The 72,089-nt window shown below is 45.5% G+C and overlaps 1 protein-coding gene and 1 non-coding gene across 2 annotated transcripts; both read left to right on the top strand.

Moving 5' to 3' along the window:
* Positions 1-1,309: 1,309 nt before the first annotated feature.
* Positions 1,310-1,419, top strand: TRNAL-CAA (transfer RNA leucine (anticodon CAA)). Its single transcript has 2 exons — positions 1,310-1,347; positions 1,374-1,419. It is a non-coding gene; the product is annotated as a tRNA-Leu (tRNA).
* Positions 1,420-24,422: 23,003 nt separating this feature from the next.
* LOC139309423 (L-amino-acid oxidase-like) lies at positions 24,423-61,680 on the top strand. Its single transcript, XM_070933489.1, has 7 exons — positions 24,423-24,459; positions 33,281-33,495; positions 42,362-42,474; positions 47,380-47,581; positions 53,459-53,527; positions 56,302-56,435; positions 60,879-61,680. The coding sequence occupies exons 1-7, from the start codon at positions 24,423-24,425 to the stop codon at positions 61,678-61,680; spliced, it is 1,572 nt and encodes a 523-aa protein (XP_070789590.1).
* The last annotated feature ends 10,409 nt before the right edge of the window (positions 61,681-72,089 follow it).

Raw genomic sequence — 72,089 nt, 5'->3', positions numbered from 1 at the left:
CATAGCTGTACTAATGCTGACATGGCCTTTTCCTCTTATCTCACATCTCAAGAAAGATGGAAACCAGTGCTAAATTTCCTCACCCATTTCCTTAGAAAACAGAGATTACGATCACTTTTTTAAAAAAGGACTCTTATCAGGAAAAAGATTGGCAATGAGGACATTCAAGGCTGTGTGTGGCTATAATTTCAAGTCCTGGGAAGAATGACGCCACAAGTATTAATGTAGAGCAGCATTTATTTTTCCCCCAGAAACCCTTCCCACTTTTAAAAATGATGGAGGACCCCAAAAGAACCCTTGTGTACGTGTGTTATATTTATCAATGTTTACTGTTACAGTTTATGTTCATCTGCAGGGCGATTCATCCCTTGAAAAGTGGACGTACTTTTTCAAGAAAGAGCCAGCTCCGAGTTTACTGAAACTGTTCCAGTATTGTGCATCAATTCCGGTATCAAATGCAAACGCTGAACGTATTTTCAGCATCATGGGAAATTTGTGGACTGACAAACGTAATCGACTGCTTGTACCATCAGTTCGAAGTGAACTTTGTATATTTTTTAATATTTCTCAACATTGTACTGAAATTAAAGAATTATTCCTTAAACACAAAGAATTGATCAAAGCTGCACAGTCAAATAAAAAATACACATGACAGCAAAGTGAAATGTAATTTAATATTTTACATATTATTATAATATATTTGATGTTTTGAATTTTAAGTAAAGTTTCAAAGTGATTATTTTAATCGTGTTAAAATGTTTGTAAGAAAATATATAATTTAATTGTAATTTTTTTAAAAATTTTTACTACTTAACACCCCCCCCCCCCGCTTGTCCGCTATTTTTTGGAAGCAGACCTGGCAACCCTATTTACTGTATTAAAAATTAAAATTGCCACCTTTAGAGAAATTGCATTGTGTAAAAACAATAATATTAAATCATTAGTTATTAACTTAAATAAAACCGTACAACCTGTATTTTTAAACAATACTAATCATAAGAAGAGCGGCTTTGTTCTACATTGTTGCAAATATCTTCAATACCTGACAAATAATTTTGATTTTGCAATTATATCTAACTGAGTAAGAGGAAAGAGCGGTTAGCCAGACCCCACGTTTCCCCCCTTTTGTTCACAAGGAAGTGTGACTGGGTTTGGTTTGTGATCATAGATGCTGCCCATTTTTTTCCCCGTAACATCCAAAAGGCGACGCCTTGTAACAAGGAAGGGGAGCGCCTCCAAATTACGGGACACAAATGAATTAGCATGGGAACAATTAGGTAACTACTTTCAGAAGCCTATTTCCCCAGATGTCAGGATGGCCGAGTGGTCTAAGGCGCCAGACTCAAGGATCGTTTCTTTCCCAGTGTTGGGTGTTCTGGTCTCTGAATGGAGGCGTGGGTTCAAATCCCACTTCTGACATAAACCTTTTTTCCTCCCTACCCCAAATCTCTACCTTTCAGGGTTCGCTATAAACTTCTGCAGCAAACGCCAGGAACGACCAGGCCCATTTCCCCTCTTCCCAGCGGAAATTTTTAACATTAAAATCTCAAATGTCTCTCCCCAGCCTCAACTTCCTCGCAAGCGCCATTGCGCAGGTGACAATACAGCAGCCTCTCCATTTCCAAAGAAAGCTACAGGATTTATATTGCCCGATCACACCCGCAGACTGTTGCTCTCTTTTATTTAGCAAACAGCTCGAACACAAAGCAACACTCGATTTAGGAAAAACGGGAGCCAAAGAAAGCCAGCAGCCCTGCAGATATCGCAGCTGAACCTCTCATTCCGGCGAGAGTTGATTTAACAAGCTGTAAATTCACTGTCTCAAGTGGGGGGGGGAGCGGGAGGGGGCAGGTAATCCGGAGGCAGTTCTATTGGCCATTTGGTCCCCTAACATGGATGGTTGAGTGAGCTTTGATACCTTCTTTTCCAAAGAGAGAGAAAAGGTGGATTCAGGATTTAGGATATTTTTGAACCAAAATAAGATAACGAACCAGTTATCCAGTGCATGGCAACCAAAGGTGTTAGATCAGGCTCAGGAAAAGAAGACGTGACCACCGTGGTCCATTCAGTACTTTATTGTAAGCAGAATAAGACTAGCCGCTGCGCTGCCGGAGCTCTCCTTTTAAACTCTCCCGGCAGTCGCACCGCCCAGAGACAGCGATTTGAATTTCCCGCCGGAGGATTAGCCAATCCCCAGCGGATGTCCTTATAAGGACATAACACTCCTCCCCTCCTAGTTAGCAAACTGTCAGTCAATGTCAATAAAAGTCACGTAATCGCGCAGGTACACCGGACGACTGATCGTCCTAGTTGACCTGCGCAGTCTCACTTGCTCTTCGCTGCTGACTCGGACGGACGGGGCTCCCAGGGTCCGCGGCTGATGTTATGTAATGCCAGGTCGGTGGTTAATAAGGCCCCCCTCATCTGTGATCTTATTTCGGAGGGGGGTGCAGACCTGGCAGGTATTACGGAGACCTGGTTGGGCCAAGAGGGGGGGGGTCCCCCTCGTAGAGATGTGCCCGCCAGGTTTCCGTGCATTTCATCAGCCAAGGGCCCAGGGGAGGGGTGGGGGAGTGGCGGTGATCATTAGGGAGAGTCTTTGTCCGAGGGAGACCACTGTTCCTCAGATAGCCGGATGTGAGTCCCTTTGTGTGAAGTGGGGCCGTGCGGTGCAGATGGGTTTGCTGACTACGTACCTGGCTCCCTGCCACGTGGCAGCGACCCTGCCCGAGCTACTCGATGTCATTGCCGGGGTGGCGGTCGATACCCCCAGACTTATTGTCATGGGGGATTTCAACCTCCCATCCGCAGGTGAGGCGTCAGAGGTGGCTCGGGAGTTCATGGCTTCCATGACGGCCTTGGACCTGACCCAGTTAGTTCAAGGCCCCACTCACATAGGGGGACACACTCTGGACCTGATTTTTATCTCTGGTCAGTGGTTGAATGATCTTGGTAGAGGGGAACTAGATATTAAACCCTTGTCATGGACAGATCATTCACTCCTTCAACTAGACTTTCCTACCGCCTGCCCCCACCGCAGGGAGACGGAACCGACCAGATGGTTCCGTCCCAGGCGCCTGATGGATCCCGAAAGGTTCCTGACGGAGCTTGGGCCGTTTCCTGAGACTCTAACACACGACTCGACTGAAGAGCTGGTGGCCGCCTGGGAAAGGGCGGCCGCCGGAGCTTTGGATCGCGTCGTGCCTTTGCGGCCTCTGACCCGATGCCGATCTCAATTAGCTCCTTGGTTCTCTGAGGAGCTGAGAGAGATGAAGCGTCGGAAAAGACGCCTAGAGAGCATTTGGAGGACTAGTCAATCCGATTCCGACCGGACACAGGTGAGGTCCTATATCAAGACCTACCTAGTGGCGATAAAAGCGGCAAAATCTAACCATTTTTCCGCTCTTATCGCATCTGCAGAGAACCGCCCAGCCGCCCTGTTTAGGGTGACCCACTCCCTTCTTCGGGGGGGAGTGCGGGAAGATCCCTTGCAGGGTCGTGCTGAGGATTTTGTGCAATTCCTGCACGATAAAGTCGCTCGGATTCGGGATGGCTTGGACTCCGATTGGATGAGTCCACGGGAGGAGACCGGGGCAGGCCTTGAGAATGTTATCTGGGAGGAGTTTGATCCTGTGACTCCCGAGGATGTGGACAGGGTTCTGGGTAAGATTAGTGCCGCCACGTGTTTATTGGACCCGTGTCCCTCCTGGTTGGTACTGGCCTCCCGGGAGGTTACACGAGGCTGGCTCCAGGGGATTATAGGTGCTTCTTTGGGTGAGGGTGCCTTTCCTGCTGCCTTGAAAGAGGCGGTAGTGAGGCCCCTCCTCAAGAAGCCTTCCCTGGACCCGGCTGAATTAGCCAACTATCGTCCAGTCTCCAACCTTCGTTTTGTGGCGAAGGTTGTTGAGAGCGTGGTGGCACGACAACTTCCCCGGCACCTGGATGAAGCTATCTATCTAGACCCGTACCAGTCGGGCTTCAGGCAGGGGTACAGCACAGAAACGGCATTGGTCGCGTTGGTGGATGATCTCTGGAGGGCTCGGGACAGGGGTTGTTCCTCTGTCCTAGTCCTATTAGATCTCTCAGCGGCTTTTGATACCATCGACCATGGTATCATGCTGCAGCGGTTGAGGGGGTTAGGAATAGGGGGCACCGTTTTGCGGTGGTTCTCCTCCTTCCTCTCCGACCGCTCGCAGTTCGTGTTGGCAGGGGGGCAGAGGTCGACCTCGAGGCGTCTCGCATGGGGAGTGCCGCAAGGGTCGGTCCTCTCGCCCCTCCTGTTCAACATTTATGTGAAGCCGCTGGGTGAGATCATCCGTGGTTTTGGAGTGAAGTGTCATCTGTACGCTGACGATACCCAGCTGTACATCTCCACCCCAGACCACCCCAACGATGCCCTTGATGTGATGTCCCGCTGCCTGGAGGCCGTGCGGGCCTGGATGGGGAGGAACAGGCTCAGACTCAACCCCTCCAAGACCGAGTGGCTGTGGCTCCCGGCGCCCCGATATAGTCAGCAGGTGCCATCGCTGACTATTGGGGGTGAATCTTTGCCCCCCACGGAGAGGGCTCGCAATCTGGGTGTCCTCCTGGATGCACGGCTGTCTTTAGAAGAGCATATGACGGCCGTGGCCAGGGGGGCCTTTTATCAGGTTCGCCTGATTCGCCAGTTGCAGCCCTTTCTGGATCGGGACGCCCTGCGCACGGTCACTCATGCCCTTGTTACTTCCCGGTTGGACTATTGTAATGCTCTCTACATGGGGCTCCCCTTGAAGAGCACTCGGAAGCTCCAGCTGGTCCAGAATGCGGCCGCGCGGGTGGTTATGGGCGCAACCCGTTATGCCCATGTGACATCCCTCCTGCGCGAGCTGCACTGGCTCCCGGTGGTCTTCCGGGTGCGATTCAAGGTGTTGGTTACCACCTTTAAAGCGCTCCATGGCATAGGACCCGGGTACCTCCGAGACCGTCTTCTGCCACCAATAGCCTCCCACCGACCAGTTCGTTCCCACAGAGAGGGTCTCCTCAGGGTGCCGTCAGCCAAGTTATGTCGGCTGGCGACGCCCAGGGGGAGGGCCTTCTCTGTGGGAGCCCCAGCCCTGTGGAATGAACTGCCCCCGGAAATTCGTAAGATATCTGACCTCCGGGTGTTTCGCTGCGCATTGAAGACCCTGTTGTTCCGCCAGGCCGGACTATCAATGCAATAGTTTTAAATTGGGGTATTTAAATTTATTGGGGTTTTAAATTTGAGCCATTTATTTAATTATTTTAAATTTTATATCATTGTTTTGTTTGTGTTTTTAAATAGGCTGTACACCGCCCTGAGTCCTTCGGGAGAAGGGCGGTATAGAAATAAAATTATTATTATTATTATTATTATTATATCTCTCAGCTCCCTCTCTGGACCCGGACTGGGCTCAGCCGTTGAGGGTGTGGGGCCCACCCCTGCACCTCCGGTCGGGCTTTGAAAGTCTGACTGCTGGTTATGCTGGTCTTCTTTCCGCCCTGGGCATTGGTTGTCTCGCTGTGGCTGCTCGGCGCGGATTGGTGGGAGACTTCTGAATCCCGGTAAGTCTCTGTTGTTTCCTTCCACCTTTCCGGCCGCCTGGGTTCCGCAGTCCGGTTGGGGCTCTGGTCCTCGTTGTCATGGTTGTGTCTTGTGTTGATGACCTTGGGTCTTGGCCGACTGTGGTCATTGTTGTTCTTGTTGCTCGTGTTGGTCGACCTCGCCGGGCTGGTGCAGGCCTCCCTGGTCTGGGTGGCCGAGGCTCTCCTTGCTGGGGAGGTGTCGGCCTACCTTGCTGGGATGGCAGTGACTGTCCTTGTCGGGGTGTTGCGGAACTGTCTCACTGGGGTGGTGGAGGTCTCCCTCACCGGGGTGGCACTGGCCGACCTCGCCGGAGCGTTGCAGAACTCCCTCCCTCAAGTGTCCCCGGTCTACTGGCAGACGGTGGCAGAGGTCCCCTTTGCCGGGGTGGTGCAGGCCAACCTCGCCCGAATGTTGTGGGGTTCCCTCTCCCGGTTGTCCCCGGTCTACTGTCTTATTGTGGTGGTGGTCTTCCTCGCAGTGGGCTTGACTGTCGCCCCCGCTGGGGTTCACCCCCGTCAAGAAGTCGCCGGTCTACTCCTTGAGATCGTCGCTGTCGTTGTTGGTTGGATTGCCGCCAGCCCACCTTGACGGGGTGTCGCAGGTCTGCCTCAGTGGGGTGTGGTAGGCCTACCTTGTCGGGGTGTTGCAGGCCCTCGCTGTGGTATTGCAGGTCTACCTTGCCAGGGTGTTGCTGGTCTACCTCGCCGGGGTGTTGCAGGTCTACCTCACCGGGGTAGTGCAGGTCTACCTCGCCGGGGTGTTGCAGGTCTACCTCGTCAGGTTGGCTTTGTCCTACTTCCCTCCACCTTTTCCGGAGCTGGTCGATGTGATGTCTACAGACTTGTCCATCTTCCAGCTCCACTCTGTAGGATTTTGGGCCGGTTGTGCTCTCTATCTTCCCCTTTAGCCACTTTGGAGAGCCATGGAAGTTCAGAGCGAAAATCGGATCTCCTGTGGTGAAGGCGCGAAGTGGGTGGCTGGCAGTTGCTGTCACCTCAGGGTTATACTGTGGGTGTAGCCGGTCCAAGGGTGACCTTAGTCTTCTGCCCATCAACAGTTCAGCTGGGCTCTTGCGGGTGGTGGCATGCGGCGTGATGTGTTGGGTGAGGAGGAAGTTATCGATTCTTTCCTGCCAGTCGCCCGTGCCCATCTTGGTGAGTGCTTCCTTAGTGAGCCTCACCATTCTCTCTACCTGCCCATTTCCAGCTGGTCTGTAGGGTGCTGAGAGGGCATGACGGATGCCCAGTCCAGCCAGGAACTCCTCCATGGGTTTGGATGTAAGTTGGGGCCCGTTGTCAGAAACTAATACATCCGGCAGCCCGTGTGTTGTGAATAGGTGCCGGAGCACCCTGATAGTTGCTTCGGAAGTGGTAGATGCCATGGGGATGACCTCTAGCCACTTTGAGAAAGCGTCCACGACCACTAGGAGGCACTTCCCTTGCATCGGACCCGCGAAGTCAATGTGTACCCTCGCCCAGGGGCTGCTCGGTGTCTCCCACTCCGACGGTTGGGCTTGGGCAGGGGCGGGACGTACCTCTTGGCACGGGTCACATCTGGATACCCATTCTTCGATGTCTTTGTCCAGGGATGGCCACCAGATGTAACTCCGTGCCAGCCCTTTCATTCGGACGATGCCAGGATGTCCGTTTTGGAGGGTTTCCAGCATCTTCCATTGCAGGGTGCTGGGAATCAGCACTTGGTCTCCCCATAGAATACAGCCTTTCATCGTGGACAGCTCCTGCTGCTTCCGTTCGAATGGGCTGAATTTCTCTGCTGCCTTTTCTGTTGGCCAGCCTTGCAGGACCCAGGATCTGGCTTGCTTGAGTATTGGGTCATTTTGGGTATGGGCTGCCACGTCTGCAGATGTGACTGGGTAGTTTCTGTCGGCGTCGATGTGGAAGAGGCTGAGGGTGGGTGCTGGGTCTTCCACTGGGTCTTTGGATGGACATCTGTTTAGCGGGTCTGCCTATGGACTTGCCGGGTTTGTGAATCAGTCTGTAGGAATATCTGGCTAAGAAGATTGCCCATCTAGTCATTCTGGGTGACATGAATGTTGGGGTGGGTTTGTCCCCTGCAAGTAGTCCCAGCAACGGCTTGTGATCGGTAACTATGGTGAAGTTCCTGCTGTAAAGGTATTCGTGGAAGCGCTTGGTGCCTGCAACGATGGCCAATGCTTCCTTGTCCAGCTGGCTGTAGTTTCTTAATGCGCTGGACATGGTCTTCGAGAAGTAGGTTATGGGAGCTTCCGAGCCGTTTGGTAGTTCATGGCTGAGAGCAGCTCCGACCCCGTAGGGTGAAGCATTGCAGGTCAGACGAAGGGGGAGCGTCTCATGGTACTGCATGAGTACGCTGTCCGAGGAGAGAAGTCTTTTAATTGCTCGGAATGCTGCTTCCTCCTCTTCCTCCCATTTCCAGGAAACTGCTTTCCCCAGCAGGCGATGGAGTGGCTCCGCGGTCGTGGCTTTCTGTTTTAGGAATACACTATAAAAATTGAGTAATCCTAAGAAAGCCTGAAGCTCCGCTTTGTTTTTTGTATATGTGTATGCCCGTGCCATCAATGAGATAGCCCAGGAACTCTACCTCCTGGACTCCGATGATGCACTTATCTCTCCGGACTTGCAGACCCTTCCCCTTGAACCGCTGTAGGACCTGCCTGAGCCGTTCAATTAGTTGAGCCTTTGAGTCCCCTGAGATCAAAACGTCATCAAAGTATGGCACCACCCCTGGAATGCCTTGGAGAAGGCGTTCCATCATTGATTGAAATATGCCTGGGGCTGCGCTGACTCCAAATTGGAGGTGGTTACATTTAAATGCACCCCTGTGGGTGACAATGGTTTGTGCCTCCACTGTTTTTTCATCCACTGGCAGTTGCTGGTAAGCCTGGGCCAGGTCCAGTTTGGCAAATATTGACCCACTCCCGAGTGAATGCAACAGATGTTGCACCACTGGAACTGGGTATGCGCTCTGTTATAAAGCCTTGTTAATTGAACATTTATAATCAGCACAGATGCGCACAGATCCATCATGCTTCATTGGGGTCACAATGGGGGTCTCCCATGTCGCATGATCGATTGGTTCCAAAATGCCTTGGGCAATCAGCTTATCTAGCTGAGCATCTACTTTGGGCCTCAAGGCAAATGGAACTCTGCGGGGTTTAAGCCTAATTAGTGTAATTGATTTATCTAAATTGAAGGATATGGGCTTCCCCACAAATTTCCCCAGCTTACCATCGAAGATTTCCTTGAACTCTTTGATGATGTTGTCGAGTTCGTCTTTCCGAATCTGGTGAATCCCTCCAATTGTGAGCCCTAGAGGCTTGAACCACTCCACTCCTAGCAGGTTCGGGCAGCTGTGCTCCACGATGGTGATGGGCAGGCTGCCATGGAAGTGGTTGTAGGAGACTTGTAGGCAGGCCCTTCCTAAGACTCCGATGGGATTCCCTCCAAAATCGACGAGCTTCGAGCGCAGGGGTTTCAGCTCCCTCTTACTGATGTCAGGTTTCAGGCGCTTTAATTGTTGCCAGTCCATGATGGAGTAGATCGAGCCCGAGTCTACCTCCATTGAACATGGCGACCCCTCCACGTGGACGGTCACATGGAACTTGGTGGTGGTCGTCTGATGGACCGCCCCGCTCCTGGAGAAATCATCTTCTCTGCGTCTAGATTGGCCAGAGGACCGTTTGGATGACCTCTGGTAATCTTTCCGGATTTCGCGATTCTGGTGCTTGGGTGGTTTGGGGGCTGGGTCGGCGGCTCTGCAGCTTCTGCGATGTGCCCCCTCTTCAGGCAGCGTCTGCAGCTGGCATCTCTCCAACGGCACAATGCCCTGGCATGGTCACCTCTGCAACTACCGCAGCGCTCTCCTCGGTCGCCATGTTGTGCGGTTTCCCGCCTCGGTGGTCTGGAGACTTTGTGGACAGCCATCTCCTCCTCTGACTCTGATGCAGCTGTGGAGTCGTCTGTTGAGCTTTGGGGGGCCTTCTGGATTTTGTGCACCCCATTTGCTTTCATCATTGCGGCCGCTGCTTTTTCCGACATTTCTGCCGCTGTGGCTTCCTCCAAGACATCCTTGAGCAACAGCCTCTTTCTGCTCAGGAATTTCTTTTGGAGTGCCCTGTCTCTCATGCCAAATCGGTCCGGTCGCTGATGGCATTGTCGACGTTGTCAAACACGCAATTTGCTGCGATTTGATGAAGTGCGGCCACAAAGTCTCTGATGGATTCTCCCTCCTTCTGGTCCCTCTGGTGGAAGTTGAATCTGTTAGCGACTGGGGTCCCCGTAGGAGCATAGTGATCCTGCAGGATTTGCTGCAGATCAGTCCACGACATTTCCTCGATATCCATGGGTGCCATGAGGTCGACGGCCATCTCCAGGACCTCGGAGCCACAGTGGGCCAGGAACAGGGCTCTCCTGCGGTCGTCATCCAGGTCTCTGAAGTTGTTGCCCCTCAGGAATTGCCGGAACCTGATCATGAAGGACTTCCATTTCTCCTTCCCTGGTCTGAAAGGAGCGATTGCGAGCATTGCGGTTTCTGGAGCTGCCATGCTGCTGGTGGCTTTGGTTCAGTGACTTCAGCTCTTCGTTTAGATGCTGGTGTCTCACGAGGTTCTTCGCTTGGGTTCTTTGAATCCTTCGTCGCCAGTGTTAGATCAGGCGCAGGAAAAGAAGACGCGACCAGCGTGGTCCATTCAGTACTTTATTGTAAGCAGAATAAGACTAGCCGCTGCGCTGCCGGAGCTCTCCTTTTAAGCTCTCCCAGCAGTCGCACCGCCCAGGGACAGCTATTTGAATTTCCCCCCGGAGGATTAGCCAATCCCCGGTGGATGTCCTTATAAGGACATAACAAAAGGCTCTCTAGCCTCTCCTGGAATCCACATGGGAAATGATTTTACTGCTAGCCCGTTGGGTTTTTGTTTTTTTCCCTTCCTTAATTTGCATCCTTTCCTAAAGAAAAATCAACTCTGATAGTCCTTTGGAAGGACAAATATTGAAGCTGAAGGTGAAATACAAAACGAAAGCAAAAGGAGAAGGAGACGGGGACAGCAGAGGATGCGATGGTTAGATAGTGTCATTGAGGCAATGAGTATGAATTTAAGATTGCTTTGGGTGACAGTGGAAGATGGCGGGCAGGGTGTTAAGTTGGATGATTGAAGAGGCAGGATGCAGAGTTCCAAATAAAAGCTCTTTATTCTGCAAACAGGTACAATACAAACTCTCTGCCTGTCCGACATCTTGCCCTTTAAAGGGGAGCTGTCAGACAGCTCAACCAATCAGATTTACTTATTTTCCCGCCGGACAGGCGGACCTGAGTGAAGACTACGTTCCTTGGCTTGACTCCTCATTAGCATACATAACGTGGGGGAGGAGGAGGAGGGTTGTGCTATGGTCCGTGGTGTCGGGAAGAGCTGTGCACAATGTAGTGACTGAATAACAACAAAATTTGCCTCCCTGCATTTCAAATTCATTATTCCATGGTTCTGAAATCTGGGACCAAGAGAGTTAGCTCTCTGCCTGCTCTGGCCCACCTTGCAGAGATTGGTGAAGTGTTATAAGTGTATATTTGCAGTTCTGCCAATCTCTCTTCCCAGGATTTAGTTCCTTGTAGTTTGGGATGCTGCAGATTGGAAGGAAAATTGTTCTCTGGATTACAGATAGCCCATGATTTATAACCATTTATTAATTAACCATTCAAAGTTAAAGTGGCACTGGAAAAAAACTGGACTAAACACCCTTTTTCACGCTGTTCTGAGCAACAACAATACATACACAAATTATATGCAGGGAGGCAAATTTTGTGGTTGTTCAGTCACTACATTGTGTGCAACTCTTCGCGACCCCATGGACCATTGCAGCATCCCCACGGCCATGTGATCAAAATTCAGGTGCTTGGCACCTGGCATGTATTTATGACAGTGGTCCTGAGATCATGTGATCACCTTTTGCGACCTTCAGACAAGCAACAGTCAATGGGAAAGCCAGGGTCACTTAATAATCGTGTTATTAACTTAACTGCAGTAATTAATTTAATAACTATGGCAAGACAGGTTGTAAAATAGGGCAAAACTCATTTAACAACTGTCTTCTTTAGCAATGGAAATGTTGGGCTCAATTGTGATGGTAAGTCAAGTTCACACAGCACTTCCCAGCTCTCTTTAAAGCAGCCACCACCAATCTTCTCAGGAAACATATTTTGGTTTACTGTAAAGGGTTCCCAACCTTATTCTTCCAAATAACCTTTTTCATTATACACTGCAAGGATTGTCTGCAAGGTGTAGTCAAAACGTCAAGATGGTGTCCTCAATGGTGCGACTGAAGCTCTGCATATAAGAACAGAGTCTTGCTAGCACCACTACAGCCATCATCTTGACTTTTTTGACTGCACCTTGCTGGGGGGGCAGCAAGTTCTACTTTCTAATCTCCTGATTGCCCTTTTTGTAACGTTTTCCAATCATCTGAATCCTTCTTAAAGAATGATGCCAAACTGGACAAAGTACTTAAGGTGGGAGTTGGACTATTAACGTGAAGGAAGTTATTATCTGTTTTTTGTTTTTTTTTAATTTGATTTATATGCCGCCCTTCTGAGACTCAGGGCGGCTTACAATGCGTTAAGCAATAGCCTTCATACTTTTGTATATTTATACAAAGTCAGCTTATTGCCCCCACAACTGGGTCCTCATTTTACCCACCTTAGAAAGGATGGAAGGCTGAGTCAACCTTGAGCCTGGTGAGATTTGAACTTGCAGTAATTGCAGGCAGCTGATGTTAATAACAGTGCTTTAGTCTGCTGCGCCACCAGGGCTCTGGGGGAAGCAGAAGAGAGGGAGAGGTATCAAGTCAACCAGTACCTATTGCTTCAGCCACAACGTTTCTAGGAACACCCTGGCACAGTAAGATTTGGAACGCAATCATGGAAAGGCCTTTTAACAAAAGAATTGATGATGTTTTCTAGTTGGGAAATGCAAATTTGGTTTGCAAGTCAACAACCAAAAATTCTCAAAGCCAAATAGCCTATTTTCTCAGGTAAGGACAATCATAATTTATTAAATGTATATGCTGCCTGATTTCCAGTTATTCTGAGGGTTATTTGGGAAGCACAGGTAGCCCTTAAATTATGACATTAATTGAATCCTGCAATTATGGTCATAAGTGGTGAAAGACATTAAGTGGATCACCCCATGATTGGACCTGATTTTATAATAAGGATACACAAAGGACTAGAGACTGTCATAGGAATGATTGCCACAACACAACGCTTCTTTTGCAAATGATCATTGAGAGATGCATGATTTAGATACTCACTGAGTTGATCTTGGCTTTTCTTCAAACAACTAAGCAGCAGTAGGCAGGATGAGTATTTGATGGGAAATTTCCAGGCAATCCTATGATAGCATCTTTAACAGTGCTATGGTGATAAATACTGGTAAATATCCACGGGGAAAAAATGCATAGTAGAATGATACTAATCTGATGCATTGGCATTCATTATTCGTCATTCTTTACTTTATAATAATACTGAGTCAAAGGTTACTGGAGAAATCCCAAAGCTGCTTTTTCAAGAGGCAACTGGACTCTCTTGTTTTTCCTTTGAAGACATTTCACTTCTCATCCAAGAAGCTTCTCCAACTCTGACCGGGTGGTGGGCAATGGAAGGATTTATATTCCTTGCAAACAGCTAGTCGTTTGCATGGGGCAAGGCTTTTCAGAAATTGTTTGCCATTGCCTTCTTCCTAGGGGTAAAACTGTTATGTATTGATACTTTTGAGCGGGAGTTTCAAACCTGCTATCGTTTCTGATTGGCTGACAGTCCCTCCTGGATTGTATATAAGGAGGGCTGCAGCCTCTGAGTTTTTGCTGAAGTCTCACTGTATATTAAAGAGCTGTTGTCACTTGCTTGGTTGTGCCTCTCGTTATTCCCGAACCACTTCAAAAACAGTGTCTGATCCAAAGTCATCCAGCTGGCTTTGTGCCTAAGGTGGAATTGGGATTCCCAGTTTCCCACTTTCTAGCCTGACGTTTTCAGAATTTAAGAACTAAGCCAGACTGTGTGATCTTTACATACATTAAATAACTGATTTGGAAATATCATACTGTCAAGTTTTAGCTGCCTAATTTTCTTCTAAATATAAATGCCAACATTTTGGCAAGGCCTTGTTTATCCATCCTATGCAGTCTAGTTTTAAAAAATGAAACCAGCTTTGAATAATGATAGAATGCAAACTGATAATTCTGATCTTCCTTCAGAAAAAAAATGAATGTATTAGTGGCCTTGTTAGATACAAAGCATATTCCTGAACAAAATACAGAGAGCTTTCTATTTTTGTTAATTGGATTCAAACATATTCCTCTAATCCTTCAACCAAGATAATTTACTCACCAATTAAGATGTCTCATGAAATTTATCAAGGACATCCTTAATCTCTCATGTTTAATATGTTTATGTTAGAAAGCTAGTTTAGTCTAATGGTTAAGACTGGAGTACTAGTCCTTCCTTAGGCATGAAAGCCATCTGGGTGACTTTGGGCCTGTCACTAACCCACCTCACAGGGTTTTTGTTGCGGGGAAAGTACAACAAAAAAAGAGCATGAGATATGTTCTTTGACTTGAGTTATTTATAAAAATATTAAAGGCAGGAGATGTATAAACAAATAAACAAATGTTCAATGTAGCAATATTTATCAACATTAAGTTATGTTTAATGGAATATTGACTGGCTTTGTCTGATCAGAGTATCAAAGCCACCCTGAGCATAAACAAAGCTGAGCTGGTCATAGATTGTTCTCTGTGCCAATAATACATTAAATCTTATTCACTGTTACAGTATAAATGATCCATACCAAAATAAATTGATACAGCTTTTGCATATTATTAGGTTACTCAGATAATTAGTCACATAAATTTCCTGTAGCCTCTAACATATTTATGCAAATCTAAAAGCTGGGACTTTATTTGATGTTTTAAATTTCCTTTATTGTCTCAGATAAATTTAAATATAAATAAATGGTTAAAATCTACAGTAGTGAGATTTTGGTAAAAGCTAAAAGTTGTAAAATAAATATATTATATGTATTAATATATATATAGATGTATAGATTTGGAGGAATCCCCATATTGATTTATTGATTATTTATTTATTTATTTATATTTATTGGTTCGATTTATATGCCGCCCTTCTCCGGAGACTCAGGGCGGCTTACAATGCATTAGGCAATAGCCTTCATACTTTTGTATATACCTGCTTAGTAGGGCTTTCGGGCCCTCCTAAGCAGTGTTCTTTTTTATACAAAGTCAACTAATTGCCCCCACAATCCGGGTCCTCATTTTACCTACCTCGGAAGGATGGAAGGCTAGTCAACCTTGAGCCTGGTGAGATTTGAACATGCAGTAATTGCAGGCAGCTGGAAGCTAAGTGGCTACTTAACAGCACTTTAGTCTGCTGCGCCACCATTATGTTCCATCAATTTAATGGAATGACAAACCACTAAATTTTCTTTATCTTCATTATAGCTAGAATACAATAACAAGATTTTTTTTAATCTTTCCATCATTCATTTTTTTCTGATTGGCCATATATACCGGTATGACTTCTATTTTTCTAAAGAATCCAAACAATTCAGTTCGAAACCCATTATGGACACAGTTAGAAATATATTGTATGACCTCTCTTGCATCTGTATTTCCTATATTAAAGTTTGCAATGTATATTTGGAGGGTATTGGAACAGATGTATAATTTTGACCCTTATCAATATACTAAATTTACTTTCGAATAATCCCAATCTGAACATTGAAGGGGGAATTTGGAGGGAATTCATAGGACATTAATACTGCAGCCTTTCTCAACTGGGGTTCCTCAGACCCAGAGATTCTACAAGAGATTATGACAGAAAAGAATACTGTAAATCTGATTTTTTTTTAACTTTTCACATTGCACCATGCTATTACTCACACTGATGGACATTTTTAAGTGCTGTAATTTAGCTGCTAGCTCTTGTAAAACATGTATTATCTAGGTTAGAAGTTAACTATATTGCAATGTTTTTATATTTTTGTGATCTTTATGCAGAGTTTTTTCAAGTAAGACTTGAAATTTATTATATGTTCCTTTCATGGGTGTTCCTCATGGGTGTAAATCCAAAAGAGCTGAAGGATAAAAGTGTAGGCGAGAAGGTTAGGGTATAAAAGCATTCTCCAATGCATCCTCTCGACATGTGAATCAAAATGTTTTGAGCACTTTACATAGCATCAGTAAATCTTCTTCCAAGCATTGCCATTGACAGTCTCCAAGCCAACAAGATGAACGTCCTCTGTAAGTACCTTTTTGCCTAAGATTTACTAACTGAATTATGGCTTGAATGGAATGTATTATTTAATATATTATGCTCGAAGCATAGTCATACGAATATTTAGGCTGGATTAGACATTTTTAATTACTGGCTCATCACACAATCAGCCAGATGTTCAGACTGGATTTGGCATTTTTGTCCACTTATCAAATCCTTCCTAAGGACCTGGGATAGGCAGATACCAATGTTTTATGATGTTAGAGCAGGGGTGTCAAACTCGTGTCGTCACGGCATTGTCATGTGATATATCGGGACCTTTTCCCCCTTCGCTAAACCAGCTGGGAGCAGGGCCAGCACGTGACGCATCCAGACTGCGGGCTGCGAGTTTGACACCCCTGTGTTAGAGGTATTGTCACAGGATGTCAGCTGTTCCGAGCAAAGCTGCCTTTTGCAATTGACTGATGGTGAATTATTTATTATTATTATTATTATTATTATTATTATTATTATTATTATTATTATTATTATTATTTTATTGAAAAGTTTTATAAGAAATACAAACAATTTTCTCCCCCCCACCCTTTCCCCTTCCCCACATAATAGAAATTGTACATTTTCTTATACATAAGAAATCCTACATATACATGTTTCCCTTAAAGAAAGCATTAAAATAAGACATTTTAATTACATTCGGAGTTGCTCTTCTTCTCTTTCTCCCCTCATTCCACAACAAACCTTCTTCTTCTCCTCCTTTCTTTCCCTTCCCTCCCTCCTCTTCTCTCCTACTTTCTCCTGCCTCCTCTCCCACCTCATCCTACTTCCTTTCCCTTTCCCCCACTTCTCTCTTCTTTCCCCCCTTCTCGCCTTCACTCCTACTCCTGTCCCCTTCCCTTCCCTTCCTCCTGTCCTTTCTTCCATTCGTCACCCTCCCTCTCCTCTTCCTACCCCCTCCTCCTCTCTCCTTTCTAACTTCTTTGCTGTGAAATATTTTCCTCCTTTAGTGTCTGAGCAACTCCTGTATTCTACTCATAGAATATACTTTCTTCTGCTAAAACATTTCTCTATTCACCACTTCCCCCCCCATCCCTTGTCCCACCCTCCCCACCCCTGACTTCCCAGAGCAAAAACAGGGTATAGCATCTAACAAACATATGCTAAAATAAACTAACAAATTATAAAGTTCAAAACTCTCACATGTTCTTTAACTCCCTTGCTCCAGTTCATCAACCTCCCTTTTATAAATTCTCAAAACCAATTACATTAAATTCATTTTTTCTGCTTAAAAAATTTTTTTTTCTTGATGTATAATCCGATACTTTAGCAGTCTTACAAACAGTAAAAATCATGAATAAATTCCATTTCTGTACCCTCGAACATCATTCTTTTTGAACATTACTCCCTAGTGAAATTCTGAGTTTAACATTAATCCTCTTCCTTCAAAGAGAGAAAAGAAAGGAGAAAAAAAAAAGAAAAATTTTTCATCTTAAAATCTTACACATTTTATCTCATATATCTTTTAAAACAATATAGTCTTATGTTAAGCATTTTAAAAATCTCTTGGTACCTTTGAAACACTTATTTACCAAATATAAATTTCAGAATCTACAGGAGGATGTCTTTCAAATTTTCAATTAACCGTCTTAATACCTCTAACTTTTTAGAGAGCAGCCCTTTACTATCCAAAACTAATTATCATTTTGCAATAAAATTCTGAATTTAACATTAATCCTCTTCGCTTCAAAGGGTTAGGCATCTTAAAAGCTTATACAATTTATCTCATATATCTTTTAAAATAATATAACCTTATGTTAAACATTTTAAAAATCTCTTAATACCATTAAAACACATATTTGCCCGATGCCAATTTCAAAATCCACAGGAAGATATCTTTCTTAATCTTCTGTTCTTCTCTTCTTTCTATATTTTTTCCAATCCTTTTTTTTTTATAAATTCTTTCAACAATCCCCCCAATTTTATTTTTGAAACTTTTAAAATGGTGATTTGAGGTTGATGTTTCTGAAATACTCGCTCTCTTCTTGAGGTCGCGTTTTCTAACTTGAAATCCCCATTTCGTCTCTTCTTGCTTGTATAATCATTCAGCCCATTTTTTTGTCCATATAGCCAAAATTTGTTGCCATAAAGATTGTCAGCTTGCAATAAAGAAACTATTTGTTGCTTTTCTGTCATTTGAATGGAAACGTCCACCAAAATCTTTGTTTCAACTGTGCCAGCCAGTCTCATAATCCTGTCCATCTCTTGATCTTCCAAAAACAAATTCCTCTGAATAATTTCCTGCTGTCCCTCTAACAACTGCTTATATTTTCCCAAGCTGTTTTTTGAAAAAGCCCTTTCAATTGTATTCAACAGGGCTGAAGTAAAAGAGTCTAAAAGTTCTTGAAAAGCCTGGACAGTCACAGCTTGGGAATTTGCTGATTCACCAGCCCTGTTGTCAGCCATATTTCAGCCACTTTGTATTCATCCAGCTATCAGGACAACAATTCAACTCTTTTCCACACAGTATAAAAACCAGATTTTAGTTAAAGTCAGTACCAAATTCTTTTCCTCAATACCAAATTCTTTCCATGGACGCTTCCACTTTAAAACTTTCTCTTAGGGTGTAATCCAGTAGCTGTATCACTGTTGCAAACGTTAATGAAGTGGTTCGGGAATAACGAGAGGCACAACCAAGCTAGTGACAACAGCTCTTTAATATACAGGGAGACTTCAGCAAAAACTCAGAGGCTGCAGCCCTCCTTATATACAATCCAGGAGGGACTGTCAGCCAATCAGAAACGATAGCAGGTTTGAAACTCCCGCTCAAAAGTATCAAAACATAACACCCCTCCCTTCCCAGAAAGCACTGACATTCAAAAATTTACATATGTACACACAAAATCTCGCAGGTGCCTAGGACGAGTTCTCGCTCTAGTTGACCTGCGCAGTTCAGTGTCTGGTGGGGCGTCGAGCTGGTCGGAGGGACTTTCTGTCTCTCCTGGCTCCGCCAATGGAACCTCCTGGATTTTGTCCGGGGCGTGGTTATCCCCGGTTGGGAATGGCGACTCGCTGGGGCAGCACTGGAACCAGGGCTTGTCAGCTAAGTATTCTCGCGAACCCGGGCTTGAGTTAGCTGTTTTGGGAAAGTTGTTATAGTTAGGCTCGGAGATGTCTAAATTGATGTTTGCTTCGCCTACTACCCTTTTTCTCAGTTGGTCTATGTGGCGCTTCCAGAGTCTGTCTACCCCTACGTCTACCATATAAGATTTCGGGCCTGTTATGCCCACTATGGTTCCTGCAACCCATAGAGGTCCGCTGGCATAATTGCGAGCGAACACCGGGGACCCAACCTGAAACTGTCTTAGTCCGGAGGTTTCTCCCTTGAAATTTTCGTGCGAGTAGTTAGGGTGAAGCCTGTCTAGCACGCACCGAAGCTTCGTGCCCATGAGGAGCTCTGCTGGGCTTCTCCCTGTGGCTGTGCATGGTGTGGCATGCTGGACAGCTAAGAATTGGTCTATCCTGGCCTGCCAGTCCCCATTATCTAGTCTGGACAGTGCTTCTTTGGCCGTTCTTACAAAACGTTCGGCCAATCCGTTAGAAGCTGGGTGGAACGGGGCCGATAGGGCATGGCGAATGCCCAGTCCGGCCAAGTAGCCCTCGAACAGGGTTGCTGTGAATTGAGGGCCGTTGTCAGATACTAAAGTATCCGGTAGGCCATGTGTGGCAAATAGTTTGCGAAGGGCTTTGATGACTGCCTCGGCTGTGGTAGAGGGCATTAGAATTATTTCGAGCCATTTCGAATAGGCGTCGACTATGATTAAAAATGTTTGCCCATGGAAGGGGCCAGTGAAATCAATATGGATCCTCCCCCATGGCCCTTTTGGTTTCTCCCACTCTCGGATGGGCGCTACTGGGGGATCGGGGCGAGACTCCTGGCAGGGTCTGCACTTCCCCACCCACTCGGAGATAACTTGGTCCATGTTGGGCCACCAAACATAACTGCGGGCTAAACTTTTCATTCTGACAATGCCCGGATGCCCTTTGTGCAGCAATTCTAAGACCCTTGTTCGTAGTTTCGTTGGTACTACCACCCTGTCACCCCACAACAAACAACCCCCTTGCATAAACAGTTCGTTACGTTTGTTAACATAACCTTGGTATTCCCCCCCGTCCACTTTGACCGGCCACCCCTTCAGCACCCAACCCATTACAGTGCGAATAGTTGGGTCTCTAGCCGAGGCTTTCGCCACCTCACAAGAGGAAATAGGCCCCAAAGTCAAAGTGTCCAGCAAAAGAACGAAGGCTTCCGGCGTTGGGTTGGCGAGGAGGTCAGGAAGGGGGCAGCGGCTGAGGGCATCCGCGTGGCCCAAGGTCCGTCCGGGTCGATGGACAAGCTGATACGAATAGGCCGACAAAAATATGGCCCATCTGGTCAAACGTGGGGACAGGGCAGCGGGGGTTGGCCTATCACCTGCCAAAAGTCCTAGCAAGGGCTGGTGGTCAGTCACAAGTTCGAATCGCCGGCCATAGAGGTACTCGTGGAACTTTTTAACCCCCGCAATTGCAGCCAGAGCCTCTCTGTCCAACTGACTATAGTTCCGCTCTGCGCTTGACAGGGTGCGAGAGTAAAACGCAATGGGCGCCTCTAGGCCGTTTGGCAGTCTATGGCCTAGGACGGCACCAACTCCTACGGGGGAGGCGTCACAAACCAATACAAGTGGTAGCGCTGTGTTGTATTGGATTAGGAAACTGTCTTCCGATAGAAGTCTCTTTACTGCCTCAAAAGTGGCTGCTTGTGGTTTCCCCCAGGCCCATGGTACATTCTTCCCCAATAGTTTGTGTAGGGGATCTGCGACGGTAGCCTTGTCTTTCAGGAACATTGAGTAAAAATTGAGCAGTCCAAGGAAGGCTTGGAGCTCTGCTTTGGTCTTGGGGGCAGGTGCGCTCTTAATAGCTCTCATCTTGCTTTCGGTAGGGTGGATGCCTGTGCCATCCACCCTGTACCCCAAAAATTCAACGGAGGGGACAGCGATCATACATTTATTTTTCTTTAATTTTAGTCCCGCTTCCCTAAATCTAGAAAGGACGTTCCTTACTCTGTCCCCTAGCTGACGTTCGTCCTGAGCGCTGACTAGAACGTCATCAAAATAGGGCACCACTCCGGGGAGCCCTTGCAGAAGGCGCTCCATGGTGCTTTGAAACAGGCCGGGTGCGACGCTCACCCCAAACTGGAGCCTGGTGCATTTGAATGCACCCCTATGAGTTACGATCGTTTGCGCCTCTGCTGTGGCATCATCAACTGGTAATTGTTGATAGGCCTGAGCCAGGTCTAATTTGGCAAAAAATTTTCCGGGCCCCAGGGAGTGTAGTAGATGGTGCACGATCGGCACCGGATAGGCGCTCGGCTGCAAAGCCTTGTTGATCGTGCACTTGTAGTCGGCGCAGATCCTAATTGAGCCGTCAGACTTTACTGGGGTCACTATAGGGGTTTCCCACTTTGCATGGTCAACGGGAACCAACACCCCTTGTTTAATTAATTTGTCCAGTTCCGCATCGATCTTTGGTTTCAATGCGAAAGGCACCCGTCTGGCCTTGAGTCTTATCTGGGCTACGTTGGGGTCTAAATTAAGGGAGATAGGGGTCCCCACATACTTGCCCAACGTGTCCCCGAAAACGTCCTGGAACTCGGTCAGGAGACTGTCTTTCAACGATGACTTGAGCATCTGTTGGACGCCGGTGAAACCCATGCCTAGGGCTCGGAACCACCCCATGCCGAGAAGGCTGGGGAGCTGCTTCGTGACGATGGTCAGTGGCAGGTCTCTTTCGTAGTCTCCGTAGGTGACTCGGAACGTGCCCACGCCTTCGAGGGGGACTCGGTTCCCCTGGTAGTCTAGGATGCGCAGTCTCTGTTTGGAGAGCTGGTCCTTCCGGAACGACGGCAGGAGGGTCTTTAGGGTCGCCCATGACATTATGGAGAGAGCTGATCCGGTGTCGATCTCCATCGAGCATGGCTTGCCGTTGATTTCGACCACCGTGCTGACTTTGTCCTCGATTTCCGCGCTGGCCTGGTCTATGTGAATGCTGCGGCCATCTCGCGGTTCAAATTCGCGCCGTTTTTTCGCGCCACCTTCTCTCGTTGGCTGTTTCTGGCGCGTTGAATCTGGTTGGCTGCGGCGCTCACATGGTTGGTGTTTTCTGGGCAGAATGGTTCTACAGACTCGTGCCAAGTGCCCTTTCTTCTCGCAACGCCTGCAAATAGCCTCTCTGTATTTGCAGGACAGTCTATCATGGTGCCCTCCACAGCTGGAGCAGCTTCGCCGAGGGCTGCCTGTGTCCTTTCTCTGGTGTTCCGTTTGGAAGACGTCCTCATCCGACTCGGACTCCAAGCTGGATCCGGCGTCTTCTCTGTGCACCGGGGCAGACTTGGGGTTGTCTTTGCTGGTCAGCGGACGCTGCAGCGTTTCTGCGGCTTTTGTGGAGGCTTCATGAGCCCTGGCCTCGTCTAGGGCTCCAGCAAGCGTCAAATCAGGCTTGGCGAGCAGGCGTCGTTGCAGCCTAATGTCCCGAACACCACAGATTAGTTGCTCAAGCAACGCATCGTCCAAGTCTCTATAGTCGCAATGGGTTGCGGCTTTTCTCAGGCTGGCCATGTATGCGCTGACCGGTTCTCCCTCTCGCTGAACGCGCTGTCTGAGTTGGTATCGTTGCACGAACTTGGAGGGTACGGGAGCATAGTGAGCCCGGAGCATAGCCATCAGGCTGTCCCAGGAGACGGTCTGGACCGGCGTTGGCTCACACAGTGACTCTGCCATCTCGAACACATCCGGTCCGCAGTGGCTTAGGAAGAGGGCCCTCTTCTGATTAGCGGAGAGCCCTTGCATGTCGCTGGCTTCGAGCGAGCATTCGAACCTCGTTAGGTACGAGACCCATTTTTCGCGGGTCGGATCAAAAGGCTTGGGCAGAACGTAGGCAGACATGTTCGGTATGCCTCCTGTAGTTTGCCTCGTTGCCTAGCTGAAGCTCGTGGTCTCACTGGTTCGCTTCTTGTGACCTCTATCCCACCTTCGTCGCCAATGAAATGGTTCGGGAATAACGAGAGGCACAACCAAGCAAGTGACAACAGCTCTTTAATATACAGTGAGACTTCAGCAAAAACTCAGAGGCTGCAGCCCTCCTTATATACAATCCAGGAGGGACTGTCAGCCAATCAGAAACGATAGCAGGTTTGAAACTCCCGCTCAAAAGTATCAATACATAACAGTTAACAAGCCTTAATAAGCACTTTCCCTGGTAGTTTCCTCCTCCCGCCCTCAGGCGCCATTTTCTGCATTTTAAAACGGAGTTAAAGTGTTACTTGCAAGTTTTCCTTTTTGTTTTCTCCTGATTTGCTCTGTCTGCTATCAAAGTAAAGATATTAAAAGTCCCCCCCGTTGATTTTCAGCAGATTTTGGTCGCAGCTCCTAGCTCCGCTTTGGCGGAGTCGTCCCTGGTCCGGAGCAACTTGACAGGCTTCTATAGGGAGCCCACACCCTTTGTGCCCCAGGATTTCTCCTAGCGCACTTGGGGGGCTCTACCTCCGCCTGTCGACTCTTCTCTCTCCCCTTTGCCCGGGGAGAGGGTTCCAAGCCTCCAGACAGCTGTTTTTCGGCTGTTCTGGGGCTTTTACGGAACCGGGGATCGGGCACTCGTAAAAGAGCGTCTTCAAAACTTGCGGAGCCAAGCGGAAGTCATTATTAATTTGTTCACCACAATGTGAAATCACAGATTATTATTTATTCCATAATTAGATTTCAAGATTTCATAACCTTTTATCATTTAAAATCAGTTGCCATTTAATCAAGTGGTCAAATTCAAATTAATGAGATGGGTTATAGTCAATTTGCCTTGGTACATTTCTAATATTTGTAGTAATAAGAGAAGAGCATACTAAAAATTAGTAAGTTAGGTTTGTCACAAAGTCTTTGGTGGTATATATGACCTCCCTTAACCGCCACTTACTCAGTAACCATTTGAAATTATGAAGGTGATGGTCAAAGGAAGTTATGACTCATGCTGCCTAGAACTACTTAAAACTAAGGAGAAATTTCCTAACAGTTAGAATAATTAATCAGTGGAATGACTTGCTCCAGAAATTGTGGGTGCTCTGACAATGGAGGTTTTTAAGATGACATTGGACAACCATTTGTCTGAAATGTTATAGGATTTCCTTCTTAAGCAGGGGGTTGGACTAGAAAACCTCTAAGGTCCCTTCCAACTGTTATTCTGCCCAGAGTTACAATTTTGCAGCAACCCTGCCGTTGTGTGATAAAATGTTGAGCCCTTGAAGGCAGGCAGCATAAAGCAGAGGCAATAATGCCCTTCTCCAAGGCACATGAGCTTTGGAAAATTATGTGATTGTCCCCACCACCCAGCCCTCTGACCTGCTGGACACTCCGGGCACTTTGCTCCTGCTATTGAGATGCCCATGCAGGCCTATCTGATGCTTTAGAAGATTTTCAAAGCCCTGTTGGAATTGGCTCCAAGGCAGCTTTGGAAAGAAGGCCTGGTGCATTGGATAGGCCACATGAGCCTCTCGAACAGCAGGAGAAAAACACCTGAAGGTAAACTATGTGTGGCATATTCTTGGGAGCGCTGGGTGATGGGGGCAAACACACTATTCCCCAATGGTCAGATGCCTTGGAGAACAATGCGAGCTGGCATTTCTGAGTGGCAATGGTGGTGCTAGGACTAATGTTGGGCCTGGATAGTGGCAGCAGCCTGAGACTGCAGAAGGCCCTAAGGACATGGACTGTTCTGCTTGATGGCCTCGATAAGAGAAAAATAGGCGGATATGTAAAATTAGGCAGCTCATGCTTGGTCTGCGCTCAGCCTCCCAGGTCCTGCCCCATCCTCTGAGGCATCCCTTGAATGCTCACTTACAAATGCTAGGAATGAGATTGTCCCAAAGGTGCTTTTTCAGGAGGCAACTGGACTTTCTTGTTTTCTCTTTGAAGACGTTTTGCTTCTCATCCAAGAAGCTTCTTCAACTCGGAGTGGATGGTGGGGAATGGAAGATTGCTGAAGAAGCTTGTGGGAAAGGACAACTTGTCCTTTCAGCTTGTGCCTGAAAAGGCACCTTCAGGACAACCATGACCTGGATGACTGGGAATCTCCATAGACTTTTAGGAATGCAATTGTTGAGCAAAGCAGTCGCATGGGCGTCTCGCTTAATGACCGCAACAACTCACAACTGCAATTCTGATCTCAGTTGTGGTTGTAAATTGAGGACTACCTGTAAACAATGAAAAAGCCATTCTTTGATGAGCATCAACTGAACAAGGAAGAACTTAAAAGTAAAACGGCTCAGCAACCTGTTCACAAATTACATTTCAGATAATTGAATCAAAATTTTAGAGTGGTGCTTCAAGCTGAGCTAGAAAAACAATCGTCAGATTGTACCTCAGATAGCCGGATGTGAGTCCCTTTTTGTGAAGTGGGGTCGTGGGGTGCAGATGGGTCTGTTGATCACGTACCTGGCTCCCTGTCCGAACTCCTCAATGTTATAGCCGAGGTGATGGCTGATACCCCCAGACTTGTGGTCATGGGGGATTTCAACCTGCCATCCATCAGTGAAACATCTGAGGTAGCTCGGGAGTTCATGGCTTCCATGACAGCCATAGACCTGACCCAAGTAATTCACGGCCCTACTCATATGGGGGGACACACTCTGGACTTAGTTTTTATCTCTGGTCAGTGGTTGAGTGGCCTTGATATAGGGGATGTAGATATTGAATCCTTGTCATGGTCTGACCACTCGCTCCTTCGACTTGACTTTCTGACCGCCGTACCCCATCGCAGGGAGGCGGAGCCGACCAGGTGGTTCCGCCCCAGGCGTCTGATGGACCCCGATAGGTTCCAGATGGAGCTTGGGCCATTTCCTGAGACTCTAGCTCATGACCTGGTGGCCGCCTGGGATACGGCGGCTGCCGGGGTTTTGGACCGGGTCGTGCCTTTGCGGCCTCTGACCTGGCACCGAACTCACTTAGCTCCTTGGTTCTCCGAGGAGCTGAGGGAGATGAAGCGCCGGAAAAGACGCCTAGAGAGCGGTTGGAGGGCCAGTCGTTCCGAGTCTGACTTGACACTGGTAAGGTCTCATATTAAGACCTACCTAGTGGCGATAAAAGCGGCGAAATCTAGTTATTTTGCCGCTCTTATCGCGTCATCAGATAATTGCCCAGCCGCCCTGTTTAGGGTGACCCGCTCCCTCCTCCATCTGGGAGCGCGGGAGGATCCCTTGCAGGGCTGAGCTGAGGATTTTGTACAGTATCTGGATGATAAAATAACTCAGATTCGGGAAGACTTGGCCGCCGACTGGGTTAGTTCAGACGAGATGACTGAGGCAGGCCTTGAGAGTGTTATCTGGGAGGAGTTCGATCCTGTGGCTCCCGAGGACGTGGACAGGATCTTGGGACGGCTGAACGCAACCACATGTTTATTGGACCCGTGTCCCTCCTGGTTGGTGCTGGCTTCCTGGGAGATTACACGAGGCTGGCTCCAGGGGATTATCAACGCTTCTTTGAGCGAGGGTGTCCTGCCGACCGCCTTGAAAGAGGCGGTGGTGAGGCCTCTCCTCAAGAAGCCATCCCTGGATCCGGCTTTTTTGGCTAACTATCGTCCAGTCTCCAACCTTCGCTTTATTGCGAAGGTTGTTGAGAGTGTGGTGGCGCGACAGCTTCCCCAGTACCTGGATGAAGCTGTCTATCTGGATCCGCTCCAGTCTGGCTTCAGACCTGGGTACAGCATGGAAACGGCATTGGTCGCGTTGGTGGATGATCTCTGGAGGGCCCAGGATAGGGGTTATTCCTCTATCCTGGTCCTATTAGACCTCTCAGCGGCTTTTGATACCATCGACCATGGTATCTTGTTGCGCCGGCTGGAGGGACTGGGAGTGGGGGGCACCGTTTTGCGGTGGTTCTCCTCCTATCTCTCCAACCGGTCGCAATCCGTGTTGACAGGGGGGGCAGCGGTCGACCCCAAGGCGCCTTGTTTGTGGGGTGCCGCAAGGGTTGGTCCTCTCGCCTCTCCTGTTCAACATTTATGTGAAGCCGCTGGGTGAGATCATCTGTGGTTTTGGGATGGAGTTCCATCAGTACGCTGATGATACTCAGCTGTACATTTCCACCCCAGACCATCCCAATGATGCCTTGGAAGTGATGTCCCAGTGCCTGGAGGCCGTGCGGGTCTGGATGGGGAGAAACAGGCTTCGACTCAACCCTTCCAAGACCGAGTGGCTGTGGCTGCCGGCGTCCCGGTATAGCCAGCTGACGCCATCGCTGGTTATTGGGGGTGAATCATTGGCCCCCACGGAGAGGACCTGCAACTTGGGTGTCCTGGATGCGCGGCTGTCTTTAGAAGGGCATATGACAGCCGTAGCCAGGGGGGCTTTTTGTCAGGTTCGCCTGATACGCCAGTTGCGCCCCTTTCTGGACCGGGACTCCCTACGCACAGTCACTCAAGCACTCATCACTTCTCGTCTGGACTATTGTAACACTCTCTACATGGGGCTCCCCTTGGGGTACACCCGGAGGCTCCAACTGGTACAGAATGCAGCTGCGCGGGGGATTATGGGAGCGACGGGGTGCTCCCATGTGACTCCTCTCCTGCGCAAGCTGCATTGGCTTCCGGTGGACTTCCGGGTGCGCTTCAAGGTGTTGGTGATCACCTTTAAAGCGCTCCATGGCTTAGGGCCAGGGTACTTACGGGACCGCCTTCTGCCACCAATAGCCTCCCACCGGCCGGTTCGCTCCCACAGAGAGGGCCTCCTCAGGGTGCCGTCGGCCAGACAATGCTGGCTGGCGACCCCCAGGAGGAGAGCCTTCTCTGTGGTGGCACCTACCCTATGGAACAATCTACCCCCAGAGATACGAGTGATCTCCGACCTCCGGACTTTTCGTCGAAAAACTTATTTTTTTCAGTTAGCCGGTCTGTCTTGATTTTAGGGTTAGTTTTAAAATTTTAATATTGATTTTAAATTGACAAGTTTTAAATTACGGGCCAAATTTATAAATTATTTTTATTTTATTTTTATTTTAAATTTATTTTTAACTGTGATGTTATGTATAGATGTTTTTATTTTGGCTGTTCACCGCCCTGAGTCCGAAAGGAGAAGGGCGGTATAGAAATTTGAATAATAAATAAATAAAACATTTAATCATCTGCACAGTGTTGTACCTGCTGTTTTCAGACTGTTTCCCACATTTCCAGTTTTATGTTGAAGAATCAAACCAGTCTTACAAGAAGTCTTTTAATGCACCCATAAGTGTTACAGTTCTGTTAATAGGGTAAATAGAGTTTAAAGGATGTTATTTATTTTATTTTTATTTATTCATAGTCATTTGAGGTCACTCATAGCCATTGACATATCCGTCCTCCAGTTTGGCCATTCATCTATTCCAGGATTTCTCAAACTTGGCAACTTTAAGAAGTGTTCAACTCCCAGAATTCCCCAGCCAGCTTGGAATTCTGGGAGTAGGAGAATTCTGGCAGTTGAAGTCCACACATTTTAAAGTTCATAAAGTTGAAGAACTGATTTATTCTGTTAAGTAGATTATTCAGTGAAAGTCAACCTAAAACATCCACTAAGCTTCATGCCTGGAGGCTATTACCTCTAAGGGACAGCTACTTAAGTGGGAATTTTGCTTTTTTTAAAATTTCTTTTCTCTTTCCTTTTCTTTTTTCTTCACCCTTAGCCTTTTGCCTGTGTCCTTTGTGCCCAAAAGCTGGAATCAAGTGATCCCTGCAGCAGATCCTTTTCAAACACTGAATTGAATTAGGATCTTGTTTTAAATGGGATTTTTAAAGGTTATTGTGTTATATAACAATTTGCCTTCTTGTAGTTGGACCCTCCAATTCTATTAATTAAATTTTATTTATGAATGTAGAAACTTGTTCAGTAAGGCAATTCTAATTGTTATACAAAAGCAAACCCTTGCAGTCAATGCAACAAAAGGGCAATAAGCTACGTAATAAAATAAATACATAATTACAATTAAAAGGTAAAGATAAAGGTTCCCCTCACACATATGTGCTAGTCGTTCCCAACTCTAGGGGGCAGTGCTCATCTCCATTTCAAAGCCGAAGAGCCAGCACTGTCCGAAGTTGTCTCCGTGGTCATGTGGCTGGCATGACTAAACGGCAAAGGCGCACGAAACGCTGTTACCTTCCCACCAAAGGTGGTCCCTATTTTTCTACTTGCATTTTTTACGTGCTTTCAAACTGCTAGGTTGGCAGAAGCTGGGACAAGTAATGGGAACTCACCCTGTTACGCGGCACTAGGGATTCAAACTGCTGAACTGCAGATCTTTCGATCGACAAGCTCAGCGTCTTAGTCACTGAACCACTGTGTCCCTATTAATTATAATTAAGCACTACTTAATTAATAGAAACTGAATAACTGCAAATCCCAAAGATCTTTATCTTTTAGTTACATTCTGATAATGTTTCTGGGCTTTGTTGAGGGGCACTTTATCTAGACACGGGTGGTGATTAGAGTCAAAAGTCAGGAAAAGAATTTAGACAGCAGAACATGAGGAAACAGGGTGGGGAGTGCAATTTAGAATTACAGATTATAAAGTTTCTAAGATGAAGAAAACAGAAGTCATAACCACCCTTTATAGAAGTTATCTTCCTCAGGGCTTTTAGGTAACTTCCCCAGGTCTGACATATTCCGGGCACCTCTAATGAAATTCTTTTAAGAAAGCAGTTGGGTTTCGGCATCAGCAGCAAGAAGGAACAGTCATCATTTCAGTTCAGTCGGGTCATCAGTTGGAGCCTGAAGCGATTTTCTGGAAAAGTTCAAGACCTTCTTTGCGTTTGTGGCCAAATGCCATCTGACTTTGCTTATAAAGGGAGTGAGTATGTGACTGAAGAAGCTAATTGCATAAGCAGCAAAACGCTTCAAACCAAAAAGAAACGAAATCCAGTTGTCATGATTCAACTTTCAGACTTATAAAGGGAGTTTTTTAAAAATGCAGAAGGCATCCATCTCATGGAGGAGAGGAGACGGGTTAATTCCCAGGACTGAAACAAACATGGAGAAGGAATGTAGTTATTTTTTAACTTGGAACGCTTGGATAGAATTGCTTTGAACATAGAAGGAAACACGTCCAAGGAAACAATGTGCATTCCACATTGGGATGCTTTGGAAAAACATTTGGAGCCATCAGCAGTCCTAGAAAGCTGCACCTCTTATTTTAGAATGGAATGGAATAAGAATAGAATAGAATAGAATAGAATAGAATGGAATGGAATTAGAATAGAATAGAATAGAATAGAATAGAATAGAATAGAATAGAATAGAATAGAATAGAATAGAATAGAATAGAATAAACAGAGTTGGAAAGGACCTTGGAGGTCTTCTAGTCAAACCCCCTACCATTTCAGACAAATGATTGTCCAATCTCTTCTTAAAAACTCCCAGTGTTGGAGCATTCACAACTTCTGGAGGCAAATTGTTCTAATTGTCAGGAAATTTTTTCTTAGTTCTAGGTTCTGAATCAGTAATTGTGCTGCTTTAATGATACAATTTATTAAAACAGAGCCATCTTTTTTACACCCAGGCAATAGGTTGAGAATCCTACAGGCTTTCAAAAAGGCAGAGAAAACCTGGCTCTTTCCCCAAACCTTTGGATTAGGATGAGCAAAAATTCCAATTTCCAAGAGCTATATAGATGGTCCTCAGCTTACAAATGAAATTGAGCTGGCCATTTTCGTCATAAATTGTGACATTCATAAAGTGTGGTTTTTCAGCTTTTTTTGCAGTGGCCGTTAAGCAAATGCCACTGTCATTATGCAAACTCATTGTTTGCTATGCATTGGTTTTTCCAGGAACCAGAAGTAAATGCCAGTTTCCAGGAAAAAAACCACCGTAAATCGCAGTCACTGCAAATGATCCTAAATGCAGGTTTGTTGCTGAGTGCCCAGAATGTGGGCATGGAAATAGGCAGATGTTGGAACTTTGAATCCAGCTCATAAGTCCCTTTTTTGCTGTCTATCATAACTTTGACAAGGACTACCTGTAGTATATTTCAGTTCCAATCTACATTTAATTGTTTCAATTTTTGATGTGTGCTGTTTTCTTTTGTGTTTTATGCTTTTTGTACATCTCCCAGAGTCTCAACTCTTTCTGAGTTGGACAACCTTCCATATCAGTGCTTTAAATAAATAAATGTGGTCTGCAGGTAACATAAAATCCAGATGCCTTTGAATCTTTTCTGAGAGATGTCAGTAAGTGTTCAGTGTAAGGAAATTTTTTAAGACAAATATTCCCAAATTTGTTTAACCAGAAAACGGATATTGATTAACAGCTCAATGAAAATATCAGGCCAGGTGAATTGAATGTATGGGATTTGTTAGGAGAAGAATTGAAAATATAACTGACAGTATGATAATACTTTTGGACATATCTGCGAAGGAAACACACTTGGTATATTATGTACCGTTCTGAGTATCACTCCTTAAAAAAGGTAGCATAAAGCTAGAAAATAGTTGTGTTCAAAATCAACTAGCATCAATACATAGGCAGTTTGATAGTGCTGGAGGAGTGTCAGAGTAGCCAAATATCCACTTGGCAAGAAATAGGTTGAATAGAATGATGTCTTGAATTCTGTAATCTTTGCAGAAATCTAGGAATCAGGACTGTCCCACAAATCAACTTTCAAGTATTATACACTAAATGGCACATCATGAGACGTAGCCAATCAGAAATCCTCCAAGTGGCGTAGCAGCATGAGACCTAGCCAATCAGAAAACCTACAGATATAACAGGATAATAGAATTGGAAGGGACCTTGGAAGTCTTCTAGTCCAACCCCCAGCTCAAGCAGGAAACCCTATGACATTTCAAGGCAAATGGTTGTCCAAACTCTTTTTTAAAACCTCCAGTGTTGGAGCACCCACAGCTTGGAGGCAAGTTGTTTCACAGATTAATTGTTCTGTCAGGAAATTTCTCTTTAGTTCTAAGTTCTCTTCTTGATTAGTTTCCACCCTTCGTTTCTTGTCCTGCCTCTGGGTGCTTTGGAGAATATATTGACCCCCCTCTTCCTTGTGGCAGCTCTTTAGATATTGGAACACTGCTATCATATCATCCCTAGTCCTTCTTTTCATTAAAGTAGACATATCCGATTCCTGCTCTCGTTCTTCATATGTTTTGGCTTCCAGTCCGCTAATCATCTTTGTTGATCTTCTCTGCACTCTTTCCAGAGTCTCAACATCCTTTTTATCTCATGGCAACTAAAACTGGATGCAATATTCCAAGCGTGGTCTTACCAAGGCATTATAAAGTAGTATTAACACTTCACATGATCTTGATTCTACCCCATCCAACCCATCCTGAGGGTACTAGGTGATAGAAACCTGACATAGATCTGCCCGTATATATTTGGAGTTGTACTTTTTCTCTGATGTAGCATCCATGCCAACCTTCCTTAACCTGGTTCCTTCCTCCATAAGGAAGATAGAAGCCTATCACAGGCAAATCCCTGGTTTTACAGCATCTGGATTGATTTTCTTTCTGTAACCAATTTATTTATTTATTTATTTATTTATTTATTTATTTATTTATTTATTAATTTATTTATTTATTTATTTATTTATTGGTTCAATTTATATGCCGCCCTTCTCCGGAGACTCAGGGCGGCTTACAATAAGTTAAGCAATAGCCTTCATACTTTTGTATATACCTGTTTAGTAGGGCTTTTGCCCCTCTTCCCCCCAAAGTGGTGTTCTTTTTATACAAAGTCAGTTTATTGCCCCCACAATCCGGGTTATATATTAAGAAATATTGTGGCTGAAGACAAAGGAAAAGACTTTGGAAGCACACTTTTTTCTTCGTGTCTTTTCTATCTGCCAGTAAAAACCTAAAAAGATGACAGGGGAGTTGTCTACAAATGGAAACATATCCGGGGAAGCACTAACATCTATTTGAGCAGCATTTTCAGGCCAGATTAATTTCTTTTTAAGTGTTATAACAGCTACTTGAAAGGATTATCTTAAAAAAACTAAGCAAGTAAGAATTTGAATAGGAGTCCACCAAGAAAATCCTTGGATAGTGGACTAAATTGGGAAGCAAAAACCCTTCAAATTGTAACCCCTTTCCCACTGTTGCCAAGAAAAGAAGATGTTAAGGAGTTAAGGTTGAAGAGGACATATTTGTTATCAGATCCTTTGTGTGACCAGAGAAGCGGAAGGAATGACTGCGTGTCCATTTTTGCTTGTTTTATTGCAGTTTAGATGTAGTGTAAGAACTCTGGTTAGAAGTTGGTTCAATGACACACATAAAAGAATGGGACAAATGAACAGAGCAAGAGGCAATAAATCCAGAATAAGAAAAGCCAGGAAAATGCCACCCTCATACGTATTCCATTTTTGTATGTGTTTTATCCAGTTATTTTCTCAGTGCTATTCTTGGCTGCCTTGGGAAGCTGTGCAGATGACAGAAGCCCCCTAGAAGAATGCTTCAAAGAAGATGATTATGAAGAATTTCTAGAGATCGCCAGAAATGGTCTGAAACAGACATCAAATCCAAAACATGTTGTGGTTGTAGGTGCAGGAATGGCTGGGCTTAGTGCAGCCTACGTTCTTGCAGGGGCTGGACATAAGGTAAGCCATTGAAGAATTACTTTAGAATCATGCCTCTTAGTCCCAACTCTTGGGTAATCCAGAAGGATAACATGATGGCACCAAAGGCCAATGAAAGGTCGACTAGGATTATGAGAGCTGCATTCTCCCCTCCCAGGTCCCAGAAATTATACTTTAGAGCAAATCAGCCTGTTTTTATCACAATCCTGAGTCTAGACTTCAGCTGAAAGGGATATAGATAATCCACTACCTCTAGGATCCTATATAACTAATATCTTTATCCTTTTCAACAACCTTCCTCACAATGGGAAGGTGGTAGACAGTGCAAAAGTCATCACACATAGCCAAGTCAAGAGAGTTGTTTTAGGAGAGAAGTTCAAACTGACCGCCCTTTTAAAGACAATGGCATAATAACTTCCCACAATAAATTATTGACTACCTCCTAAATCCAGCCACCTATATACCCACCTGGCTGCTTACAAGAGCCAGGAAGGTCCTGGATCTAGCTGAGAAATGGAAGAATTTATGCTACAGAGAACTCAGTTCATTTCCTTGGGTTCCACAAGCTCAAATATATCCCAAATCATAACGCAAAAAGCTGCCTTCCCTTGATCTTGTCCAAATGGCATCCAAGAATAAAAATCAAGCAACTATCTGCAAAAATCCCTGCAAACTCATATGTGCCATTGCAGGTGCCCTGTTGTAACCACATTTTTTAATAAGGAGTTAGGTCACTCTGAATGGGTTATCAATCAGAAAATTTCAAATGCAATAAGCACAAAGAAGTATTAATGAGTTGCTGTTCTTAGTGGCAGTGACTCAAGTGTGGGTTCAAAAACACTTAGTAATCTCTAGTTTTACTTTTATGCTATTTATGCTCTAAGAGTGTCTTCAGTTGCTTCATTCCTGTAGGAACCTGGAAAACGAAAGAGTTGCTTGGCCTAAGAAACTGGAGAGAGACTGTGAAGGGGCAATCTTCTCCATTGCCCTCCCATCTCTAGGAATTCACAAGGTGTAAAAACAAGCTGTCCAACTGATTGTCAGGATAATCCCCAAACATCCTCTGGAAACCCTGTAGATCGGGGTCTCCAACCTTGACAACTTTAAGCCTGGCGGACTTCATCTCCCAGAATTCCCCAGCCAGCAAAGAATTCTGGGAGTTGAAGTCTGCCAGGCTTAAAGTTGCCAAGTGTTATGTCCTTATAAGGACATCCATCGGGGATTGGCTAATCCACTGGTGGGAAATATAAACTGCTGTCATTGGGCGGTCCACTTGCCGGAGCACTATATAAGAGGGCTCCAGCAGCACAGCCGCCAGTCTATTCTGAGCTGAAATAAAGTGCTGAATGGACCATCGCTGGTCGCATCTTCTTTCCCTGTGCCTGATCTAACACTGGCGACGAAGGACACAAAGAACCACAGCGACGAACCTTGTGGCACACCGCCAGCTGACCGAAGAGCTAAGCACTGAGCTGAAGTCACTGAAGCCGAAGCCATCGAAGCATGGCAACACCGCAAGCATCGCTAGTCTCGCTAGCTCCCTTCAACCCGGGGAAGGAAAAATGGAGATCCTACATGATCCGGTTTCGCCAGTTTCCTGAGGGGCAACAACTTCCAGGACCTAAATGATGACCGCAGAAGAGCCCTCTTTCTGGCCTACTGCAGTTCCGAAGTCCTGGAAATGGCCATCGACCTCGTGGCCCCAAGGGACATCGAAGAAATGCCATGGGCCGATCTCCAAGAGGTGCTACAAGACCACTATGCCCCAACGGGAACTCTGATCGCTAACTGTTTCACCTTCCAACAGAGGAACCATCTGGAAGGAGTGTCAATCAAAGACTTCGTGGTCGCCCTACGCCAAATCGCAGCCAACTGCGACTTCGACAATGTAGACAATGCCATCAGAGACCGCATTGTGTTTGGCATGAGGGACATGACTCTCTGGAAGAAGTTCTTAAGCAGAAAAAAGATACTGCTTAAGGACGTACTAGAGGAAGTCACAGCTGCCGAGACGTCGGAGAAAGCAGCAGCCGCGATGATGAAAGCTAAAGCAGTCCACAAAATCCAAAGGGCACCCCAAACTTCTACCGACGAATCCACCGCTGGATCCGGGTCAGAAGAGGAAATGGCCGTCCACACGGTCTCCAGACCCCCGAGGTGGGAAGCTGCACAAAATGGCAACCGGGGGGAATGCTGCGGCAGCTGCAGAGGGGACCACGCAAGGGCCAACTGCCAATGGAGAGATGCAACCTGCAAACGTTGCCTGAAGAGGGGCCACATCGCAGAAGCATGCAGAGCTGAGGAGCCAGCCCCAGAACCGTCCAGTCACCATTCCCGCGAAAATCCCAAAAGTTACCAAAGATCATCTAGACAGTCCTCTTTCCAGCCCAGACGAGGGGAAAGTGATGGCACCAGGAGCAGAGCAGTCCATCAGACGGCCATTGCCCACACCGACGACAACAGTACCACCAAGTGCCGCGTGACGGTGCATGTGGAGGGGACACCATGCTCCATGGAGGTAGATTCAGGATCAATCTACTCCATCATGGACTGGCAGCAGCTGAAGCGTCTCAAGCCAGGCTTCAGTAAAAAGGACCTGAAACCTCTACGGTCGAGGCTGGTCAACTTCGGCGGAAATCCGATTGGAGTCCTTGGGAGAACATCAATCCAGATCACATACCATGACTTCCAGGATGACCTTCCCATCACCATCGTCGAGCACAGCCACCCGAACCTTTTGGGAATGGAGTGGTTCAAGCCATTAGGGCTCTCAATTACAGGGATTCACCAAATCTGCCAGGACGAACTCAACAAACTCATCGAAGAGTTCAAGGAAGTCTTCGATGGTAAACTGGGTAAATATTTGGGGAAGCCCATTTCCTTCAATTTAGATAAGGCAATTACACCAATTAGGCTCAAGCCTCGCAGGGTTCCATTCGCCTTGCGGCCCAAAGTAGATACCCAACTGGACAAATTAATTGCACAGGGCGTATTAGAACTGATCGATCATGCAGCATGGGAGACCCCCATTGTGACCCCAATGAATCATGATGGATCTGTGCACATCTGCGCTGACTATAAATGTTCAATAAATAAGGCCTTACAGCAGAGCGCATACCCAGTTCCAGTGGTGCAACATCTGTTGCATTCACTCGGGAGTAGGACTATATTTGCAAAACTGGACCTGGCCCAGGCTTACCAGCAACTGCCAGTAGATGAAAAAACTGCAGAGGCGCAAACCATTGTCACCCACAGGGGCGCATTTAAATGCAACCGCCTCCAATTTGGAGTCAGCGCAGCCCCAGGAATTTTTCAATCCATGATGGAACACCTTTTCCAAGGCATTCCAGGGATGGTGCCGTACTTCAATGATGTCTTAATCTCCGGGCACTCTAAAACCCAACTACTTGAGTGTCTGAGGTTTGTTCTGCAATGCTTCAAAGAGAAGGGTTTAAGAGTCAGGAGAGATAAGTGCATCATTGGAGTCCAGGAGGTCAAGTTCCTGGGCTATCTCATTGATGGAACTGGCATCCAGCCCACCAAAATCAAAGTAAAGGCTATCCACGAAGCTCCAGCCCCCAAAAATAAAGCGGAGCTTCAGGCTTTCTTAGGACAGCTGAATTTTTACAGTGTCTTTTTGAAACAGAAAGCCACAGCTGCTGAGCCACTCCATCGCCTATTGGGGAAAGTGACACCCTGGAAATGAGAGAAGGAAGAAGAAGCGGCATTCAAGGCCATCAAAGGACTGCTCTCTTCGGACAGCGTGCTCATACAATATCATGAGACGCTTCCACTCTCCCTGACCTGCAATGCATCACCCTACGGAGTCGGAGCAGTCCTCAGCCATCAACTCCCCAATGGCACAGAAGCGCCCATCGCTTACTTTTCAAAGACAATGTCCAGCACAGAACGGAATTACAGCCAGCTGGATAAGGAAGCCTTGGCCATCATCGCAGGCATCAAGCGCTTCCATGAGTACCTCTACGGCAGGAGTTTCACAGTCATCACGGATCACAAACCGCTGTTGGGGCTACTGGCGGGCAATAAACCAACCCCGGTTTATATGTCCCCCAGGATGACGCGCTGGGCAATCTTTATTTATTTATTTATTTTATTTTATTTGTATACCGCCCTTCTCCAACAGGACTCAGGGCGGTGAACAGCCACGGTAAAACATAACATATAAAATTTAAAAGCAGTTTAAAAGACATTAAATAATTTTGGCCATCAATTTAAAACAATCCAGTTAAAACCAATTACAAATTAAAACCGCAAGGCTGGGATCAAGCCAGCCCGGCTAGATGAAATAGATGTGTTTTCAGGGCCCGATGAAAAGTCCGGAGGTCTGGTATTGTGCGTATCTCTGGGGGTAGGTTGTTCCAGAGGGCAGGTGCCGCCACAGAGAAGGCTCTCCCCCTGGGGGTCGCCAGCTGACATTGTCTGGCCGACAGCATCCTGTGGAGGCCCTCTCTGTGCGAGCGAACTGGCCGGTGGGAGGCTATTGGCGGCAGAACGCGGTCTCGTAGATACCCCGGCCCTAAGCTATGGAGAGCTTTAAAGGTGGTCACCAACACCTTGAAGCGCACCCGGAAGACCACAGAAAGCCAGTGCAGCTCGCGCAGGAGAGGTGTCACATGGTAGCGTCCCGGCGCTCCCATAATCCCCTGCGCAGCCGCATTCTGGACCAACTGGAGCCTCTGGGTGCACCCCAAGGGGAGCCCCATGTAGAGAGCATTGCAGTAGTCCAGGCAGGAAGTGACGAGTGCCTGAGTGACCGTGCGTAGGGAGTCCCAATCTAGAAAGGGACGCAACTGGCGTATCAGGCGGACCTGATAAAAAGTCCCCCTGGCCACGGCTGTCATATGCTCTTCTAAAGACAGCCGTGTATCCAGGAGGACGCCCAAGTTGCAAGCCCTTTCCGTGGGGGCCAATGATTCGCCCCCAATTACCAGCGATGGCACCAGCTGGCTATATCGGGACGCTGGAAGCCACAGCCACTCGGTTTTGGAAGGGTTGAGTCGGAGCCTGTTTCTCCCCATCCAGGCCCGCACGGCCTCCAGGCACCGGGACATCACTTCAAGGGCATCGTTGGGGTGGCCTGGGGTGGAGATGTACAGCTGAGCGTCATCAGCGTACTGATGGAACTCCACACCAAAGCCACGGATGATCTCACCCAGCGGCTTTACATAAATGTTGAACAGAAGGGGCGAGAGGACCGACCCTTGCGGCACCCCACAAACAAGGCGCCTCGGGGTCGACCGCTGCCCCCCTGCCAACACAGATTGCAACCGGTCAGAGAAGTAGGAGGAGAACCTCCACAAAACGGTGCCCCCCACCCCCAACCCCTAGCTGGGTATTCATATACATTGATCCACAGACCGGCATAACCATAGGAAACGCAGATGCCCTGAGCAGATGCCCAGCCAACGAGCCGGTGGAAGACCCAGCCCCCACACTTGGACTTTTCCACATTGAGAATGACCTGGCTTGCCCGGTAACATCAGCAGATGTGGCAACGCAGACCCTGAAGGACAAGACCCTCAAACAGGTACTATCGTGGGTTCTGCGGGGTTGGCCCACGGGGAAGTTGGCAGAAGAGTTCAGCCCATTTGCCAGGAAGCAGCAAGAGCTCGCCACCATGAAAGGCTGTCTCCTCTGGGGTGACAGAGTTGTGATTCCCCGCACCCTGCAATGAAAGACTCTAGAAACTCTCCACAGCGGTCACCCGGGCATAGTGAGGATGAAGGGGTTGGCACGAAGCTACGTTTGGTGGCCAACCCTTGATAAAGACATTGAGGAATGGGTCACCAGATGCGACCCGTGCCAAGCAGTCCAGCCAGCGCCACCTCGTACCCAGTCAACAGAGTGGTAGACACCCAGCAGCCCATGGTCGAGAATACATATTGACTTTGCAGGTCCAATGGATGGGAAACACCTCCTCATCGTGGTGGACGCCTTCTTGAAGTAGCTGGAGGTGATTCCCATGGCATCCACCACAACAGAGGCAACGACCAGGGCGCTCCAGAAACTATTTGCAACCCACGGGCTACCGTATGTGCTGGTTTCCGACAATGGGCCCCAACTCACATCCAAGCCCATGGAGGCGTTCCTGGCAGGACTGGGCATCCGTCATGCCCTGATAGCACCCTACAGACTGGCTGGGAATGGGCAGGTGGAAAGAATGGTGAGACTCACCAAGGAGGCACCAGCGACTGGCAGGAGAGAATCGACCAATTTCTCCTTACCCAGCACATCACGCCACACGCCACCACGCACAAGAGCCCAGCAGAGCTGTTGATGGGCAGAAGACTGAGGTCACCCCTGGACCGACTGCACCCCCACTACAGCCCAGAGGTGCCACCAAACGCCAGCCGGCCGCTGCGCGCCTTCACCATAGGGGATCCGGTATTTGCACTCAATTTCCACGGGTTTCCGAAATGGCTGAAGGGGAAGATTGAGAGCATCACCGGCCCGAAGTCCTACAGAGTGGAGCTGGAAGACGGACAGGTCGGAAGACGTCACATCGACCAGCTCCGGAAAAGGTGGAGGGAAGCGGAGCGAAACCAGCTGGGCAAGGTAGGCCTACAACACCCCGATGAGGTAGGCCTACAACACCCCATTGAGGTAGGCCTACAACACCCCAACGAGGTAGGCCTGCACCACCCTGACGAGGTAGGCCTGCACCACCCCGACGAGGTAGGCCTACAACACCCCGACGAGGTAGGCCTGCACCACCCCGGCGAAGCGGCCTGCCAGCGCTGCCCCGGCGAGGGAGACCGGCACCACCCTGGCGGGGGAGACCTCTACCTCTACCATGAAGTAGACCGGGGACATCCAGGAAGGGAAGGCCCGCAGCATCCCAGCGAGCTCGACCCAGGCCACCCCAGCGAGAGAGACCTTGATCGCAACAATGAAATAGACTGGGGACGCCCTGAAGAGGGGGGGGGCCACAACAACCCGGCGAGGCCGACCTGCGCCACCCTGGTGAGGGGGACCGCCTCCCCCCCAGCGAGGTAGCCCAGAAACGCACGGGAAGGGCAGGCCACCAACAATGCCCCAATGAGGTCGGCCAGCACCATCCCAGAGAGGAGGGCCTCCACCACCCCGGTGAGGTAGGCCTACACCAGCCCGACAAGGTAGGCGGACGACCCCCTGGCGGGGTCAGCTTCCCGCCACACCAACCAGACATGAGGGGGCAGAGTCAACAACTGCAACAACAACAACGACAACAACATCGCCAACAACATCAACGGTGACAGGAACCGGGGACCCAACCAGACCCCCCAGCAGCACAAGCCACCCAGGAAAGAGAAGTAACCATGGACTTACCAGGTATCAGTTGCCCCCCACCGATCGGCAGCGATGTCCGGCATAAAGGCACCCAAGAGTCAGGACAGGGAGGAGTACGGTGACACCAGCGAAGAGAGATGACAGATGCAGCCGGAGGTGCTGGGACAGGGCCCGCACACTCGACGGCCGAGCTCCGGAGGGCTCCTGGGCGGGAACCGGAGGAAACAGGAGCCCCGCCTGCACTGGTAGGCGGCGAAACTCAAATGGGACTGCGCAGGTCAAATAGAACTGTCAGGTGTCCCGCCTACCTGCGCGACTACGTAACGTTTATTAACATTGATGGACAGACTACGAACTAGGAGGGGAGGGGTGTTATGTCCTTATAAGGACATCTGTCGGGGATTGGCTAATCCACCGGCGGGAAATATAAACTGCTGTCATTGGGCGGTCCGCTTGCCGGAGCGCTATATAAGAGGGCTCCGCAGCGCAACCGCCAGTCTATTCTGAGCTGAAATGAAGTGCTGAATGGACCATCGCTGGTCCATTCAGAGATGCAGGATAATACATTTTGACCAGAAAGTGATCTGACCACAACAAAGCGTAGAATCTTGTGACTGAATTTGAGGCTTTAGCATAGAACCTTTTTTTGTGGCTGCAGAGATCTATCTTGATATGGGGCTATGAGTTTCACAGGAGGACGAAACTCAGTTTCTATTGCACAATTACTGCAACTGTCATCATGCTGTTTAGAATACTTTTCAATAAACAAAGAAAAGGTGACTAAAGTTTAAATAGATTAAAACAATGAAGACAAAGAAAAGAAAAAGTCCTCCTGATTGCAAAGAATAGATCTCCTTAGATTCTAAGACACATTCAAGTGAGATATCTGAAGATGAAATGCTATTTCACACAAAATGTTCCCTGCACAAAATAAGGGTGGAAAGCAAATCCAATGTGATAGAACTTCCAATAATTGTCAAGCGTAACACATTTCAACATTGTGGTTCTGCTATTTGAACTGCTGGGACTCTATTGGGGGAAGGTGCCTCAAAGAACATAGTGAGAAAGGTCTCTGGGTGTCAGAAGGGAAAGATGTCAAATGTTGAGAACAGCAGGTATCAGAGGTGGGTTTCAGTAGGTTCTGACCAGTTCCGGAGAACCGGCAGTGGAAATTTTGAGTAGTTCAGAGAACCGGTAGTAAAAATTCTGACTGGCCCCACCCCAATCTATGCTCTGCCACCCAAGTCCCAGCTGATCGGGAGGAAATGGAGATTTTACAGTATCCTTCCCCTGCCATGCCCACCAAGCCACGCCCATTAAGCCATGCCACACCCACCAAGCCACACCCACAGAACCGGTAGTAAAAAAATTTGAAACCCACCACTGGCAGGTACCGTAGAAAAATGCCAACTTGTGGTAAGGAACCTTAGGGGAGGGAAGAGGTGCCAACAGCCATACAATACTGACATCTCAAAGCCAAATCAATCACGCTATGAAGAAAAGTCTCCCCAAAATAAGTCATAAAGCAGCCAAGCAGAGAAGTTTTAATAAGAAACAATTGTCAAATTGATGCCATGGCTTTCCTATTTGCCTCCAGGTGACGGTTCTTGAAGCTAGTGAACGTGTGGGAGGACGAGTGACCACTTATCGAAATGACATAGAAGGCTGGTATGTCAATCTGGGACCCATGCGTCTCCCTGGGAGACACAGGTGAGATGTGAGATGATCATGTTTACTTATCTCTTCTCTTTGCATACCAAGAAGACTGGAGGGTCGTGGAGGTATGTCCCAAAACAACATTGCTATTTTAGATTCTGGGAATCCAGCATTAAATTCCACATATTTGTAGGGGTAGTTCATTAGCCACTTAAAACTTGGCAACAGAGCCCACAGCAATTTATACTGAGTGAACAGGATAAATGTGATGAGGCATGGAATGGAGTATTGCTGCTGGAGCATTCACAGGGTTGGTTAAGCTAATTTCTTTCAGAATTAAGAGGACAAATTAGCTGGAAATATCTAGCTTGGCTTTCAAAAAGCTAAGCAGGCCCAACCTGATATTGCTTAGTACTTGGATGGCAGACTACTAGGAAATCCTAAGACTGTAGGCTCCATGGGGAAGTCAAAATAAAGCATCCTAAAAGCCAGGGCAAATAATTGAGAATAAAACAAGTTTGATTTGGATTGGAATCATTCTGTTTGAACTTATCTTTCTTCCAAGTATCTATTTATTTATTTATTTATTTATTTATTTATTTATTTATTTATTTATTTATTTATTTATTTATTTATTAGATTTCTATACCGCCCTACTCCCGAAGGACTCAGGGCGGTGCACAGCCAAACAATAAAAACACATACAATACAAAATTTAAAAAATAGAATAAAATCAAATTAAATAATTTTGGCCCCGACAAATTTAAAACCCCAAACTTTTAAAACCAATTTAAAATTGAATATATAAATACTAAAAGATATTTAAAATTTTAAAAATCTTTTATAAAAGAGGGGGAAAATTAGGCCAGGCCGGCCTGGTGAAATAGTAAGGTCTTTAAGGCGCAGCGGAAGGTGCGCAGATCCGGGATCCTCCGTATCTCTGGGGGGAGCTCGTTCCAGATAGTAGGTGCCCCCACAGAGAAGGCTCTCCCCCTGGGGGCCGCCAGTCGGCATTGTTTGGCTGACGGCACCTGGAGGAGCCCCTCTCTATGGGAGCGTACCGGCCGGTGGGAGGCTATTGGTGGTAGTAGGCGGTCCCGCAAGTACCCGGGTCCTAAGCCATGGAGCGCTTTAAAGGTGGTAACCAAAACCTTGAAGCGCACCCGGAAGACCACCGGGAGCCAGTGCAGCTCGCGCAGGAGAGGTGTTACATGGGAACGCCATGTCGCTCCCATTACCACCCGCGCGGCCGCACTCTGCGCCAGTTGGAGCCTCCGGGTGCTCCTCAAGGGGAGCCCCATGTAGAGAGCGTTGCAATAGTCCAGGCGGGAGGTGACAAGGGCATGAGTGACCGTGCGTAAAGAGTCCCGATCCAGAAAGGGACGCAACTGGCGAATCAGGCGAACCTGATGAAATATCCTCCCGGTCACGGCCGTCAAGTGCTCTTCTAAAGACAGCCGTGAATCCAGGAGGACGCCCAAGTTGCGAGCCCTCTCCGTGGGGGCCAATGATTCGCCCCCAATAGTCAGTGATGGCGTCAACTGACTATATCGGGACGTCGGAAACCACAGCCACTCAGTCTTGGATGGGTTGAGCCTGAGCCTGTTCCTCCCCATCCAGATCCGTACGGCCTCCAGGCACCGGGACATCACTTCAAGGGCATCGTTGGGGTGATCCGGGGTGATGTACAGCTGGGTGTCGTCAGCGTACTGATGGTACTCCACCCCGAAACCACGGATGATCTCACCCAGCGGCTTCACATAAATGTTGAACAGGAGAGGCGAGAGGACCGACCCCTGCGGCACCCCACATATGAGGGGCCTCGGGGTCGACCTCTGTCCCCCTGTCAACACAGACTGCGACCGGTCAGAGAGAAAGGAGGAGAACCACCGCAACACAGTGCCTCCCACCCCCAACTCTTCCAACCGGTGCAGCATGATACCATGGTCGATGGTATCAAAAGCCGCTGAGAGATCTAACAGGACCAGGACAGAGGAGCACCCCCTGTCCCGAGCCCTCCAGAGATCATCAACCAACGCGACCAATGCCGTTTCCGTGCTGTACCCGGGCCTGAAGCCCGACTGGAACGGATCCAGATACGTCGTTTCATCCAGGTGCTGGGGGAGCTGTTGCGCGACCACACTCTCAACAACCTTCGCAACAAAGCGAAGATTGGAGACCGGACAATAATTTACCAACATTGCCGGGTCCAGGGAAGGCTTCTTGAGGAGAGGCCTCACCACCGCCTCTTTCAAGGCGGCGGGAAAGTCACCCTCACTCAGCGAAGCGTTTATAATCCCCTGGAGCCAGCCTCGTGTCACTTCCCGGGAAGCCAGTACTAACCAGGAAGGACACGGGTCCAATAAACAAGTGGTCGCGTTCAGTCTACCCAGAATCCTGTCCACGTCCTCAGGGGTCACAGGATCAAACTCATCCCAGATAACATTCTCAAGACCTGCCCCTGTCTCTCCCCCTGAGACTACCCAGTCGGAGTCCAAATCTTCCCGAATCTGAGTGATTTTGTCATACAGATACTGAACAAAATCCTTGGCTCTACCCTCCAAGGGGTCCTCCCGCGCTTCCTGGTGGAGCAGGGAGTGGGTCACCCTAAAGAGGGCGGCCGGGCGATTATCTGATGATGCAATAAGAGCAGCAAAATAACTACATTTCGCTGCTTTTATCGCCACTAAGTAATTCCTAATGTGGGATCTTACTAGTGTCCGGTCAGATTCAAGAAAACTGGCCCTCCAACTACTCTCTAGGCGTCTTTTCCGGCGCTTCAACTCCCTCAGCTCCTCGGTAAACCAAGGATCCAATTGAGATCGGCGCCGGGTCAGAGGCCGCAAAGGCACGACCCGATCCAGAGCACCAGCAGCCGCCCTATCCCAGGCGGCCACCAGGTCTCCAGTCGAGGCGTGTGCCAGAACCTCAGGAAATGGCCCAAGCTCCGTCTGGAATCTGTCAGGTTCCATCAGGCGCCTGGGGCGGAACCATCTGACCGGCTCCGCCTCCCTGCGGCGGGGTGCAGCGGTTCGAAAGTCGAGACGAAGGAGAGAGTGATCTGACCATGACAAGGGTTCAGTAACTATATCCCCTATATCAAGATCCCTCAACCACTGTCCAGAGACAAAAGCCAGATCCAGCGTGTTTCCCCCTGTGTGGGTAGGGCCATGAATTAACTGGGTCAGGTCCATAGCTGTCATGGAAGCCATGAACTCCCGGGCCATCTCTGACGTCTCACCCACGGACGGCAGGTTGAAATCCCCCATGACCATAAGCTTAGGGGTATCAACCGCCACCGCGGCGATGATGTTGAGTAGCTCGGGCAGGGCTGTTGCCACGTGGCAGGGATCCAGGTACGTGATCAGCAAACCCATCTGAACCCCATGACCCCATTTCACAAAAAGGGATTCACAGCCGGCCGTCTGAGGAACAGTGGCCTCCCTCGGTCTCAGACCTTCTTTAATGATAACCGCTACCCCCCCGCCCCTCCCCTGTGACCTCGGCTGATGGAATGCTTGGAAACCTGGTGGGCACATTTCAACGAGGGGAACCCCCCCCTCCTGGCCCAACCAGGTCTCCGTAATACCTGCCAGGTCCGCACCCCCCTCCTGAACAAGATCACAGATGAGGGGGGCTTTATTTACTACGGACCTGGCATTGCACAGCATCAGCCGAAGGCCTGGGTCCTGAGGGTCTATGCAACCTGAGGAGCGAGTAGAGCCTTGGGGGCCGGAGCACGCCACCGCTCGTAGACAGCGAGTGCGCACTCCCCTAACACGATATGGCCCCCTGCTCCCGCCATATCTACCCCTCCCACCTACAGTACTGATGTTCAAAAAACTATCCGGACAAGCTCTAACCCCCCCCTCGATCCTGGGTCCCCCATCCCCCATGCCACGCTTCACTGCCAGACCCGACCCTCCCCCTTGTGGGTTATCCCCCATACCCACAGCCCGAATTCCAATCTGACCCTCCCCCTCCCTAGGACCCCTTAAAAATTTGACTAAAAATTTTGTTAGAAAACCCCTCAATCCCCTCGTTTTCACATGCCACCTCTCTGGGTCCCAAAACCCTTCCTTAAGGTGGGCCCTCGATAGTGAGGAGGGCCACATCATATTCATGGGAGAAAAATAAGCCCGAATGATTTTGGTAAGACAAATGACTTGTAAGAGTTTATCAAGCAATTTGAGAGTTGTTGTTGTTTTTCTGTGCTGTTTTCTTCCCCTCTTCTCAATTGGTAGCTCTTTTTTACGGAGGGAAAAAGTTGTGTTGAAACTGGAAATTCTGGCTAAATGTGTGCAGTTTTTCTTTCTATATGTAAAGCAAAGAGAAAGAGAGACAGTGATACTCCAGAAATCATTATCATTGGCATCCTTCAGTCTCAAGAGACTATGGTATCGTGCTCTGGAAAGAGGTCCTAAAACAGCTCCTAGTGTGACTAAAAAGGCCAATTCGAGAGTGGCAATCCCTTCCACACTGAGGGCAGATACATTCTGTCCCCTGCCCAGCCCCCAGATTTCGCTGGTTCTGGGACTGCCTCTTTGCCTCAGCCTGCCAAACAAGTGTCTCTTCGAATTGGAGAAGGCCATGCTGCGTCTTTAGCCTCTAAGCTGAACGATCGGAGGTCAAGGTTTCCCAGTTGTTAATGTCCATTCCCTCTTGCAGATATCCTTATATCGCAGCTGTGGTCTCCCTCTGAGGTACTTTCCCTGCATTAATTCTCCATACAGGAGATCTTTCGGAATTTGACCATCAGCCATTCTCATGACATGCCCCAGCCAGCATAGACGTCGCTCTTTCAATAGTGTATACTCCAGAAATAATGCCAGAACAATTATTTCACCTTCACATTTGCATGTTAATTTTCCTGATAATCGGATACTTTTCAGTGCACAGAACTATACATCATTCTATTTTTATTTTTATTTTCACTGTTTTCTCCTTTCCTCTCCCCAGAATTATCCGGGAATATATCAGAAAGTTTGGTCTCCGGTTGAACGAATTTTTTCAGGAAAATGAGAATGCCTGGTATTTTATTAAAAACATCAGGAAGAGAGTATGGGAAGTGAAAAAAGACCCCAGCGTCTTCAAATATCCTGTGAAGCCCTCAGAAGAAGGCAAATCTGCTTTACAGCTATATCGAGAGTCCCTCAAAAAGGTTCAGATAAGTCGTAAAATTTATCTTTAATCAGGAAATTTATGCTATGGCTTGTTTCAAGCATACATAGACGAAAGGTACCAAAAGCATTCTCCAAAACTTGTTTCCCTATCATCCAGAGCTGTCCTCAGGGTACGGTCAAAAAAGCCAAAATGAAGGCCATAATGGGGTGATTGAGGTTCTGTTTTTTAATGTGCAGGGAGGGTTCCCATCTTGACAAAATGATAGCTGTTGAATTCTTGATTGTTTTCCTGCAGGTGCTTTGTTACCAGACTAAACTGATCACCGCAAGGGGAGAGTGGAGTTTGTTGGCCGATAATAGATGTAGTTAGCCCCAGCAATCATGGTTGGGATGTGGTTTCTTCCTTGATAGTTCCTTGATTGGGCTATTGTTTCTTCTTTGATGAAGTTTACCTGTTCTTGTTTTGGCTTCTCTAGGTTTATTGCTAGGAAAGAATTATCCTGGGCTGATTATTTCACTTAAAATGCATAAACTAAAGTCAAGGAAGGAATAGCCCGTCTGCTTGATTTTGGCCCAGCCAACCCCTCTCTCTCAACCCAACCCGTTTCACAAGGTTGTTGTGGGAAAATAGGAGTGAGCATTAAATACACTGTCTTGAGCTGTACAAAAATAAAGGTGGTATATAAACAGAACAATAAGTAAAATTACTACTAATAAAATGATAAATTGGTTCTTATTTTAACAAATGTTATACTTGCTAGAATGCATGTATCAATACTACGTTCTTTTAATAAATCTTGCTCAAGAAAGCTCTGAGAGATCCTTGCTTAGGAATAAACCATTTTATTTCAGAGTAATTCCTAAAAACCAGCTTTCAAATGTGGGACTAAGAAAAATGGCATTCAGAAGCTAAGGCCTTAGCACCTGGGATTTCTACACCTCTTAAGGTTGTAAAGGTTGGGAAACTCTGGTCTAACCACTCCGTGCATCTGATGGATTTATGTCTTTTAATAAAATGTGTTAGTCTGAAATGATAGTATCAGACTCCATCTATCTGATTTTTAACATTAGCCCTGGGTGTCTCTTGAAAATACAACCCCACTTACCATATGAAGGCTTATGGCATCCTAAATACTCCCTGAGCAATATTTAATTGCCATTCGGAGCAATTAAAAAGGCAATTCCTAGACTCACCTGATCAGAATGTTTCTGCAACTGCTGGCCATACCAATCTCCAAGACTCACAGAGAAAGGTTAGGGGGTCAGCCACTCAACGCCAATACAATCTGGGACTTCCGATGGCTCCGCGAACGCCGATGGACGCTCCTTCGGGAGCTCCTGCCCCGTGATTCCGTTAGCCGCTAGAACAGCGAAAATCAGCTGTCTAGCGACTCGAAACTCTCCCCCTGGGGAAAAGGGGGAGAGAAGAGCAGAAGGGTCTGGGTAGAGCTCCCCTAGACCCCCAGGTTTTTTCTTTTAAGCCTGGGGTTTGCAGGGTGAGAGCTCCCTGAAAGCCCTTCAGTGCTCCGGATCCGGGACGAGTCTGCTTTATGCAGAACGAGGCGTCGCGACCACACCAGCAAGGCATTTTTAAGGATTAAATTTTGAATTTGGATGCTGGCAGAGCAAAATCAGGAGGGCAAAAAAATGTAAGTACTGAACTTTAACTCCGTTTAAAATGGGAAAAAATGGTGCCTGAGGGCGTGAAAATGAAACTTATTAGTGAAAGTGCTTGTTAACACTTGCAACATTGTTAAAGCTACTGGATTACACATTAAGAAAAAGATTTAAAGTGGAAGTGGAATGGAAAAGACTATGGTATTGGCTTCAACTAATTTACACTTTTAAATTGTGTGGAAAATAATTGGACTTATGGACCTGACAGCTGAATAAATACAAAGAGAAAATTGAAATATGGCTGACATCAGGGCTGGAGGATCGTTATTATATGAGCCAGCAAATTCACAAGTTGTGACTGTAAAGGCTTTACAAGAACTTTTAAACTTTTATACCTCTGTTATACTAGAATCAATTAAAAGGACTGTTCAAAATCAAAATCTGGAGAATAACAATGATTTGCTGGCTGGAAAAGAGGAAGAAATTAACCAGACTAATGTGACTTTGGAGGATAAAAAAGAGGCTGTCTGGATTAAGATGGAGGTTAGTACACTGGAAACAGAGGTTTTGGCAGAGGCTTCCATGCAATCAATTGAAAAGCAGCAAGTAGACTCTTTACTGCAAACTGATAAATTTTACAGCGACAATCCTTGGTTTTATAGACAGAATCAATATTTAAGAAATGAAGTGACCAATTATATAAGCAGGAAGAGTCGAAATGGGGGTTCCAAATTAAAGGAAATAATTCTAAGAAAACGAATTCCAAAGATACATCAACCTCAAATGAAAATTCAAAAATTTACAAAAATAAAAGCAGGGGGAGGAGCAATGCTGAAGAAGAAAGTATTACTGAAGAAGAAGGATTGGAAAAAATATAGAAAGAAAGGAAGAATGGAAGATTAACTTCTTTTGGGAAGGATTTTAGTAATAAATCTGGAAAGTTTACTGAAATTAGTATCCTTTAAGTTTATCTTAAGACAATGATATAAAGGAAGTGTTTCATTATTCTGAAGAATGTTTCATTGAAGTAAAAATGTTTAACTAAAAATGGATAGCTTTTTAAAAGTTATTGAGGTATTAAAATGGTTAATTTAAAATTTAATGGATAGCTTCCTGAAAGTTTTGAGACTTATATATTGAAGAATGAACTAGAAATAACTTAACCCAATGGATTAACAGTATCTTTAAGGTTATATTCTGAAGAATGTTTTATTAAAGTAAAAAGGCTTAACTAAAATTGGATAGCTTTTTAAAACTTATTGAAATATTAAAATGGTTAACTTAAAATTTAATGGATAATGAAAACTTTTAAAAGTTTTGAAACTTACATTTTGAAGAATGTCTTATTGATGTATTAAAAGATTTTAAAATGTTTAATTTAAGATTACAGTATTTTTAAAAGGTATATGCGATGAAATGTTTAAGTTAGACATAACTTAACTTAATGGATTAACAGTATTTTTTTCAAAAAAAGACATTTTAAAGAAAGTTTTAAATTGTTTAATTTAGAATTTTATAAGGGAGTAATGTTGAATAATCAGAAATTTTCAAGTGGTTTATGAATGATCAAAGAGGATAAAAGAAATAATTACTTTAAAAGTTATATGTTTTGATATGTTTAAGTTAGAAATAACTTAATCCAATGGATAGTTTTTAGTAATAAAAGTGAAATGTGATAAAAGAATTTATAAAAGGAGATTGATGAATAAGTTGTAAAAGGGGAGTTAAAGAGTGTGAGGGAGTTTTGAATCTTGTAGCAAGTTAGCATATTTTAGCTTATGTTTGTTAAATGTTACACCCTGTTTTTGCTCTGGGAAGTCGGGGGGGTTTGGGGAGGGGGGGTTGAAGATTGGATGGGGATAAAATTGTTGTAAAACCTTGAATAAAATAAAAAGATAGATAAATGTATTAATAGAAAAGTAAGAAATGTGGGGGAAATGTTACAATAAATGAAATGATAATATCAAGATATGATAAATATTGGAGGACTAACAAGAAGATACAAAAAATGTACTCAGATGATACACTGAATGATTGATTATGTATTGTATGCTTGTTTGTTTATAAAATAAAAAAACTTTTTAATAAAACAAAAAAAAAAACCAAAAAACACCAATACAATCTGGTATTTGTAGCCTCAGCAAATTAAAAGATGACCAGATGTGGATAAAGTTATTCAATCAGACATCAGTGGTATTTGCACAGCTCTCAACCCACTTGCTAAATTAATCCATTTTCTAAATGGGTTTCAGTTTGATACATTGAAAAGCAAATTATCTTAATGAACTATGTTTACATAAATATGGAATGGAATGGAATAAGTTTGGATTTCCCACCTGTATTCATTTGCTTATGTGCTGCAACTGTCATAAATGATCACTGGTTGCCAAATGCCCAAATCATGGTAATGTGACTCCAAGGATGCTGTGGCCAATGTAAGGACCTATTGCAAACCTTCTTTTTCAGCATTTTAGTGGCCATTCAAACTTTCACTGTAAGTTTGAATGTTCACTAAATAGTGGAATTGTTAACTAAGGACTACCTGTAAAAGCTATGTGGGAACCTTGATCTTTTCTAATCTTGGTTGTTTGCTTGCATCATTACCTGACTAGGTAATATCATCAGTGCTAATGAGTGTGTGGTTTGCTCCCTGTTTGCATACAGTACTGTGTCCTGCCAGTACTGGCAAAACTGTGGTTTTCTCCTTGATTAGTTTATTTTTTTTTCCTGCTTGATTGTTTGTCTGGTATTATTACTTGCTTATCTGGGTGTTGGTTGCTGGACAGGATATGCTTTTTTATTTCTTTTTCAGGTTTTTTATTTGAATGGTATGTAAATGCAGTGGTGGGATTCAAGTAATTTAACAACCGGTTCTCTGCCCTAATGATTTCTTCCAACAACCAGGTTGCCAAATTGCTCAGAAAGTTAACAACCGGTTCTCCCGAAGTGGTGCGAATTGGCTGAATCCCATCACTGTGTAAATGTGATTTAAGTCTATGTGTCTATTGATGGCTGATTTGTAGAATGCCAATCTTCCAGGAATTCCCTAGCATTTTTGGATTTAGTTTGGTCTAGGATGCTCACAGTTTCCTAGTTGAAAATATGACTGAGTCAGTCTCTTAAGATTAAGGAGATTGCTAGTTGGTATTCATGGATGCGCTCTGCTAGTCTCCTGACTGTATGTTCTACACATTGGCTGTAACAGTCCTTACAATGTAAGTTGTAGATGACACCTGTTTTTTGTTCTTGGATTACTGGATCTTTTGCTTTATTTAGGATGGTTTTGGAGGGCCACACAAGCACAAGTTGGCTTCTGTGCTATTGCAATGTCATGTGGTTGTAATAGTCTGTTGGCTGTTTCTGAGATATTATTGGTGTATGGTAGCGTTATCCTTTTCACAGCTTATGTCAGTTGTGCTGTGGTGGGTTGAGTGGTCAGGCACTTTTTGATAAAATTGCACAATTATCCATTTTGTTGGAAGGTGGTTCATTTTCCCAATGTTCAAGGTTGCTGCAGTGTGTTTGTACAGCTTTTCTTATGGGAGGTTAGATTGTTACTGTAATAATGGATCACTTGTTTAGTATTGGTTGTTTTTCAATAGGCTTGGGTTTCTAATTTGTCATCGTTTCCTGTGCTGTTGAGGATATCCAGGAAGGGTAGCAACAGGGGCGAAATCCAGCAGGTTCTGACAGGTTCTGGAGAACCGGTAGTGGAAATTTTGAGTAGTTCGGAGAACCGGCAAATACAACCTCTGGCTGGCTCCAGAGTGGAGTGGGGATGAAGATTTTGCAATATCCTTCTCCCACGAGTGGGGAGGGAATGGGGATTTTGCAGTATCCTTCCCCTGCCACGCCCACCAAGCCACGCCCATAGAACAGGTAGGGAAAAATTTTGAATTTCACCCCTGGGTAGCAACATATTGTTTTTTCTCCTCATGTGAATTTTATCACTTGGAATATGTTGTTGATTGTTTCATGTGCATTCTCTACTTGTTCCTTTTTTATTATAACAAAGCTCTTATATTCATATTGGATCCATACTTTTGGCTGTATGTGTGGGAGTGCCATAGTTTCATTATAGCGCTATAGTTTTATTATACCATACTGACTTTAATAATTTTTCCCATTTATCATAAACATAGTTCTAATCTGTACAGTATAATAATCTATCAATATTGAGTCTACATTTGTCCTTTTTAGGTGTGGCTTTTTTCTTTGGTTTGATGTAATACATTTTTAACAAAATATTTCCTTTTCCTTCTCCTATGTCTCCTTTCTCCTTTCCAAATCATTCTCAGGTTATAGAAGAATTGAAAAGGACTAACTGCAGCTACATAATGAATAAATATGACACCTATTCAACAAAGGTATTTGGATTGTGCCCTGAAACCAAGTCTCCAAACAGTACAGTTTTTTGGGGGGGGGGATTTGGGGGAGGAGTAAGAGGGGGGGGCTTCAAAAATTTTAGCAAGGGGTTCTCTGCCTGATTGCTGGGTGGGCGCGGCCATGGTGGGCGTTGCCTAGTCAACCTCCTGCACCATGGTGGGGGGGGGGGGCGTTTTTGCCCTCCCTGGACTCTGGAAGCTCTCTTTGAGCCTCTGGGAGGGCGAAAATGGCCTCCCCAGGCTTTGGAGGCCCTTTGGAGGCCGGAAACTGGCCTGTTTCCAGCCTTCCCAAACTTCTGGTAGGCCCATTTTTCGCCCTCCCCGAGCCTCTGTGCGCACCCTGCACTTAACTTGCATCCAAAATGGGCCGCGTTGGGACTCCTGGGAGGGGTGGGTGGGGCAGGGTGGGGCGGGGCCAGCCAGGAGTGGGATTTGGGGGTTCTCTGAACTGCACAGAATCTTAGCTAGAGGTTCTTCCGAACCCCTGCGAACCTGCAGCAGCCCACTCCTGGCGAGTCATCTTTAAGATGTATTATCATGTTCTTCTTACAGTATTATTAGAATATGAGACAAATTACTTACTGAGCCTGAGAGTTTCAAATACTAAAACAGATTGCAATCCAAAGGGCAAGATGGCAGTCAATGACAATGGTGTCATTTGAAGATCCACCTGTATTTTGATGAGGTTTTTATTTTGCACATGCAACACACCTGTAGTAAAAGAAGGAGCCTGGTGGAGCAGTGGACTAAAGTGCTGTTAAGTAGCACTTAGCTGCCAGCTGCCTGCAATTACTGCAAGTTCGAATCTCACCAAGGTTGACTCAGCCTTCCATCCTTCCGAGGTAGGTAAAATGAGGACCCGGATTGTGGGGGCAATAAGCTGACTTTGTATAAAAAAGAACACCGCTTAGGGGAGGCTGAAAGCCCTACTAAGCAGGTATATACAAAAGTATGAAGGCTATTGCTTAACGCATTGTAAGCCGCCCTGAGTCTCCGGAGAAGGGCGGCATATAAATCGAACCAATAAATAAATAAATAAATAAAAACACAGGTTGGAGGGACCTCTTTGTCATGCAGGATTGATGGCAAGTGATTGTGTCTCCCCTAAAGCCACACAATGGCCTTCTTAAAAAGTATCCAAGCCTGACTCAGACACAGCCAGAGATAATGCCTGTTTGGCCTATTTGAACTAAGTTCTTGAAGTGGTGAGTGAGAACTTGAGACTCCCCAAATCAATTTGAATTCTAATTACAACAGGCTTGCCATAAAACATCACAGTTGATGACAAATGTAGTAAAGCACAACAAAAAAGTCATTAAGGGCATCACAGAAGTACCAGATTTTCGTCTTAGGACATATAGTAATTACATTACATGCTTAACTTTTCTTTGCTCATGCTGGCTTATCTCTAAACTGGCTAACAAGCATTCTGTCTGGACTGAGACACTTGGACCACAGTTGGTAAAGGATTTGGTCTAATGGAGAGGGTGGCCATATTATATTTAATGAATGAGATGGAATATAATTAGTTTAAATAGCAGGCTACCATGTTGACTCACAGACTGAACAATCCCCTTCTGTTTTGTCCTCCCAAATTATGGGTCAGAATTGTCAATACTTTCTTTTTTGTGGGTAGATCTTAATAGGCATATACACTTTTATAAGTGTATCATTAAATTAAATGTATATATGCAAAGTTAAAGTAGTGAAATGCAGGCACAACAACAAAATTTAAAATATAGACTACCTTCCTATTATAACCCTGCTTGAGATTTCCCCAGGCATTGGTCATATCATCTCAAGCTTTATCCCCTTTACTGAACATAATGTAAAGGTAGTCCTCAACAGTGGTGGGATTCAAAAATTTTACTACCGAATCTGTGGGCGTGGCTTGGTGGGCGTGGTATGGCTTGGCTTGGTGGGCGTGGCTTAGTGGTTGTGGCAGGGGAAGGATACTGTAAAATCTCCATTCCCTCCCCACTCCAGGGGAAGGTTAGTGCAAAATCACCATTCCCTCCTAATCAGCTGGGACTCGGGAGGCAGAGAATAGATGGGGGTGGGGCCAATCAGAGGTGGTATTTACCGGTTCTCCAAACTACTCAAAATTTCCACTACCGGTTCTCCAGAACTGATCAGAACCTGCTGAATACCACCTCTGGTCCTCAACTTAAAACTGTTTAGTGACTGTTTGAAGTTACAACAGCAGTGGAAAAAGTGACTTATGATTCTTTTTCACACTTATGACCGTAGCATCTCTGTGGTCATGTGATCAAAATTCAGATACATGGCAACTGACTCCTATTTATGATGGTTGCAGTGTCCCAGGGTGATGTAAATCACCTTTTGCGACCTTCTCACAATCAAAGTCAATGGGAAAACCAGATTCACTTAACAACTGCAGTGATTCACTTAACAACTATGACAAGAAAGGTCGTAATATGGGGGGAAACCCATTTAACAATTGACTTGCTTAACAACAGAAATTTTGGGCTCAATTGTGGTCATCAGTCGAGGATTATCCGTAAATTGCTTTCAACAAAATGGAAGTTATGTAAGAGACAGATTATTCCCCCAGAGGTCATTAAGTGGAACAATAACAGAATGATTCTGCTCTAACTCAACATCTCCTCAGAATTAGAAGAATTTGTCTGATTTGCAGCCCACCAGTTTCAATCTGAAATCAAGCTCCTTGCTCTGAAATGATGATTTTGAACAATGTATTGCAGACGAATTTAAGGATTTCTCTCCCCAAACAGGGGTATCTAATTAAAGAAGGAAATCTGAGCCGCGGAGCTGTAGATATGATTGGAGACTTACTGAATGAAGATTCTGGCTATTACATATCTTTTACTGAGAGCCTGAAAAGTGATATCTTCTCTAACGAAAAAAGGTAAGCAAACCTGTATCACTTGGATTACATGACTTCCTCATCATTGTCCCAATTTAAAGATGAAACCCTTGTTTATCCATTGAAGGATCCATGGGAATCTGCAAGGAACTGGAGATAAGAAATCTTTGGGAGGGCAGGCACATACACAGTCACAGTCAAATCCTCCCTATATTGGTGTGGGAATGTATACAAACTCTTAACTCTTTGCTGCCAAATAAAGTCATGGCATAGCTATGTTGGGCATAGGTTAACCGAAACCATAAGCTGGCAACTGAAACCAAAGCTAACGTACTATTGCAGTTGCAAGAAATGGCAATTATCAGTAATGGTAACATTATCGGTAGATATTAATTTTTATATCAGTTAGAAATGGCATATGAAGTAGATTGTCATTTGTGTGGACTTGTTCTATATGTAACGTCTCCTCTGCATTTGTTTAAACCAGGGGTCTGCAACCTTAAATACTCAAAGAGCCATTTGAACCCATTTTCCACAGAAAAGAAAACACCGGGAGCCACAAAACCTAGGTTGGCGTGGCCAATTCGATATCACTCACTTCCACCAGTCACATGACACACACACACACAGCCATGCCTACCCAGCCAGTCATTAGGGCAGAGACCAGTTGTTAAAAAACACCAGGAACCACAAAATCATTTTGACATAGCTCTCTCTCCCCTCCCTCCCTCCCTCCCTCTCTCTCGGTATCTTTCTATGTGTCTCTCTCTCCCCCACTCTCTGGCCTGGCCACTTCTCCATCCCCCATTGTCGCCCTTACCTTCTCAGGCCAGGCAAGGAGTGACTGAATGGGGAGGGCGAGGGGCGGGACCAGCCAGTGGTGGGATCACCTGACAGGGAGCCACAGCAGAGGGCCCAAAGAGCCTCATGCGGCTCCGGAGCCACAGGTTGCTGACCCCTGGTTTAAACCATTAGGTTAACAGTTGCCAGATATCCTTTTTGAAGCATTCTGTAAAACAAACCTTGGGACTAACATTCTGGATTGTAAAGACAGCATTTCATGTTAAATCATTCTGCAAGGCTTAACCCATTACTCTTTGTATTTTATTAAAACACAATTAATTCTAAAATAGACAAAAATGGTATCGGAATTTTGCAAACTTTGCTTAGTATTGCAAATATTCACACAGTCAGTTTCTATATAAAGGCTTGTATAGTATTTGCTTATCCAAACTATACACAACTCAATAAGAACTAAATTGTTCATTTCAGCTCAGGTATAAATTTCCCTTTTTATATTCTCCCTCCTCTCAAATTTATGGAATCATATTTGACAGCTATTGCTGAGTAGACAACTTGAGATATGCCACCTTCTCTTCCAAACATAAAATGTGTTTACATAAAATACGTTAAAAATGTAAAAATATTTTATCAGTGTATATTTTCCTGGGATTTCAACCTACCATCCGCAGGTGAGGCGTCAGAGGTGGCTTGGGAGTTCATGGCTTCCATGGCGGCCATGGACCTGACCCAGTTAGTTCAAGGCCCCACTCACAAAGGGGGACACACTCTGGACTTGATTTTCATCTCTGGTCAGTGGTTGAATGATCTTGGGAGAGGGGACTTAGACATTAAACCCTTGTCACAGACAGATCATTCACTCCTTCACTTGGACTTTCCACCCGCTTCCCCCCACCGCAGGGAGACGGAACCGTCCAGATGGTTCTGTCCAAGGCGCCTGATGGACCCCAAAAGGTTCCTGATGGAGCTTGGGCCGTTTCCTGAGACTCTGGCACACGACTCGACCGAACACCTGGTGGCCGCCTGGGAGAGTGCAGCCGCCGGAGCTTTGGACTGTGTCGTGCCGCTGCGGCCTCTGACCTGATGCCGATCTCAATTGGCTCCTTGGTTCTCCAAGGAGCTGAGAGAGATGAAGCATCGGAAAAGACGCCTAGAGAGCATCTGGAGGACTAGTCAATCCGATTCTGACCAGACACAGGTGAGGTCTTATATCAAGACCTATCTAGTGGCAATAAAAGCGGTGAAATCTAACCATTTTTCCATTCTTATCGCATCTGCAGAGAACCACCCAGCCGCTCTGTTTAGGGTGACCCACTCCCTTCTTCGGGGGGGAGTGCGGGAAGACCCCTTGCAAGGTCGAGCTGAGGATTTTGTGCAATTCCTGCATGATAAAGTCGCTCAGATTCGGGAAGGCTTGGACTCTGACTGGATGAGTCCGGGGGAGGAGACGAGGGTAGGTCTTGAGAATATTATCTGGGAGGAGTTTGATCCTGTGGCTCCCGAGCATGTGGACAGGGTTCTGGGTAAGATTAGTGCCGCCACGTGTTTATTGGACCCGTGTCCCTCCTGGTTGGTACTGGCCTCCCGGGAGTTTACACAAGGCTGGCTCCAGGGGATTATAAGTGCTTCCTTGAGTGAGGGTGCCTTTCCCGCCACTTTGAAAGAGGCAGTGGTGAGGCCCCTCCTCAAGAAGCCTTCCCTGGACCCGGCTGAATTAGCTAACTTCCGTCCGGTCTCCAACCTTCGTTTTGTGGCGAAGGTTGTTGAGAGTGTGGTGGCACGACAGCTTCCCCAGCACCTGGATGAAGCTATCTATCTGGACCCATACCAGTCGGGCTTCAGGCAGGGATGCAGCACAGAAACGGCATTGGTCGCGTTGGTGGATGATCTCTGGAGGGCTCGGGACAGGGGTTGCTCCTCTGTCCTGGTCCTATTAGATCTCTCAGCAGCTTTTGAAACCATCAACCATGGTATCATGCTGCAGCGGTTGAGGGGGTTAGGAACAGGGGGCACCGTACTGCGGTGGTTCTCCTCCTTCCTCTCCGACCGTTCACAGTTTGTGTTGGCAGGGGGGCAGAAGTCGACCTCGAGGCGCCTCGCATGGGGAGTGCCGCAAGGTTCGGTCCTCTCGCCCCTTCTGTTCAACATTTATCTGAAGCCACTAGGTGAGATCATCCATGGTTTTGGGGTGAGAGTCCATCAGTACTCTGATGACACTCAGCTGTACATCTCCACCCCAGACCACCCCAACGATGCCCTTGATGTGATGTCTCGCTGCCTGGAGGCCGTGCGGGTCTGGATGGGGAGAAATAAGCTCAGATTCAACCCTTCCAAGACCGAGTGGCTGTGGCTTCCGGCATCCCGATATAGTCAGCTGGTGCCATCGCTGACTATTGGGGGTGAATCTCTACCCCCCACAGAGAGGGCTCGCAATCTGGGCATCCTCCTGGATGCACGGCTGTCTTTAGAAGAGCATATGACGGCCGTGGCTAGGGGGGCTTTTTATCAGGTTTGCCTGATTCGCCAGTTGCAGCCCTTTCTGGACCGGGATGTCCAGAAAGGGCACGGTCACTCACGCCCTTGTCACCTCCCGGCTGGACTATTGTAATGCTCTCTACATGGGGCTCCCCTTGAAGAGCACTCGGAGGCTCCAGCTGGTCCAGAATGCGGACGCATGGGTGGTTATGGGCGCAACTCGTTGTGCCCACGTGACACCCCTCCTGCGCGAGCTGCACTGGCTCCAGTTGTCTTCCAGATGCGATTCAAGGTGTTGGTCACCACCTTTAAAGCGCTCCATGGCATAGGACCCGGGTACCTTCGAGACTGACTTCTGCCACCAACAGCCTCCCACCAGCCAGTTCGCTCCCACAGAGAGGGTCTCCTCAGGGTGCCATCAGCCAAGTTATGTCGGCTGGCGACACCAGGGGGAGGGCCTTCTCTGTAGGAGCCCCTGCCCTGTGGAATGAACTGCCCTCAGAAATGCATAAGATCTCCGACCTCCGTGTGTTTCGCTGTGCCCTTAAGACCCTGCTGTTCCGCCAAGCTGGGCTATCAATGTAATGATTTTTAAATTGGGTTTTAAATTTTTGGGGTTTTAAATTTGAGCCGAAATTATGTAATAATTTTAATTATTTTTAACTGATGTTTGTCTTTGTGTTTTTAATAGGCAGTACACCACCCTGAGTCCTTCGGGAGAAGGGCGGTATAGAAATAAAATTATTTATTTATTTATTTATTTATTTATTTATTTATTTATAAATTTGTATAGATAAAATGATATTGCCAATAATTTTGAAAGGCATTTTTAAATCAAACTTATTTCATATTTCAGGTGTCTGCTTATCTAAGAATTAAACAAAAGCATTATGTTAACGGTATCTTTTGTTTAATGGCCCTTCCTGGTGAGATCCCTGATACGGTATCACTAGATATTGTAACATTGTAAGCTGCCCAGAGACACCTCATGGTGAAATGGGTGGCAAACAAATTTGATAAGCAAAAATAAGAAATAATAGATAGCAAAGTAAGAATAAAGCATGTTCTTTGCTTTCTATCAAATGTGCTGCCAACTTCTTTCCAGAACTGTTTTCATTTCATTGTCCTGTGACCTTTTATTCACTAATATCATTATCCAATTTTAGGAGAGCAGGTTTTTACTTCCTCTGTCCCATTTTGGCCTTGCAGATATGATGAAATTGTTGGTGGATTTGATCAGTTGCCTATATCCATGTATCAAGCCATTGCGGAAATGGTGCATCTCAATGCCCGAGTAATCAAGATACAACAGAATGCTGAGAAAGTCAGAGTGGAATATCAAACCCCAGCAAAGACCTTGTCAAATGTGACAGCTGATTATGTCATTGTGTGCTCCACAGCAAGGGCCACCCGTCGCATCAATTTTGAACCACCCCTTCCACCAAAAAAAGCACACGCTTTGCGGTCTACCCACTACAAAAGTGGCACCAAGATCTTCCTCACTTGCACTAAGAAGTTTTGGGAGGCTGATGGCATTCATGGTGGGAAGTCCACAACTGATCTTCCATCCCGATTCATCTACTACCCTAACCATAACTTTACTAGTGGTGTTGGGGTTCTTGTGGCCTATGTCCTTGCTGATGATGCTGATTTCTTTCAAGCTCTTGATATCAAAAGCGCTGCTGATATTGTCATTAATGACCTTTCATTCATCCATCAGCTGCCCAAGAAAGAGATCCAGGCCCTCTGTTACCCTTCAGTGGTTAAAAAATGGAGCCTGGATAAGTATGCTATGGGTTCTATAACCGCCTTCACTCCCTACCAGTTTCAAGAGTTTAGTGAACCACTCGCTCAACCTGTAGGTAGAATCTACTTTGCAGGGGAGCACATTACCAAAGTTCATCATTGGTTGGACGGCACAATTAAGTCAGGGATGACAGCAGCAAGAGATGTGAATCGTGCTTCTGAGAAGCCATCAAAAATCCGCCTGATCAGTGACAATCAACTTTAAGAAGGAAGACAACAAAAGGAGAATTATAAACAGAGAACTACAGCCACTTTCCCCATTCTGGCAACTTCCAGATGTTTCAGACTAAAATTTCCAGAATACTAACTGGGAATTCTAGGAGCTGTAGTCCCAGGAGTTTGGAGCCAGAAGGAATTGGGCGAAGTAAGCTGATTTGGCCTAACTAAATTATCAAGTTATATCAGCCAAAACATGTCAAACTATCTAAGAGCATTTTAGAGGAAACAAAAATAAACCACAGAATGAAAAGGATTATTAGCGTCCCACCCCAATTTGGAAAGGAAATCCTCTCAGGAAAATCTATATGTACTACTAAAACTCTCATTTCTGTAATCTTTAACAATGGCGAAACAATGCATCATAGGGCAAGAATTTTCGAACCAAAATACCTCTAATGGGCTAACTTACAAAAGGCACCCAAAATCCAGAACCCATGATTCTCCTAGTACTAAAATTTGGCAAATCTTATGAAACATTTTATGTCATTTGTTTGAAATGGTATAGCATTTCCTGCTTGAGCAGGAGGTTACATTAGAAGACCTCCAAAGTCCCTTCCAACTCTGTTATTCTGACAGAAAAATTATCATAAAAACAGCTTATGTTATAATACAAGATACCATAAAACATTTCCTGTGCTGATGTTTTACTGTGCTATAAAGTTCACCATGCACTATTTTCAAGGCAGTTGTATCTGTGAATGTGTCCCAACTTTTCAGTGAAGATAGTACATTAGCTCTGCCATTGTTCAAGTGATTGAGGAATCTAGTAAAGAACTGTCTCTAAAGGGATGATCAATAAGTCATGGTTGTCTAAAGATAGGGCCCTTCTGTTGCCCTTTTCAAAAAGGAATGGAAAAGAAACAGACAGCTGTTATTAAAAGTGGCTTTGTGAGTTTATGCTATTACTTCATTTTAAAAGATCTCATATGTATGACCATATTTCTTTGGTACGTCAAGCATCTACTGTTCCTAAGCTTTGATTCTATATTTCCTGCAACCATCAAAAATTGCCAGTGCTACAGGTTCACTGATGGGGAAGAAAACACATTATGGCATCAAGCAGGCCTGTAGACAGCCTTAATTTGTAATTTCTCCAGTTTGCAACACTCCTCTGATTAGAGTTCTGGAAAACCAGGAATACAGAAAATGATAATAAAAGCATACATTATAATTTTCCCTGCCTCTTCAATTTTTTGGTTTGTTTGTTTCTGCTTTAAATTGGGCCTAGAGATGGAGAAATCCCTGGGACTCTAAACTCCCTAAACCAGTTTAAAATAATCTGGTTTTAAATTAAAATAAAATTATTTTTTAAAATTAAAACCACTTTAAGAAAAATGCAACATGCTTTGCATTTAGAACTGCTAATTGTTAGAAATTCTGTATAAAAGCACCACATAGAGCAGTGATGGCTAACCTTTTTGCCGTCACGTGCCAAAAGCAGGGGGAGCATGGGGGGTCGCGGGTGAGTGTGCCCACAGCCATAATTCAATGCGCCCCGCCCTCCCGCGCATGCGCACGTGACCCCCCACACTTCCCCCTGCTTTTGGCACGTGATGGCACGGTGGGCACGGTAGGCCAGTTTTTGCCCCTCCCCAGGCTCCAGAGGCTTTCTAGGAGCCTGGGGAGAGCAAAAACAGCCTTCCCCATCCCCCTGGAGGCCTTCCGGACGCCGGAAACAGCCAGTTTCCCAACTTCCGGTGGGACCGGAAGGCCTGAAAATCAGTTGGCCAGTGCACGCATGTGCGCTGGAGCTAAGCTAGGGCAAAACTCGCGTGCCCGTCAATATGACTCCGCGTGCCACCTGTGGCACCCGTGCCATAGGTTCGCCATCACTGACATAGAGCAAACAAAGAGTACAGTCACCATGTGCCTTACTGCTCAACTATGTAACTGTAACAGGAAACAGGAAACTCCTTACACCAAAAGAGCATAGAGTATATACCATTGATCCAAATCTGTAACCATTGACTGTCATCTACTGGCTAAATACTGCTGTAGTTGTTGCATAAAAATACATTCCAACAATGAGTTCCAACAGTAATGGATAGTCTATGGGTGGGAAGAAATCTTAAATGAACGAAGACTGCACTCTTAAAGAGATAAAGTTATCTGGCTAGTACTGCATGTTGTCAACGTTCACAATCCAATTGTGCAGACCAACTGTCAGAATTCCCAGGAGTAGACAGAAGTGAACAGCTAAAATAGGAGAAGTTACTGTCTCCCTTAAGTTTCTCCAAACAATTATGTATCTTCTTGTTAACTTTCAACCACGTTACCTTTTCTGATGAACAACTTTTGAACCACCTGATGTGCTATTGTAATTGTGAGTTTTTCTAATAAAGTTACTGCCTGCATTAGAATTTATGTATGGTCAGGGTGGCTACTTTTGTGCTTTTAATAGATATTTTATATGATCTTTGATATGAAGAATGGCAAAGAACTATTCACAAGGCAGTTCCTTTGCTTTGGAGGAGCTCTTTATGTTTCTGCAGGTTAATTCTACAAAATTATTTCTCAGTTGTTCATATACTAAACTTTATATGCCAATAAAGACAATTGTTGCAGTTATCATCATGATTCCATGGTCCTTATCTTCCATTATAAGGACCAGAGAATCATGATAGTGACTGGAACAATTGTCTTTATTGGCACAGTATAAAGTATTCTAAAGTTTAGTATATCTATTAAAAGCACAAAGGTAGCCACCCTGGCCATACAAAAATTCTAATGCAGGGTGCATGTGAATGTGACCCTATACAAGTAGTCCTCAATTTAGACCACAATTGAGTTCAAAATGTCTGTTGTTAAGTGAGTTTTGCCCCATTTTATGATCTTACTTGCCGCAGTTGTTAAGCGAATTACTGCAGTTGTTAGTAACCTGGTTGTTAAGTGAATCTGGCTTCCCCTGCTTGTGAGAAGGTCACAAAAAGTCATCACATGACTTTGGGACACAGCAATCATCATAAAGATGAACCAGTTGCTAAGCATCTGACTTTTGATCACATGATCATGGGAATGCTGCAACTGTGAAAAACAGTTGTAAGTCACATTTTTCACTGCTGTTGTAACTTTGAACAGTTACTCAGCGAACTGTTGTAAATCGAGGATTACCTGCATTAGCAGTTTTCGGTTCTTCACATTAACAAAAAGTCAGTTCTCCCTCAAGTCAGTCTCAACTCCTGATGACTATATGGATAGCCCATGTAATTGTTTTGGCAAGTTTACCAAGAGGTTTACCGCTTTTTTTCTCGGATTTTTCAGTAGTCTCCCATCCAAACACTTATCAATTCCCACCTTTCTTAGCCTGCTTGGGATTAGCCAGAGAGAGAGAGAGAGAGAGAGAGAGAGAGAGAGAGAGAGAGAGAGAGAGAGTGTAAGAGAGAGAGAGATGAAGAAAGAGAGATGGAGAGAGAGAGAGAGAGAGAGAGAGAGAGAGAGAGAGAGAGAGATGGAGAGAGATGGAGAGAGAGAGAGATGGAGAAAGAGAGAGAGTGAGATGGAGAGAGAGAGAGTGAGAGGGGGGGAGAGAGTGAAAGAGAGAGGGAGAGAGAGATGGAGAGAGAGAGAGAGAGACGGAGAGAGTGAGAGAGAGATGGAGAGAGTGAGCAAGGGAGAGAGAGAGAGAGATGGAGAGAGTGAGCAAGGGAGAGAGAGAGAGAGATGGACCAGAAAAACTAGAACTACTGAGCAAGGGGAATTGCTGTTATTTGTATACTATTGTAAGATCACCTGCTACAGGAAAAATACCATGCATTGCATGCAAACCTGAGGAGGTTTGCCATCATAGAGGCATCAGTGGTGTGTGCATGTCAAGCGAAGGCTGATGATTAGCAGTGATCCCACCCAAGGTTCACCCTGTTTCCTTCTATCCCTTTGTTGGGAGTCACATGTTTCTAAAAAAACCGAGCAGAGCTTATGATGCAGTGCTGCTTTGGTCACTCTGATGAAAACACGAAATCCTGAAAGCACCTCTGCAATTACAGCACCCTGTACTTTAGTGAGCAAAGGTGCTGTTGGAAGAAATCTCCTTCTAGGTTCTGCTCCAAGCGGGGAAAATCCTAATCTTCTCAGGAATGTAAGACAGGATGTCTGGCAGAGACCCTATATCAAGATATGCAAGGAATGGAGACCCAACACGTAGGCAATTGTTTGTCACAGGAAATAACATGAGGGAGACACGAGGGGTCCATATGGACTTCACAAGCTTTTCTTAGCCAATCAGGACAAGTAAACGTTGATTGATGTTTTGCCATGATAGTTGTAAAATGACAATAAAAGGAAGCCTTCTGGATGGGGTGAGGGTGCCTTCCCCAAGGTACCTCACACCGAGGTGCCTTGATCAAGGTGCCTTCCACCTGAGGGGCCTTCCCGTGAACCATCATCCTGCCTACGCGTCTTTCTTCATCGAAACAACAAAGGTTGACTCAGCCTTCCATCCTTTCAAAGGTAGGTAAAATGAGGACCCAGATTGTGGGGGCAATAAGCTGTATAAATATACAAAAGTATGAAAGCTATTGCTTAACGCATTGTAAGCCGCCCTGAGTCTCCGGAGAAGGGCGGCATATAAATTAAAGCAAAAAAAAAAAAAAAAATTAACTCAAGAGTTCTCCGTTGAGGTGCAAATGATCAGGCTAAAATTATCTTCATTTGGGGCACCTTATGTGAAGATCCTTGAGGTGCGGTGGCTCAATGGTTAAAGACACTGAGCTTGTCAGCTGGAAAGCTGACAGCCCATGTTTCAGCCCTAAGAACCACTCAACTAAGTGAGCTCCTGTTAATTACCCCAGCTCCTGCCCACCTAGCAGTTCGAAAGCATGGAAATGTGAATAGATAAATAGGTACCACTTATGGTGGGAAGGTTAACAGTGTTCCATACACTTGGGTGTATAGTCATGCTGGCCACATGACCACAGAAATGTCTTCGGACAATGCCAGCTCCCTCAGCGAAGAAATGGAGATGAGCACTAACCCCTAAAGTCAAACACGACTGGACATGGGAAACCTTAATCTTTATATGAAGACCCAGCTTTCATCAGAAGTCCATAATAATCTACTTAGTTTTTACATGTTTTTGCAAATTTCTATGGTTTCAGCCTAAACCTACATTCACCTTCTTAATAATCACATCATATTATTAAAATTCAGTATAATTTCCCCCATGCTGCATTTGGTTTGTATAAGCTGCTGTTAAGTGGATTCAGTATTTTTCAGTTCACATCTCTAACCTATCAAAATCATTTTGAATTCTGATTTCAGAATAGTACCTATTATCTACACAGCATCATGAGAGGTATGTACTGAAATAGAAGGGACTTTTGTAGAACAAAATCTTTGGGAAACTCCACACAGATTTTCACACATTTAAGACCATCTGATATTTGCTACCTTGTGATCTACAGGGAGAAAAGCTCCAACTCTTTTCAAAGAAAAATCAATAGTTTCTGCCAAGTTTTTTTTAAATGGTCTATTTCTATTTTAAAATATTCCAGTTTCAAAACAGCCTTTGAGAATAAGATGCTCCATGCTTGAATTATTCTATTGCTGCTGTTAAAATCCTTTGTTAGAAATTACAAGGCAGCAGTTCAGTTGCACCAGACATCTTGGTTGAATTTTATGCTTAAATGCAAGCTGTGCTTTGCTGAACTCTCCAGATAGGTGTATGAGGATCTAATTCAATAGAAGATTGGCCATTAAAAAGGTTTCAAATGAGAAAGCCAATTTTCTCTAATTGTGATTTACTGCTGGCCTCAGACAGGGGTCTATGAAGACTCACTGCAGCCAGGCTGGCGTGACTCAGTGGGCGTAGCCATCTGAATGCCGCCAGGTTGGCATGTGTGGGTGGGCCCAGCCAGGTCAATGCAAAGGATTAGGTGCCACCAGCTCAGCGTGGATGACTTGGAGCAACTAACTTGGGGCAGCTGGCTGGGCATGACCAGGTAGACGGAAGCATGTGGGTGTGGCTGGGTGGGGAGGGGGCACCAAGTGAGTGGCCAGATGGGTGCAGAAAAAGTCACCCTGGGCAACTAGACATGGAACCAACTCGGCATCCTGCAAGAACAAAAATCACCTGGAGACACGCTGGCAAATAGGAAGCAGGGAAGTAGAAAAATTTGAAAGGCAAAGGGTAGATTCAGTGGTGGGATTCAACCGGTTCACACCAGTTCAGCTGAACTGGTAGCTAACTTTTTGTGCAGTTCAGCAAACCGGCTGACAATAAAGTGCAAGAGGGTTTTTTCTTCTCTCTCCCCTCAGTTAATAGCTCTGGGCAGACAGCCAAGAACCACTTAACAGGCGAATACTTAGTTGCAATAACAAAACTGCAGGAATGCAGCTGGCACACACTTTGAATAAACAATAGAAACTGACAGGATTAGGGCAGGGAAACACCCAGGAAACCCATCAGTGGCCCATCTAGGGATGAGATTAGCCTCTTCCCTTCAGGACAAAGGATAAGATTACAAACATTTTCATTATAAAGGGTGTTAAGTAACACTTCTGTGATCAGTTGATACTCCCTGGAGTTCCCCAAGACCTTTTATAGCTGCTGTACTGTTAGCTACTTCTTGTTTCTTCCTGGGAGAAAAAAGATACAGGATGCAGCTTGATCATACAGGCCCTGAATTTAATGCATGTATGGTCCAGTCAGCTGTATTGCTTCTGCTGTGAAGCACCCAATTTAGAACATAGAGAACATAGAATAATAGAGTTGGAAGGGACCTCAGAGGTCTTCTAGTCCAACTCCCTGCTCGAGCAGGAGACCCTATATTATTTCAGACAAATAGTTGTACCATCTATTTTTGAAAGCCTCTAGTCATGGAGCACCCACAACTTCTGAAGACAAGCTATTCCATTGGTTGATTGCTCTCACCCTTAGGAAATTTCTCCTAGATTGCTTCTCTCTTTAGTTAGTTTCCATCCATTGTTTCTTGTGCCTTTTGGTGCTTTGGAAAATAGATTGACCCTCTCATTTTTGTAGGAGTCCCTCAAATATTGGAACAGTGCTATTTTATTGTGCTGTTTTATTGTGAGTTGTGAGCACTATTTTATTGCCAGTTGGGGAGATGTTTGGCAAAATTAATTAAACAGAAAAAAGGGGATGGTTGAATTTGATTTTTAAATCAGCACTTCTCTAGATAAAAAGTGAAAGATCATTACAAAAATCACCAGTATTGTAGAGCAGGGGCAATTTTTACACTGTTAATTTGAAACAATCTCAAAATTTCCAATGGAAAGAGCACATAAAAGAAGCATGGATGACTCTCCTACCTTTCTGTAGTTGACCAGGTTGTGCCAGTTTGATGAAAGGTGGATGTCTCAGCTCTCTTCTCCCTGAGATCCTCTGCTTTTTGTACCCTGGTGCCTCCACCTTTCTGTCTTAATGTAGTTGCTTAGTGATTTCTGCTGCCATTGCCTGTCAGTCATATGATGTTTTCCCACATAATCCTGGCATATGAGACAAATAAGAATTTCATTGGCTATGTCCATGATGGCGAACCTATGGCATATGTGCCAGAGGTGGCACGCAGCACCTTTTCTGATGGCACATGAGCCATCACCCCAGTTAGCTCCGCTGTGCATGCTTGCGTACGTGCCTCCTGTCAGCTCTGCTGCGTCTCTGCTGCACATGCACGGGGGCATTAGAACCACGCATTCCCATAAAGTGTCTAAACTAGGATAATTTAAATCTGGTCATTTGGCCCTCAAGTGAGAACTTGGGCTGGTTTGTTTGATGAGCTGTTTGAGGATGGCATTCAGATGGATGTATCTTGATCTGCTTAGCTTCTGGAGTTGCTCCAGTTAGTTGAATGCTCCTGGCTGCTTGAGGCTTTTGAGAAGAAAGCAGAGCAGAAACATCTTATTGCTAAGAGAACTAAGGAAGACACTCACGCAGAGGCCATGAGTTAAACTTGAATTGAAAGTGGTGTTGCCATTAGAAATGAAATGTATTTTTGCTGGCAAACGTGGGTTTTCCTAGCAACAAAGAGATCCTTGCGAGCAAGGCCTGAGAACAAAACACCAGCAGTTCTGACATATCTAAAGAGATAGGCTTGAAGTTTAATCCAATCTTAGGCTCAAACAACAAAGCATAGTATCAGAACTTAGTGGGACATTGGCTGGACAAATAAGCAGTGATAAGCAAGTCAGAATCTCAGATGCCTAAGGACTAAACTCAGATAAATAAATTGTGAATGCTCCTACACTGGAAGTTTTAAAGAAGAGATTGGACAACCATTTGTCTGAAGTGGTATAGGGTTTCCTTCCAGAGCAGGAGGTTGGACTAGAAGGCCTCCAAGATCCCTTCGAACTCTGTTGTTCTGTAATTCTGACTAGGGAGTGGTTATGTAAACCCAGGGATGGGATTCAGCTGGTTCAGACCAGTTTGGTGTACCGATAGCTCTGATGATCAGCTGGGAGCGAACCGGTTTGCTCCGACGATCAGGTGGGCCTGCCCACCCCTGCACATTTTACTTACCTTTATCTTCTCAGCTGATTTGCGCAACAGAGCAGATTGCCATGCCTCAGCTGTGTTAGTCCCCAGAAGTAACATGGAAGTTTAGTTTTGTCAAAACTGTGCACATGCCTGAGGTGAGTTTCAGTAGGTTCTGACCAGTTCTGGAGAACCGGTAGTGGAAATTTTGAGTAGTTTGGAGAACCGGTAGTAAAAATTCTGACTGGCCACGCCCCCATCTATTCTCTGCCTCCCAAGTCCCAGCTGATCGGGAGGGAATGGAGATTTTACAGTATCCTTCCCCTGCCATGCCCACCAAGCCACGCCCCCCTAGTCATGCCACAGCCACCAAGCCACACCCACAGAATCGGTACTAAAAAAATTTTGAAACCTACTGGCACACGTGAACAGTGCGCGTCAGGCTCAGGAGCGCACAAAACACGCAATCACTGAACCAGTTATTAAACTGGCAGGATCCCACCACTGTGTATACCCAGTTAAACTCTAAGATGCAAATCTATCCTTTCTATGATTATTTCAGTACAATTTGTTTTTGGAACTAACAAGCTTAGCATGATGTTACTTTGTAATTCACTAAATGCCTAGGAAGTTCTATTAAGGAAACCAGAAACTGAAAACCAAACCCTGCAGTAATCAAATGGTATGATCTGATACTAAAAACTTTTCACTTTGTAAATTGCATCTTAATTAAAATCTTGGACTGAAAATCAAATTCCCTAAAGTAGAAGTCTCTTAGAACCTCTCCCTGGATATAGGAAAGATTTACTTGGCTGCAGAGAGAATGAAAAGTAGATTGGCCGTAACTTGAGTTTTTCAAAATGAATATAGTTTTTCTCCCTTCCTCTATTATTAAATAAACCTTTAAGTTTGTAAGTTACAGATAATTAGGAATGGAAAAATAGATTTCTTATTTTTTCCCTCCTTCAGACTTTAGATTTTAAAAATCAGATTTGTATCTGATCAGATCAAATTCAGATCAATAACTTGCTACTGATCTGTAAATTTGTAGCATAGATTTTTCTCCCTGATTTGATTTTTAAAACTTTCAGCTTGTCTCACTGATTTTCATAATGGAAGTTATACTTGTTTCATGCAAGATGTAGGACAATGAATCTTGCACTAAAAAAATAATTACCATATATTTGAATAAAATCAGACTGCATGATTTGAAGAAGCCATGAAACAAGCAATGCAAAAGAATTCAGTTGGGCAAAAATTCAGAACTCAAACAGAGCTTTCTGATTTTAAAGGATCCTATTTTTCCCCATTTGCTGTTGCAAATACCTGCAGGTATGTAGTATTTAATTTCTGAAAAGATAATTATTCCTGTTAAGCTGATATTCTATAACGGTCCGTAATACAATTATTTAACTCATAAAACTATATTTGTAAACAACTTTCAGACAGGTAAATGTACTTACCACATGATAATTGCAATAGTATGTGTATATCTAAAACCATGTTATGATAAAGTATATTGCATAAAGTATATAATGGTGTATTTATACATATACCTGTATTTATATTTTTATTATTTATTTATTATTTTTACATCATTATTTTATTTACATATATGTTACTAATTGTATCCCTGCTTTATCATCCATATGATGATAAATGACACTCTGGCTGTGTGCTGGTATGTGTCCCTTTGTTTAAAAATTGAAATTTCATTTTAAAAATACACCTGACAATGCAAATAACCCTTTGCAGGGATAGGAACAAACACATCTGTTTGCCTGATCTTGAAAAACAAGTACTTATTTCCCAGATGCCCAACATCTCTTTCTTTTTTTAAATTTTATTTTATTTTTGTCAAGAACGTATTTGGTAATAAGTATAAGCATGGATTGGATACATAAAATAAATATAAATACATAAAATAAAATTTTCATCTTCCTTTGCTGCTCTTTATCAGAGATACA

Source organism: Pituophis catenifer, unplaced genomic scaffold, assembly GCF_029215685.1.
Source record: "Pituophis catenifer annectens isolate HBS135680 unplaced genomic scaffold, rPitCat1.0.hap2 SCAF_2, whole genome shotgun sequence".
Lineage (NCBI taxonomy): Eukaryota > Metazoa > Chordata > Lepidosauria > Squamata > Colubridae > Pituophis > Pituophis catenifer.
The sequence above is the reverse complement of the archived record's forward strand: the minus strand, read 5'-3'. Positions and strand labels throughout refer to the sequence as shown.

Coding starts and splice junctions, on each gene's coding strand:
- LOC139309423 (XM_070933489.1), top strand. CDS start 24,423: ATGAGCCTCTCGAACAGCAGGAGAAAAACACCTGAAG. Junction 24,460..33,280: donor CAGGAGAAAAACACCTGAAG/GTAAACTATGTG, acceptor TGTTTTATCCAG/TTATTTTCTCAGTGCTATTC. Junction 53,528..56,301: donor ATGACACCTATTCAACAAAG/GTATTTGGATTG, acceptor CTCCCCAAACAG/GGGTATCTAATTAAAGAAGG.